Here is a 72,089-nt window from a genome sequence, read left to right as displayed (position 1 = left end):
CAGACCCACCATACTTGCTCCGGACACTGCGAGAGGGCTGTAAAAGCAATGATCACACGCACGGCACAGCGGACACACCAGGAACCGCGGTGTTGGCCGTCGAATGGCGCTAGCTGCGCAGCATTTGTGCACCGCAGCCGTCAGTGTCAGCCAGTTTGCCGTGGCATACGGAGCTCCATCGCAGTCTTTAACACTGGTAGCATGCCGCGACAGCGTGGACGTGAACCGTATGTGCAGTTGACGGACTTTGAGCGAGGGCGTATAGTGGGCATGCGGGAGGCCGGGTGGACGTACCGCCGAATTGCTCAACACGTGGGGCATGAGGTCTCCACATTACATCGATGTTGTCGCCAGTGGTCGGCGGAAGGTGCACGTGCCCGTCGACCTGGGACCGGACCGCAGCGACGCACGGATGCACGCCAAGACCGTAGGATCCTACGCAGTGCCGTAGGGGACCGCACCGCCACTTCCCAGCAAATTAGGGACACTGTTGCTCCTGGGGTATCGGCGAGGACCATTCGCAACCGTCTCCATGAAGCTGGGCTACGGTCCCGCACACCGTTAGGCCGTCTTCCGCTCACGCCCCAACATCGTGCAGCCCGCCTCCAGTGGTGTCGCGACAGGCGTGAATGGAGGGACGAATGGAGACGTGTCGTCTTCAGCGATGAGAGTCGCTTCTGCCTTGGTGCCAATGATGGTCGTATGCGTGTTTGGCGCCGTGCAGGTGAGCACCACAATCAGGACTGCATACGACCGAGGCACACAGGGCCAACACCCGGCATCATGGTGTGGGGAGCGATCTCCTACACTGGCCGTACACCACTGGTGATCGTCAAGGGGACACTGAATAGTGCACGGTACATCCAAACCGTCATCGAACCCATCGTTCTACCATTCCTAGACCGGCAAGGGAACTTGCTGTTCCAACAGGACAATGCACGTCCGCATGTATCCCGTGCCACCCAATGTGCTCTAGAAGGTGTAAGTCAACTACCCTGGCCAGCAAGATCTCCGGATCTGTCCCCCATTGAGCATGTTTGGGACTGGATGAAGCGTCGTCTCACGCGGTCTGCACGTCCAGCACGAACGCTGGTCCAACTGAGGCGCCAGGTGGAAATGGCATGGCAAGCCGTTCCACAGGACTACATCCAGCATCTCTACGATCGTCTCCATGGGAGAACAGCAGCCTGCATTGCTGCGAAAGGTGGATATACACTGTACTATTGCCGACATTGTGCATGCTCTGTTGCCTGTGTCTATGTGCCTGTGGTTCTGTCAGTGTTGTAATGTGATGTATCTGACCCCAGGAATGTGTCAATAAAGTTTCCCCTTCCTGGGACAATGAATTCACGGTGTTCTTATTTCAATTTCCAGGAGTATATATATATATATATATATATATATATATAATGTATTGATGTGCATGATAATGGCCTTCGTTATGAACCTTTATGCTGTTTAGAAGAATATATATAATTTGGTCTTTGGTTCGAATTATAGTTCTCTCCTTTCTGTATGACGGACAGAAGATCGTTAGCATCAGGCGCGTCTGTACGGAGGTGTCCGTGGACTGCTGCGTCGGCTATGGGCCGCTTAGTGTGACGTCACTAACACTGCTGTGCGGCCTTGTTATCCCGGGGGTGTCGCTTTAGGCCGCTCTCTAACCTTAAATATACATCAAGAACGAGGCAAAAGCATCATCAACTATCTATGTATTACGTAAGGCAAGTAGATCTGGATGGAGTGCCCTATCACTCTGCTGCTGAATATGGCAGCCTGCTAATATAGGGGAAAAAAAGGTTCATAACATCTCGGGCTATCCCTTTCGTGAACACCAGCGACCATAATCTCTTCTGTTCTGAAGCCGAGGAAGTGTTCTTAAAGTCATCTGCTCCACTTCAATCAGAGCCAAGAAAAGCCAGGGATGCGTTATAGAAAGACAGGTATCCTGATCATCTGGAATGCATCGAAACTGAAGAATTGCCGCATGGTAATGGAGAGGGATGTTGTACGCGAAAAATCCAGGGACAGCCCTAAGAACGTGCGAACGTCCGCGTTCGTGCATATTGTTGGAACGGGCAATGGCTTATGTAGCTATTCGATGTAGTATAAATATCTGATTATATCCATTTATATTCTGTGTGATACTTCATATTCTTCTGTTTAATTCCTTCATTTATAAATTTTCAATTGATTTGCCCATTTCTATTTCATACACTGTAAATTCAATAAGTTTTGTTTGGTACTTCTGACTCGAATAAAGAAGGCAATGACAAATGTAATAATTAACTTACTGATATTCATACTTGCTTAAAATTTTTGCCATGTCAGATGCCACACGTCCGTTGCAAGATGGCGTCAGATCATGAAACTGAGTGCTTTCTTATACCGACCACCTTATTAACTTTCAGACTGAGGCTTTCTGAGACAACTCCCCATTCATTCTTCCCAAGAGACATTAACCCAAATAACGTGCTGTGGGGCACTGCCAATACCTGTCCCCAGGGTCGACTCATAGAGCCATATTCTCACATAAGACGTGTGTCCTTTTGAACAGAGGGCAAATAACGCACCACAGAAATGCAACTGGGTGACTATCAGCCATTGGTCTCTCCTCCTACACGTCTCCTGTTTTGATGATCATGGCAATGTTTCTCATTCTGCTGTAAACTTCGAATTGTGAATTTCCCTACCTTAAAGACCAGTGGCGCTTTTTTAATCTCCGAGATCCTCGTCAAGACTGTGTATCGTAAAACACCAAACATAAACATTTTGGCTATTCGTGATGTTGTAAATGACAATATTCACACAAAGATAATCACGAGACCTTATGTTCCTAGTCCAACACGAAGTAAGTTACATCAGTAACAGATCACTTCCTGTGGTAATTTTTTTTTTCATTTCGATTAAGATAGAAGTATATAGTATTTAAAAAAGTTTTCTCTCTATATTAATAAAGCGTTGTAGGGACTCGCAGGATGAATTATTTTAAAGCGGTATTTACTCGTAAGGACGCAGTTCATTTGAACACCGAAGAGCTGCAGCAGGATGGCGGTGGTATAACTGAAGTGAGGAATATAATGAAGAGAGTAAACAGCGAGTTCGAAATTACTGGTAGCTTTATTCATACATTTGATGTGCCAATGTTACCAGAATACGTTTCCCTGGATTTATATGACTGAAAGGGGACCGTGTGTGTATTACCGAACACATCTGCTTCATGTGCCAACATGCTGGAGAATCACAGTAGTATGCAAAGGACCGCCAACGTGTGATTCAGCTGCTCAAGAAGCAAATACTCAGTGCACTAATCCTACAGAAAATATCCACTTTGGAACAACGAATGTCTGGTCTTCAACCAGGAGAAAACCATGCAAGAAAAAAAAAAAGGTAGCCTAACACATCCCATACTTTGAGGCATAAAGAACGTTTAACAGTGGTTAACCACCTGATTCGGTAAGGCGGGGCAGAAGTTTAAGAAACCTCCTCTCCTGACGGCGGGACAATAATTTTAGGCACTGTTATCTTGTTAGCCTACTATTTGCTCGAGTTCTGCATGTTATGTCGTTAAAGTCTTCTTTGAAGGCTCTTTCCAGTGCTACGGAAAACTGCATAGTTCCATGAAAATATAGGCATAATAATTCTGGAGCTATGAACTACTTGCATAAGTCAGAAAATGTGCTACAGTATTCGTTACAAATGGTCGAAAACCTTGCATCGATATGTTTGCTCGTTCTTGGTACATTTTGGGTAACTTGTCGTAGCTGCTTCACAAAAGGTATGTCTTCCGGTGGCACAGACCGTGCGTTGTAGTGGCTAACTTAAAATACACATCGTTCTTTGCGTTTTCCGGTCAACATCATACTGGCACGCGCTATGTCAGTGCATTTACGTCATGCGGTAACGGTAAATTTCCTCCACATGCCCCCACTTAAAAGTTCGTGTCAAGAATGTCTCACTGAACTCATCGTTGGGGTCCCTTTATAATTCATCCTATGTGGTGGTTTTTAACATAATGTGCTGCGAAGCTCGGCAACCACGTGTCCCAAGTGGAAGTAACTCAGAACCTCTCGTCACCATATTCATTTCAGCTGATCACAGGGCCGAGAGCACAATTCAGAACTGTTGAAGGGTCGTTCACCGCTATCCAGCTCTCATTGTGGTCTCCCGTCTACACCCTCATTTCTCAGTGGGAAGTACTAGACGCGTTGTACTACAGTAACCACTTCCCGTTCTGGAATCACCTGCTTCACAGAACTATGCCCAGAAAGAAGCCACCCAGAGTGGGATGCAAAAAGGCAAAGTGGACACAACACAGCCAACATGCCTTATTACAACAACATGACAGTGACCAGCAGTGGTGAATCATATTAACGGTCTGCCACGCCGATGTGATATCCAATCCACAGTCTTCTTGCCTGGTGACGAGGCAGCTTAGCCTCTCTGTAACTTGGCGTCCGGCACCAGAAAAATAGGAGAGCTACGAGACACAGTTTTCTCAGCGGACTTTCTTCACGGATTTAGCTGAGAGCTGAGTACGGTCTCTGTTGAAGAACTAGGCGGCTCGATTTCATTTTGCGAAATTTTCTCATTGTAGTGACCTCATTCGACAAGGCAACAAACAGCACGTTTGGTTTTTGACATTTTAAAAGGAAACCCTTATATTCCTACTGTTGTCGAGAGCTGCTAAAATTCCTGCCTCCGTCTTAACGATTAAGTAAGCCAGGAGATATTTTCAGTGTGCTTCTGTTGTCAATGTTGATGTGAGACTAGTATGTTGATTAGGAGTAAGGGCTTCTTCTTTTCACTAATGTGGTGGAACCAATGTATTTCAGGCATGCAGTCCAGGCCTCTAACAGCAGCGGGAGTTAGACCATATATAAATGGTGGCTTCTCTTTGGGATAACTTATCACAGTAGTTTCAGGTTAACTTAATAAAGCTAATTCAGCATATTTGAAGTCCATTAAAAGCCTTTGCCTTCAGCTCCTACCGAGCGAGGTGACGGAGTGTTCGAGATACTTCACTCAAACTCGGGAGGAGAAAGATTCAAATTTGCGTCAGGCCGTACAAACTTGAGTCTTACGTGGATTTTCAGGTGGATATCGGGATGGACCTTTCGAAAGGATTCGATAGATCCCTTGCCAGTCATTTGTTAATGTGAGACAGTGTTCACGCGCTAATGGTCGTGTCGCCCATGGGGCTTCACACGCTAATTGTTCTTCCTCTTTTCGTGATGGGACTCGACTTACGTCCTGAATGTCAATGGTTCTCTCTCTCTCTCCCCTCCCCCCCTCTCTCTCCTCCATCCCCTCCCCCCTCTCTCTCCTCCATCCCCTCCCCCCTCTCTCTCCTCCATCCCCTCCCCCTCTCTCCCCATCCCTTCCCTCTCCCCTCCTATCCGTCTCCCCTCCCATCCGTCTCCCCTCCCCCTCCCTCTCCTCTCCCCTCCCCTCCGTCTCCCCTCCCCCCCCCCCTCTCTCTCTCTCTCTCTCTCTCTCTCTCTCTCTCTCTCTCTCTCTCTCTCTCTCTCTACCCCCCACCTTCCTCTCCTATCGATTATAAATATTTTTTTCTTGTTAACTTGTCTTCAGCTTGCTATGTAATGTATACAAATGGTTGATATGGTTCTTCGTTAAAGCACCAAATACCTACTGTTCGTCATGGATTCCTGTTACCTAAGTCTGCTATTACACTTTTTAAATCGAATACTGGACTTCTCTTTCTGACAGTCATTCCTTACACGCAGGTCATATGATTGCTGAAGAACTTGAATTTCTGTGACGATAAGATGCGTTTCACACAAACGGGAGGGAACATTACCAGACACAGAATAGCACGTTGCGAGACACGGATGTTCACTGTTTCTTCCTTGTAAGCGGCTGAGTCGGCGCACGCACCAGAAGCATAATTGGATCATCACTCCCAAGAAAACTTTGCTGGCAGCTGCTCATCACCGGAAATTGCGTAGCGTCGCCGGCGACACGCCAGTCTGCGGCCCCGCCGGGCCAGTTGACGTAGTCGCATTCCAGCAGTTCTCAAATACCCTTGCACGTGCATATCTGAGAATAAAGGTTGTAATCACATTCTTATCCAATCACTCCCGAAGAGCGGTGGTAGATATGTCTTTGAATGGCAGCAGCGTACGGAAGATTTTAATTGCGACAACGGCATCAACCGCAGCATGCCGCAGCTGTCATCTTTCTTCCCCTCCTCCTCCTCCTCCTCCTCCTCCTCCTCCACCACCACCACCAACATATTTATCTTGTACTTATCGGCGTTCTCACACTCTCTGAGTAGTGATAGCTCCTCTGTAGGGTTGTCCATTCACTCGGTGCTTTTTTTATACCGTGGTTACTCTTAGATCTCTTGTCACACTGGAAAAATTATTCTGTCTTAAACATTGTAACTGATCCGTATATATCTATCTTCGTATATCAGTATCTTGGCACTCGCTTGTTGGTATTGCTTTCGGTATGTTACGGGGATTGTAGCGCATATAATTGTCTTGTCCGTACGTTTCTTCTCCTTTTGTAGTGAATTCCTAGTCGTGACTCTTTTCTCACCGTTCAATTTGCCATCGTTGTCCATGCTTTCCCCTTTGGCAGAAAACGACAGCTAGTTTGTAGAGTATGGGAAAGACCATGCAGCAATCTGCCCATGTGTCGTACAACATCTGATCTATTCTAATTTGTGTGGAAAAATCTTAGTTTCAATCTTTCTTCTCTGCTCACCAGACTGCTTTTCAGATTGGCAGATTCACCTCAGTTTTGCCAACCTTCTGTGATGATGTGTGTAGATGTTGTAGGCACTTTGCTGTAACGAAGTTGTCGACGAAGTTCTGAGCCTGCTTTAATCTTCTCAAGAATTATCGGAAATCGAGTATTGTCTCGTGCATTCACACTTCTGAAGCCTCTTCGAAGACTTTGTTACGAATTTGAATGTCCTATAGTGTTCATATCTATTTGCAGATTATTTGTTATGTACTGGCACTGTAACACGGGAAAAATGTCTTTCGGAGCCTCCAAGAAGTTCATCATGTAGCTGTTCTCCAGTAGCTTCATGCGTTCTGCTAGTATATCTATTACTTCAGTAGCTTTCTCAGGTTTTAGCTGCCTAACTGCAGGGTTAACACATCGTGCACGATATAGTTTCCCCTCATCTTCCGTTAGACTTCTCCTGTGTCCTCCATTTCCAGATCCTCTTTGTTTCCTGCATACTTCTTTTCGAGGTGTTGTTTCCATCCTTCTCCTATGTCTTTCTGCTCAAATAGTACCAGTCCATCATCATTTTGGACTCCACTGCATTTTATTCGTCTATTTTCGAAGAACTATTTAACTGATTTATAGGCACATTCCAGTTTCGGTACATGTATCATTTCATTAACCTCTCTACATTTGTTCTCCAAAAATTTTCGTGTTGTCTTTCTTGACCCGCGATTGATTTCTATATTTCTTCAGTCATTCCTCGCTATTGTCTTGTTTTCTTAGGTCTTTAAATTTATTTTTACTTTGATTTCTGCGATCAATTCTTTTTATGGTTTTTCTTACGTCTCCCGACTATTTAATTTGCTGCCCGTAGGATATTACTTTTCAAGAACTCCCATCTTTCTCCAACATTTCCGGTGTTGTTTCTAACTGTAGTTATGTTTGTTTGTTCCTTGTATGCCGACCTGGCCATATCATTATTTAGTCTATTCAGATCCTACTTATCAAAAGTTCTTTCCTTAAGTCTTTTTGAATTTCAGATCAAATTCTCCTGTGACTATGTCTCTTATTTGATTATGGAACTTTTATCTAACCAGAATGAAACTGATTTGGTATCTCATACTGTCTCGCTGGATGATGTTGGAACCACGTCTTATGTATTACAAGTTGGTGCTGTGTACAGAGTTCTACAAATCTTCTTGTTCATTTCTTTCTCAAAGATTCTCCCATAATGAAAAGCTTGTCTTCTTTAATTGTCTTGTCCTTTAACTCAACTTACAGCACCTTTTATCTAATTATACACTGTTTTCTACTTGTAAATCTTCATGTAGTCTCCGCAAGCCACCTCACGGTGTGTGGTGGAGGGTGCTTCGTTTACCAGCGTCTCTTCCTCTCTGTCTCTCTCTCCCCCCCCCCTTTTTTTTCATGTTCCAGTCGCGAATGGTTCGCGAGAAGAAAGATTGCGGGTAAGCCTCTGTCAGGGCATGAATCTCTCTGATTCCATCTGCATGGTCTTTTTGCGAAATATACGTAGGAGGAAACAATATATTGGTTGAGTCTGCCAGGAACGTAGGCTCTCTGAACTGTACGGAAACCATATCGTGATGCAGAATGCCTCGCTTGCAGTGTCTGCCACTGAGCATTTCCGTGATGCTTTCCCGGTTACAAAATGAACCTGTAACGAAACGTGCTGCTCTTTATCGGATCTTTTCTATTTCCTCTGTTAATCCTCTCTAGTACGGTTTCCAGACTGACGAACAATATTCAAGTATTAGTCGAACGTGTGTTTTGTAAGCTACCTCCTTTGCTGATGGACTACTTTTCCTGAAGATTCTTCCAACTATCTCATTCGGGTGCCTTCCATACCCGCGATTATTTTTATGACGTAATTCCACTTTAAATCGCTCCGTACCCATACTACTAAATATTTGTTGGGAGTAACTGCTTCCAGCTATTGTTCCGCAGTCCTGTTATCATACAGTAACGACTTTCTGCCAGTGCATAAGCAATGCGTTAGATTCGTTTATGTTGAGGATCAGTTGCCGCGTTTTGCACCAAGTGTCAATCCTCCACAGGTCTTCCTGCATTTCGCTACAATCCGCCAGCGTTGCGACTTCTCTCTCTCTATGGAACAGCATTAACCGCTAAGTGCCTCATCGAACTTCCATCATTATCCACTATGTCATTTATATATATTGTGAAAAACAATGGTCTTACAACACCCCCTTGATGTGCCACCCGGCCACCCGAAGTTACTTTATCGTCTGAAGATCTCTCTCCACCGAGAATGACATGCTGTGTTTTGTTTGCTCGACACTCTTCTGTCCAATCACTAAGTTGATCATATGTTTTGTGATGATGATGCGGACCCATACTCCGAGCAGCGTAGGGGGGCGATGCGGGAGACCCGCACCGCCGACTAGGCGAGGTCCTAGCGGAGGTGGTTTGCCATTGCTTTCCTCCGACCGTAATGGAGATGAATGATGATGAAGACGACACAACACCCAGTCATCTCGAGACAGGGAAAATCCCTGACCGCGCCGGGTATCGATTCCGGGACCCCGTGCGCGGGAAGCGAGAACGCTACCGCAAGACCACGAACTGCTGTCCTTGTATTCCGTACGCTCGTATTTTGTTTATTAGGCGGCAGTGCGTAACTGTATCGAACGCCTTCCGAAAGTCTAGAAACACGGCATCTACTTGAGCACCTATATCTGCTGCTTTGTGGATCTCGTGGACTAATAGAGGGAGCTGGGTTTCACACGATCGTTGTTTTCATTACCCATATGGATTCATACAGAGGATATTTTCGGTCTACAAAAAGTCATACTACTTGAGCATAGAACATGTTCCAAAATTCTACAACAGACCGACGTCAGAGATACAAGCCCATAGTTCCATGCGTCTGTTCGACGACTCTTCCTGGAAACGGGAATGACCTGTGCTTTTCCCCAATCATCAGGAATGCTTCTTTCCTCCAGAGACACACTGTACTCTGCTGCTAAAAGAAGGAAAATTTCTTTCGCATAGTCTGTGTAGAATCGAGTTGACAACCCGTTTCGCAGGCGGACTATCGAACTTTTCATTCAGTTTTCTATTTTAAAAGTTTTAACGCCTTCATGTGGATGTATGAATGGTCGGTCAATTTCGTATAATTACTTTAGCTATGGCTGACTTCTGTTTTGTGCAGTGCCCTTGAACTTCGTCCATTAATACTGCTCAACGTTGACAGTGCTGGAGATGAAATTCTCGTGTTGATCTATAAAGTAATCTGAAACCAATTTCTTGTCACTCTTGCTAAATAGAGAGATCATCATACCTTTCTTCGTATTCCTAGTTAGAGCCATATTCAGTGATGATGTAACGGCCAATAGGCTAATTCTCTGTTCTACATAGTCGAAAAGTTTCGGGTCTGTTTGTCACAAGCAGATCGAAGATGTTATCTTCATGAGTTGGTTCTCTGATCAGCTCCTCTACCTAATACCACAACATAACCAGGAAATTTACGCGAAATATTCTCTAAGTTCCCCTTCAGATGTTCCGTCATTATTGCTGCTGTGGCATGCGCTTTATAAAAGCGTGCCCATGTTTGATTCACCTTCAGCGCTTATCTTCGCCGAAATAGTTTCCCATTCTGAATCTGTACTAATCTTGTTACATATTATCTTATTTTTAATGGTTATAACCACGGCTCCACCAGCAGCGTTCAACCTATCTTTGTGATATACATTCTAGTCGGAGTTTAGAATTTCATTGAATTAACATCGGGTCTCAGCCAGCTTTCTGTCCCGAGTAACCTGTAGCATTGTTACCTTTTACAAGTGAAACTAGTTCCGAAGCCTTTTCATATACGCCTCTGCAGTTAACTAACACTATATTGACATTCTCTTTCACTGATACGCTATGACGAATGCTACTCTGTCTGGAATCGGAACGCGTCTTGGTAGGCCTGTGGAGGGATTTCTGTATCTTAAAAGAATCCACGTGTGCACGCCGCACGTACACCACTAACCTAGCAGATGTTTCCTGCGTATAGTGCTTGCCTGAGCTGTTGAGGGCCTTTTATATTTCTCCACACCATAACTGTGGGCGAGACATCCGCATCCAAAATCGTCGCAGAATCGTCTGAGGCTTTCACTCAGCTCCAAACCTAGGAACCGCGATCGGTCCTGGGAGCGATGCTACAAAATGATAGCTGTGCTTCCACCCTGCGATCGAGGCTAGCTGTCTTCACTAAACCGGCCAGCCGCCTGTAGGAACCGAGGATGGCTTCTGAACCGAGGCGGCAGGCATCTTTCATGCCGACATAAGCCCGATTTTCAGCAGGAGGCACCCATTGCGCTACGCTCAGTCGCTTCTAAAAGAGCGTCCTCCACATCTCGGACGACCCCCGCCCCCCTCCCCCCCCCCCCTCCCTGCAAGAAAACATAGTGGACACTGGCCTTCTTTCCCGACATACCTGCTGTTTTCCTGAGGGGCCCATTATGCGCCTAACATTGGAGTTCTCAATGACAAGCAATCTCACCCTTTGTGCTTTTCCAGACCTCTCAAGAAGGTCGGCCACAGTTCCAACAGGCGATGCATTCCGTGCTGGATCAGACGAACTTTCAGCAGTGGGCAATATCTCGAACATCATTTAAGGCATAAGGGTCAGCAGTGCGTGCGCCTTCCGCCCAGAGATTCGCGACCCCTCCACTGTTCGCCTTCCACCATCAGATGAGTATCGACCGGCTGGGGTGTACCGATCGGAAAGTGCAGTGGCATCGGAGATCTAGACGACGCTATAGGCTCCAGAGAGGACAAATCATTCGTCTCAGGTGTCCCAACGCCAACACAGCCCAGGGAAGCAGCCTGAAGCCTTTCAACTACCCCCAGCACATCTTCCAGCTGTTTACAGACAGCGACCAATTCCCCGTACAACAGGTGCAATACATTTCCATCTTTAATCAGTTTTCGTCTATATTACAAGTATTGTAACACTAACCCAAGAAGTCGCTGGGTGCAATCTAAGTTCTGCCGCTACTCTACTTTAGTTGAAACTACACAAGAGTCGGCTCAGCCAAAGTAATGCACGAAAAACTTACACAAAAAACTTTATTAAACACTAGTCTACACAGTAAAATACCCAGTTAAAATTCACTTCGTAGCAAAAGTACGCGAAAATAGAAACTAAACTAAAAACTGTATGAAACAGAAACTGCTACTGCTCCAGCTCATCCCCTTGGCTCTGCGATAGCCGCTACAATCTTCCACATCTTCATAGATTGATCGCTATGCACACTTGAACTATCACTATCTTGTTCGGTTGTGTTCAGTTGTCCAAGTAGTATTATTCTGTTAATTTGTTGGTAACCATCTACTCTGCGTCCGAGCTCTCTGAAAAGGACTGCTCCTGCCCCTCGTTCACTAGGTCGCTTCTATACGCAGCCCGTGTGTATAGCTCGTCGCCACTCCAGAAGTCCCCACTATCCGGCCATCTGATCTCGTTCTCCACTCCTACGTCAGTTCTCATGTTTGTCGTTTCCAGGTTGAAGTTACACAGCTTGCTACAGCTCAGAAGTGTTTGGATATTCCATGTTATGATTTTTTATTTTATTAGAAGGGCAGACTTCTGCAGCCCCCTCCCGGAGATGCGAATTGGGAGCTATTTCGGAATCGTTTACAAAACTATGCTCCATATACACTACTGGCCATTAAAATTTCTACACCACGAAGATGACGTGCTACAGACGCGAAATTTAACCGACAGGAAGATGATGCTGTAAAATACAAATGATTAGCTTTTCAGAGCATTCACACAAGGTTGGCGCCGGTGGCGACACCTACAACGTGCTGACATGAGGAAAGTTTGCAACCGATTTCTCATTCACAAACAGCAGTTGACCGGCTTTGCCTGGTGAAACGTTGTTGTGATGCCTCGTGTAAGGAGGAGAGATGCGTTCCATCACGTTTCCGACTTTGATAAAGGTCGGATTGTAGCCTATCGCGATTGCGGTTTATCGTATCGCGACATTGCTGCTCGCGTTGGTCGAGATCCAATGACTGTTAGCAGAATATGGAATCGGTGAGTTCAGGAGGGTAATACGGAACGCAGTGCTGGATCCCAAAGGCCACGTATCACTAGCAGTCGAGATGACAGGCATCTTATCCACATGGCTGTAACAGATCGTGCAGCCACGTCTCGATCCCTGAGTCAGCAGATGGGGACGTTTTCAAGACAACACGAACAGTTCGACGGCGTTTGCAGCAGCATGGACTATCAGGTCGGGGACCATGGCTGCGGTTACCCTTGAGGCTGCATCACAGACAGGAGCGCCTGCGATGGTGTACTCGACGAACCTGGGTGCACGAATGGCAAAACGTCATTTTTTTTTCGGATGAATCCAGGTTCTGTTTACAGCATCATGATGGTCGCATCCGCGTTTGGCGACATCGCGGTGAACGCACATTGGAAGCGTGTATTCGTAATCGCCATACTGGCGTATCACACGGCGTGATGGTATGGGGTAACATTGGTGCCGGCCGTGGTGGCCGTGCGGTTCTAGGCGATGCAGTCCGGAACCGCGGGACTGCTACGGTCGCAGGTTCGAATCCTGCCTCGGACATGGATGTGTGTGATGTCCTTAGGTTAGTTAGGTTTAAGTAGTTCTAAATTATAGGGGACTGATGACCTAAGACGTTAAGTCCCATAGTGCTCAGAGCCATTTGAACCATTTTTGTAACATTGGTTACACGTCTCGGTCACCTCTTGTTCGCATTGACCGCACTTTGAACAGTGTACATTACATTTCAGATGTGTTACGACCCGTGGCTCTAACCTTCATTCGATCCCTGCGAAACCCTACATTTAAGCAGGATAATGCACTACCGCATGTTGCAGGTCCTGTACGGGCCTTTCTGGATACACAAAATGTTAAACTGCTGCCCTGGCCAGCACATTGTCTACATCTCTCACCAATCGAAAACGTATGGTCAATGGTGGTCGAGCAACTGGCTTGTCACAATACGCCAGTCACTACTCTTGATTAACTGTGGTATCGTGTTGAAGCTACATGGGCAGCTGTACCTTTACACGCTATCCAAGCTCTGTTTGTCTCAATGCCCAGGCGTATCAAGGCCGTTATTACGGCCAGAGGTGGTTGCTCTGGGTACTGATTTCTCAGGATCTATGCACCCAAATTGCGTGAAAATGTAATCACGTGTCAGTTCTAGTATAATATATTTGTCCAATGAATACCCGTTTATCATCAGCATTTATTCTTCTTGGTGTGGCAATTTTAATGGCCAGTAGCGTACATTGCTTAAGTGAAACTAAACGGAACTGCTGTTTCGTGGGATATCCTGCGGATATTTAATGTGGTGGTTTCCCCTTGCCTCCTACATCCTACGCTGTTGACTCGTGAAGAGTTATTCCTTATTAAGGATGGATTTCGTCTTTCGAGGGCAGAGTGCGTCCAAGGTCTCAACCGGCCCATCCACCCATCTAAGTGGCCGTTGTCACTAAAAATTCAAAATCAGTTTCTTCTAATAAAAAATTAGCTTTGTGTTGTGTACTGCCTCGATTTTTTTAAATCTTACGTTAAGTAAATCATTCCTACATTCGCTCAGTGATCGTACTGGTGCTGAAATACTGAATTCTGTCTTTCGCAATTGTTTCACAACGGAAGGTCGTAATCATAGTTCGAACGGCAAAAAGGCAGATTTTGAGATTAGCGACCGTCTATTAGAAAATAAACCGAAATTATTCAGAGGAGAAAACAGAACTTGATGGGATATTTATACGATTCTGTATCTATAGCTGCATGCATACTCCGCAAGCCACTGTATGGTGCGTGTCAGATGGTACACTGTACCTTTTCTAGTCATTTCCTTTTCTGTTCTGCTCGCAAACAAAGCGAGGGACCGAGCGAGGTGGCGCAGTGGTTAGCACACTGGACTCACATTCGGGAGGACTACGGTTCACACCCGCGTCCGGCCATCCTGATTTAGGTTTCCCGTGATTTCCGTAAATCGCTTCAGGCAAATGCTGGGATGGTTCCCTGGAAAAGGCACGGCCGACTTCCTTCCCCATCCTGGCCTAATCGGATGGGACCCATGACTTCGCTGTTTGGTCCCCTTCTACAAATCAGCCAACCAGAGCGAGGGAAAAACGACTGTCTACATGCCATCGTACGAGCCATAAGCTCTCTAATCTTATATTCATGATCTTTACGCGAAATATACATTGGCGGTATTAGAATCTTTCTGCAGTCAAAAAAATGGTTCAAATGACTCTGAGCACTATGGGACTTCACATCTGAGGTCATCAGTCCCCTAGAACTTTTAGAACTACTTAAACCTAACCAACCTAAGGACATCACACACATCCATGCCCGAGGCAGGCTTCGAACCTGCGACCGTAGCAAGTATTCGTGCAAAATACACTAAACACTTCAGCAACACCTGGGCGTGCCTGCATCGCGAAACAATATCTGAAATGAGGATGTTTCCAGTTATAGTTATACTATTGCTTCAGGTGGTAGTTATAATTGAAATAAATGTATCCGTGACTTTGAACGAACTGCTGCTGTCTAATTCAGTTTCTCAGCTAGTTTTCCGAGTCAACACACTAAAAATTTCATTAATTCTATTTTAGCTCGTAGGTTTTTCAATTCGTTTCACTTAAAGTACGTTTACTTATTTTCGCAAAATTACTACTAATTCCCTTCGTTTCCATACGTTATTTAGTAACTTGGGTCGTAGCAAGGAAAATACAGCACAAAATGGTAAGACTTTTGTTAGAGGAAATCAGTAAGTAGTTTATTCATTGGGAGCTAAAAATCGTTGGCATAGGGTGGAACACGATGTGTGGATAGAGTTAAATGCAGTTATGCAGTTCGAGAAATGGGGGGGGGGGGAGGAGAAGGATCACAGTAGCACAGCCCTTTTAGAGATGACTTCCTTAGTTCATTCTACACGTTTTCAGTCTGTGTCATAAACTAAGTCTTTACGCGGTTGGTGTTACTCAATAAAGACAAAGACGCCGAAAGCCGTAGTACGATATATGGCGAAGAATAGTGTAATTGAATCATTTCCACTTCTCCTCTTCTTCCTCCTCCATCAACACTGTTTCAGTGGCGGATGGTAGGCGGAAATAAGCTTTTGTGTACGTCTGAATTTCTCAAACGTACGCTCCTAGTATACGTTGGAGGAAGCTATACTTAGCCGAAGGAGAGTTTAGTAAATGTGCTCTTCAGGGATGGACTGCAATTCATCACTCTAGGGTTTTGACGTATTTATGTGGCATCTGTCTTCGCTGTCAGGTCTTTGCTTCGTCCTCTTACACACATTACATTTATTTGTGTTTAGGGTCTACGCGAGTCTTTGCATCAAGTGCTGATCGTTTGCAGGTCTTCCCGAGTATCGTAATAATTTAATTTTCATAATAAGTACATGCGTTAGATGATAATTTTCTGTCTGAGAACACAGCTTAATGCTTTTTGAATGTGTGCGCTCTGCCTTCGCTGATTTTTCCAAGTTTCTACACGGTACAGTCACAATAATGTGGCCACGTGTCAAAGAGCCTGAATAACCACATTTCCAACGCGGGCGTGCGGGAAGAGTGTCAGTGAGGTACTAGAATGTACAGACAGGGATGTGGAGCCATACCGAGTCCAGCCGTTGGTCAGTTGCGTTAGGTTTTTCTGTTGACGATCCATGGCGCGAACAGCTCGGTGGAGGTGGCCCCACAGATATTCGATTTGGTTTAAGTTAGGGGAGTTAATTGGCCAGGGAAGCACGGTAAACCCATCGTGGTGCTCTTCATACCACGCACGTGCACTGCGAGCCGTGTGGCACGTTTCACTGTCCTGCTGGTGGATACATGATTGACTGGCAGTTCATACAGTACAACAGGTGTTTACATCTACATCTACATCCATACTCCGCAAGCCACCTGACGGTGTGTGGCGGAGTGTTAAAACTGTCAAAATATGCAACTGAATGTGGCTGTAATTATATAAAGCGAACGTAAATGAATAAAGCTACAACGGACTATTAAGGTTTTACTTCGGTTTTATATTTTCATAGTTTGAGCACCTGTATTTAAACACTTGTTGTACTATAAGAACTGTCAATCAACCATGTATAAGTATTTTAGTTGTAGCTGTAAAAGTTTTAAATTATCTGCTGGTAGATGCCATCGTTCCAAGAAAAAACAAGCTGTATGTAGGGGTGGACATGGTCCCCAAGGACAGATGCGTAGTTGTACTGATCCGTTGTAAATTCCGGAATAACGAAATCATCCAAGGTATGTCACGAAAACATTTCGCGGGACATAAAACTCCCTTCTCTGTCCTGGACCCCACGATTGACGCAAGTCCGTACACGCCAAAGGCCATGTGGTCAGAGAAGCATAAAACGTGATCCATTTCAAAAGGCCACCTGTCGCCACTCAGTCGACGTCCAGTTAAGGTACTTGCGTGCAAATTCCAGCCTGAGCTTGCGTGCCTGAGCCAGGCGTCTATTGCGTGGGCCCATACGCAGCGACGTTCACTGGAAGGTCGTTGCGGAGATACTGTTGGTAGCCCCTTGGGTCACCCAGGCGGTCAATTGCTCAACAGATGCTCGTCTGTTCGCCCGTACACATCTCCGTAGCCGTCGTCCATCCCGTCATCTATGGCCTGTGGCGCTCCACATTTGTCTCGGCGCCGGTTTTTGATAGCGGCATTTTGCCATGCTTGGTATACTTCAACCTCAGCGGCATTTCGGAAATGCTTTCCCTTTTGACACGCAAGCCAATGATCATGCTCCTTGGGACGTCAGATAAATCTTTGCGTTTCTGCATCACAACAACGACTGTTCGGTTTTCCGCCCCCCACCCTACCCCTCCCCCATCCCCCGGACACGTTTTATATATCCTCCACTGCTAGTGCAGCCATCTGCCATCTGTGAGTAGTTATTGCACGCCGACGTCGAACACTGGCGGTGGCCATATTACTGTGACTGGACTGTGTACATGTCATGCGCTGTTGATGTTCTGCACCAGTGCACTGATACGGTACGGACAATCCGATATAGCAACAACTCCTCTCGCCGGCTGTAGTGGCCGAGCGGTTCTAGGCGCTTCAGTCTGGAACCACGCAACCGCTACGGTCGCAGGTTCGAATCCTGCCTCTGGCATGGATGTGTGTGATGTCCTTAGGTTAGTTAGGTTTAAGTAGTTCTAAGTTCTAGGGGACTTATGACCACAGCAGTTGAGTCCCATAGCGCTCAGAGCCATTTGAACCATTTTTTGAACAACTCCTCTCAACAAGTAATATTATCAATCCCAGGGAAGCTGAGGTCAAGAATTGCTTTAAGTGGGCGCAGCGTCTGTTTAGTTCTCTTATGGCATCTGCAAATAATTAGAATCCGTTTTCTGCCCAAGGTTGTGCTTGCTTACTTCACACTGAATTTCACCTACGGAATACAGTTTGATTACTGGGGGCGGCGACCACAGTAGTCGCCCGTCAGGCAATACCTTCTGCCAATAACGAGGTCGGAACTCGTCGAAAGTTTTTATGCAAATATGACGCGACGAGAATCATGACGCATGTATATAAAAATTTTTGTTAATGATTTTGTTCCCTTTTAGGAGCTGTAGAACGACAATTTATTCTTAATTTAAATCGACATACATACTCCGGAAGAGACAATACAGCTCGTGGCGGAAGGAAAATATTGATTTACTCTCCTGTTCCATTCTTGTATTGACCGAGGGAAAAATGACTTTCTTTATTCATTTTTACGTGCCCTAATCTCTCTTATGTTATCCCCTTGACGCATATGCGAGATACACGATGGTGGCAGTACAATTTTCGCACAGATTCTTGAAATACAGGTTCTCTAAATTTATCCGACAGGGTTTCGCGAGAACTAAGTTGTCTTTCTTCCGAACCTTTCCATTTAGACTCCCCGAGAATTTCTGTTACACTTTCGAATGGGCAACGCCGACCCCTTTGTACCCTAGCAGAGCGACTCTGATTTCGTTCTTGGTCTGTTGTCTCACGTACTTGATAAGGACTGTAAACACTGGAACAGTACTCTCGAGTTGGTTTAACGATTTTTGAGTCTACTGAGATAGAGGTGATTATCTGTCGCTAGCACGGTTTATACCCTCGCTGCAGTCGTTGCGAGTCAGAAAATAGTGTCGGATGTTAAGTAAGAGGGCGAGGCGGCGGCGTCGGCGTCTGCGGCAGCGCAGCGCAGGGCGTGGCCCGCCGCATCCGGTCACGTCACGCAGCGCGCTCGGCGCTGGCAGTGGCTCGGCTCGGCTGCGCGGGCCGCCCGGCCCGCTGGCCGCCCAAAAACTTCTCGCTTTACAACCGTGCCCGCTTCCAGCCGCTGCCTTATCGATTGCCGCCGCGATGCCTCGCAGCTTTTGTACACTTTCCATTTTGCACTTTAGTTGCCTCGATTTGACGCCCGCCTGTGAATAATATTCGGTCTTAGATAATTCCGTTTGCGGAGAATTCATGTAAGTACACCGCACAAAAAATTAGTCACCCCCAGGATCCATGTTACTGCCATGTAATACCGCCTCTAGCCTTTTTAATGGCTTCAATTCGGCGGGAAAGGGCCAAAACGTTTCGTCAGGTATGGATCATAAAGCTGAAGTCACTCATTGATAAGCTTAGAGCTACCAACCTGCGGAGACGTGAATAGCTACGTTTTGTCCATTGTTCCAAATAGCTCCAGACGTTTCATTAAACATATATCACTTTTTCAAACTAACAACTCAATTCGTGGAATCAATACTAGAAATAAGAATAATCTTCACAGGGATTTAAAGTCACTTAAGTCTTGTACAAAAATGTGTGCATTATTCAGGAATACACATTTTCAATAACTTGCCAGCAGCCCTAAGAAGCTTAACAACCAATGAAATTCAGTTCAAGAGAAGCCTAAAGGCTTTATTGGTGGCCAACTCCTTCTGCTTCATTGATGAATTTCTCAGTAAAACAAACTGATTTGTGTGTAAAATAAATATATATATAAAGTACAATCTAACTTCTGCACCATTTCAGTGCAGTAATGTGTTCATTGTAAATAAGTATTATAGTAGTTGTATTACATGTTTATTACCTTATAAATAAATTTTAAAAAAAATTATTTTAAATTCAGTGCATTAGTATTTGTAAAATGACTCTTTCATATAGTGTTCGTTAAAAATGACGATCATTCCACTTGGGACCTGTGGAATGGTACATCAGCTTATTTGTTTTAGTTGTAAATATGTCTCATGTATTGTTGTTTTTCTGACATGTTCCACGCCGGCCGGAGTGGCCGTGCGGTTCTAGGCGCTACAGTCTAGAGCCGAGCGACCGCTACGGTCACAGGTTCGAATCCTGCCTCGGGCAGGGATGTGTGTGATGTCCTTAGGTTAGTTAGGTTTAATTAGTTCTAAGTTATAGGTGACTAATGACCTCAGAAGTTAAGTCGCATAGTGCTCAGAGCCATTTGAACATGTTCCACATCCTGGAGGATCTCTTCACTACGGATCAATTGGAATGAAAGTAAATATAATCTAATTTAATCGAGATTCCGGTCGAGGTGCGAAAGCGTCTCTGGGCGTTCGTCAAACCGGGAACATATGCTTGTAGCCCTGGGAACTCTGTTAAGAGGGAAGTGCCCACGGCACACTCATAACGAAAATCTAACAGAAAAACCAGTTCTCGATCACCGTGAATGTTCAAATAAACGTCTTGGTTCACTTTCATTGTAACCTGAGTGTGCCCAATTCGTCATACAAAAGACGCGGAACATCACAAGGCATCTACATCTACATGGCTGCTCTGCAAGTCACACTTAAGTACGTGGCAGAGGGTTCATAGAACGACCTTCACACTAATTCTCTGTTACTCCACTCTCGAACAGCGCGTCGAAAAAAGAACACTTACGTCTTTCTGTGCTTCCCTCATTTTATAATGCTGATCGTTTGTCCCTATGTAGGTCGGCGTCAACAAAATATTTTCGCATTCCAAGGAGAAAGTTGGTGATTGAACTTTCGTGAGAAGTTTCGTCACAACGAAAAACGCCTTTGTTATAACGGTTTCCGCCCAAAATCCCGCATCATGTCTCTGTAACACTCTATTCTATTGCTCGATGGTACTAAACGTGCTGCCCTTCTTTGAACTGTCGCGATGCACTCTGTTGATCCTATCTGGTAAGGATCCCACACCGCGCAACAGTACTCCAAAAGAAGATGGAGAAGCGTAGAGTAGGCATTCTCTTCAGATCTGTTGCATCTTCTAAATATTGTGCCTTAGGTTCGCCTTCCTCACTACAAATTTCTATGTGCTCTTTCCAATTTAAGTTGTTCGTAATTGTAATTCTGGGTGTTTAGTTGAATTTATCGTGTAACTCAAGTTTAACAGATTGATTTTAGCACTCATGTGGATGAGCTCATACTTTTCATTACTTAGTTCAATTGCCAATTTTCGCATCATACAGTTATCTTATCTAAATCGTTCTGCAGTTTGTTTTGATTTTCAGATAACTTTGCTAGATGACACGACAGCATCATCTGCAAACAACCTAAGATGGCTCCTCAGATTGTCTCCTAAATCGTTTACAGTAATAAGGAACAGTAGAGGGTCCATGATTTTCCGTCAGTTACTACGAACTGTGACATCTCTGTCGGGAAATCACGAATCTAGACGCATAACTGAGGCGATATTCCATGAACACGAAATTTGATTATAAGAAGCTTGTGAAATACAATGTCAAAAGCCTTCTGGAAATCTAGAAATACCGAATCAACTTGAAATTCCTTCGTGTGTGTACATATCTTATTGTGTTTCACTAGAAAGATGTTTTCTAAACCCGTGTTGACTGCGTGTCAATAGACCGTGCTCTTCGTGGTAATTCATAATGTTCGAACACAATAGACGTTCCAAAATCGTGCTGCATATCGACGTTAATGATATGGACCCGTGATTTAGTTTATTACTCCTATTGCCTGCCTTGAATATTAGTGTAACCTGTGCAACATTCCAGTCTTTGGGTACGGATCTTTCGTCGAGCGAGCGGTTATATATGATTGTTAAGTATGGAGCTGTTGCATCAGCATACTCTGGAAGGAACCTAACTGGTATACAATCTGGACCGGAAGACTTGATTTTATTTAGTGATTTAAGTTGTTTCACTACTCCGACGATATCCGCTTGTAAGTTACTCATGTTTGCGGTTGTTCTTGATTAGAATTCTGGAATATTTATTTTATATTCAGCTTCCGTCTGAACCACACCCTCCAGACACTGCAGGTTAAACGTCTTAGTGGATCGTCGGTGCACTCGACGCCATGCATCATTTGAAAATAGGTAAAATAGCGGCTCGCCGGGCCATAATACTCGCCTACAGTGAGCTACTATATTGTTTACCCCATTGAAAACGTTCAGCTTACTGTGCCACTGTGAGAAAACGTCCATTGCATGTAGTTCTCTTCGCAGTGTTTGTTCGGAACCTGGTTGTGATATACCTTCATTCACTGACACAGGCAGTTTCTGTTGGGGTTGAAACAGACTATCACTTATAGGGCGTGATACTCGTCTTAAGTTCCTGCCTGTTGGTATGTTTTTACGACCCTGTCCTGACGCCGTGTTTCATGGCTGCGAACGACAGACCATTCCTTGTTGACAGGTTGGGCAGTCCGCGTTTATACACCAACAAATGGGACAACTTTACTCAGTGTGCTCATCGGCTCGTCCAAATACGATAGCTCCTTTCTACCACAATGTCACGTTTCCTCATCGACCCATCTTACTGCTCTGACTTCACACAACGACTGGCACGTACATACTACTTCACTGCCACGGTTTACTTCATGGCGGAGAGTCTCATGATCGCGTGGTGCCAGTTAAATTGCGCTTGAGGCGACAAATGTGCTACATTGTTTAAAAGAATTAGGGGAACATGTGAATTGACGTCTGGTATGTTAAAATCAATTTCGATACAGTCGGTACCTGCGGTCTTTCTTCAGGGCTTGAGATCTCCACTTTCGATGTATGCAACGATCATTCGCCATCTATTGGCTGTGACATGCACTGCAGTGTTAGGTGACACCTCAGTAGGAGGTGAGTACCAGTGTCGCAGTGTTTTCAAGTGAGGTACACAGATGGCAGTCGTCTGTTGTGGACGTTGTATTCAAGAAGACACATGCAGTGTGATATTGCAAAGCAATGCAAGTAGCAAGAGCGGTCTATTTGATCCAAAAAGGATGGGCTTTCCGTCTTGTTGCTGCAGATACCAATGTCTATCCCTCTGTCATCCATAGATCGTGGACACGTTACAGGTAGACAGATCAGTACACAAGGCTGGTTGGACAAAGTCGCCGACGCATTTCAACTCACGCGAAGACGGATAGCCTGCCATCTGTGCGTCGCGACGCCCCACGGATACTGCCAGAGCACTGCAAGATGATCTCAGAAGGGCCACTGGATCCGCTGCGTCCTATCAGACCGCAATGAACAAGTTAATTTGAGAATGGTGAAACGTGTTACTCTCAGACGAGTCCAGACATTCACTGACGGAGGGTGATGGCCGTGTTCGTGTGTGGAAACCCGTGGTGAGCGGTATCTCCCAGATGTGCAGGAAATCGACAGATTTCCTAGGTTCTGTAATGTTGTGGGGAGACATCATTGTTGACAGCCTTGCGGATCTTGTCATTGTCCATGGTCGCCTTATCGCGACACAGTAGGTCGAACAGATCCTGTCACACCATGTGCTGGATGCTGCATACAGTCGTGGCTCTGAACTCCTTCTAATGCCGGGACCCATTGGCGGGCATCAGCAAGGATGTCTTGTGAAGCGTGGACATTGAACTAATGAAAAGGCGGGCTGTGAGTCCCGACCTAAAGCTCATAATCTGTTTATAGGACAAGCTTGACAAACGTTTTCGTGTTTGTCCTATTCCACTACAGATTCTCCAAGAACTCTAATAAAATAATGCTTGGTTATTACTAACACATTTGACATTATGTTAAAATATTACGTGCTTTATTCACGCCAATACATGTGCAACGTTCGGTCTGTTCTTACATATAGATAACAGCCTAAAAGAAAATAACAAATAAATTAATCTGCAAGAACTCTCGTGGGCTCTCATTGAAGAATGGGAACAGATACCGCAGGGTGACCTCCATAGACTTACGCAGAGCATGCCGTGTGGGTGTCAGGCAGTGATAAACGCTCACGGGCTGCATACTTGTTATTTGAAGCTCGCAAAGTCCGATGAAAAGCTCCCAGAATTACTGGATGATGAGTGTTTCTACTTTGTTTTCGACCCTTGTCGGACATTTCAGTTCTTTTTACGTAAACGATCGAGAGTGTAATGATGTTTTGTTGTGTACTTATTTTATGAAAGGTAAAGATATAATGTAATAAAGTACCCAGTCCTCAGTTATTTCTCAATGGCGTATAGCAGACGTCCAAAGTCATGTTCCAATAATTCTTTCGAACAGTGTATTTGAGAGTGGCACAATATTTTGTGCAGCGAGCTTACAATCACCATTCTTTTTGTTATTCCGCTAGTTAGTCTTGGATCAATTAACTTCGTATTTCATGCTTTTATACCTACAGTTTTAAAGAACATTTTGGTAGGTTAAGCTGTGTTTCGCACTGGGACTCGAACCTGAGACATTTGCCTTTCGCGGGCAATTGCTCTACCGACTGAGTAGCCAATCATTACTCACGACCCGCCTTCACAAGCTTCACTTCCGCCAATACATCGTCTCCTACCTCTCAAACTTGACAGAAGTTCTTCTGCAGACCTTGCGGGCCGGCCGTGGTGGCCGAGCGGCTCTAGGCGCTACAGTCTGGAACCGCGCGACCACTACGCTCGCAGGTTCGAATCCTGCCTCGGGCATGGATGTTTGTGATGTCCTTAGGTTAGTTAGGTTTAAGTAGTTCTAAGTTCTAGGGGACTGATGACCTTAGAAGTTAAGTCCCATAGTGCTCAGAGCCATTTGAACCATTTTTTGAGACCTTGCGGGACTAATACTCCTGGAAGAAAGCAGTTTGTTACTTTGCCCAATAACTGTGGACTCCTACGAATTGGGCGTTGCAGGTCACGTTCCAACTAATTGTCTTGCGTTTATAGGAGAAACCATCCCAACTTTTAATCACAAATGTTACTGGAGACACAGAAAACGTAGATATTACACAAACGGGACGGGGAGACGAGTATATCGCTATACACACAAAACGAACTAAATTAGAGACACCTAATTAATAGCTCGAGGCCATGCTAAGCTTTGCTCAGTCAGCGATCCAGTGAGCTTGGGCACATCTGTAGGGGCGACGACTTCTATAATTCTTGATGGGTTGGTAGTGTGGATGGTATGGCAACCCGGTTGTTGTTGTCCAGAATCGAACTGCGAGTAGTTTGCTGCACAATGTACGGTCTGTCTGGTATTACAATTCGTGATAGTCCGCCAACTCCACTCACCGATATTTTTGTTACTCAAGCGGCTGTTTCCAACGAATTTGAGTACTTACTTAACACCGTTCAAATGGTGGCACATCAAAATAGCAACGCGGCGCACACGATTTGACGGCAATCAGACGCTTAGCAGACAAATCAGTGTCCGAAAGAAATCTCCAAAGGCGAGTGCTCAACAAGGCAAACTGGACACAGTGTAGTCATCTTGTTCTGTTAGAACATTACGACACTCTCTACGTATGGGTGGCTGTTTCCCATGGTCAGCTATGAAGACAGCCGCCTGCCCCCTTGGTGTGCAGACGGGCGGGCGGACATCTGCAGAGAGCTTCCTTCGTTCGCGTTAGACTAGAGATGTAAAGTGCCACGTTAGTGCCATAATGAGAAAGGGCGGTGAAGACGTTGCCCAGACCATGCCGAAGAATTTCCCTGGAATCACAGCTATTGACAATTAGCATTCAGTCCTCTGATGCTACCGAGCAGCTGTTGAGAAGGGCAGTTTTGATTTAATTTCCACCGTTAATGGAGTGTACAACTACCCATTCCCAATGTCGGAGCTGGATTACAGCGGATATGTCACCAGATCAGGTCGAAATCCATTACAGCATGTAGCAATGTTTCTCATGGAATACCAAAGAAATCCTTCTCGGTCTTACTTGGAAAATTACCAGATTCATGGACGGCAGCCGTTTTAATTTTCCTTTTCAGGCATGGGAAGAACAGAACATGCCCAAGTAGAAGTAGCTATCGTGGAGTTGCCCTCTAGTTGCGTGGGTAAGACGTGGACTAGATGGAAAACTACTGCCTGGTTTGGATCCACGAATCTAGATAGTTCCTTACCCGTTTTCACTGTTGGTTCATTTCACCGTTGGCAACATGACCCTGCTGGATGTGGCTATACAACATACTTACCATTAGGAAATATCGCCTAGTACATGTATTTTTTTCAATCTTCAGAAAGTGTATGGTACTATTTGGTGAAATCATATTATGTTCAAACAGTTCCACACGTAGGTATTCTGGAGACGCCTTCCGATCTTTTGCGGTCCTTTGTTTTTCCACATTATTTTGGATATAGCGTCGATCACACCCTATAAGTAGTTTTAAAAAAGAGAACAGTGTTCCTCAAGTAATCTTTCTAAATTCTGATCTGTTTATTGCCCACATTCCACTTCAATACAAGGCTATATTCCATACACATACCTTCAGAAAAGACATCTGAACATTAAAATTTATGGTGTTAGAACAGCAACCAGCCACAAATTTACTTTCAGTTCCTTTATTCAAAGGGTACCGTTACCGGTTTCGAATCGTTGTGATTCATCCTCAGACGGTTTACACGCTTTCTTTATGACATGTGGTGTGTTTTTTTATAGATTAATTGTCCTAAAATATAAATAAAACATAATTATAAACACGCCACACACAGATGGTTGTGTTACAGATTTTCGTTGCATGTGACTTACGTGAAACGTCGGTTTGGAGTGTTTGTTTTCATAATATTCGTCACTTACCAATGATATAAAAATGGAAATGTGACTAATACTGTGAGGCAGTCATACCACACAACCATTTCACCAACAAACGGTAAGAATAGGCCTTACAGAAGTTAGATGAATCAAGCGCTGACAAAAATCCAGATACACAAGTGCTGGTCTTCGAGGTGAATTTCATTTGCCAGAAGCGTCTTTACGTCTACAACTACATGACTGCTCTAGAGTTAATATTTAAGTGCCAGGCAGTGTGTCCTTCGAACCACCGTCAGACTATTTCTCTACTGTTCCATTCTCTAAGAGCACGTGGGGAAAATGAACATTTAGCCTAAATCTTTCTGGGCGAGCTCTAATTTCTCTTATTTTATTATGATGGTCGTTTCTGCCGATGTGCGTTGGTGACAAAATATGTGCACATTCAAAGGAAAGTTATTGACTGAAATTCGTATAAAATATCTCGCCACAACGAAAAATGCCTTTGTTTTAATGAAGCCCAGTACTCGATCAGAGGACGAACAAGCGTAGTACAGGCAGTCTCTTAGTAGACCTGCAGCGTCTTCTAAGTTGCCAGTATAAGATAGTCTTTGTTTCGCCTTTCCCACAACCTTATCTTTGATCGTTCCAATTTAAGTTATTCGTAATTGTGATACCTTGGTATTTAGTCGAAATTCAACAGATTTCGTTTTCCACTCATGTGGATGACCTCAGACTTTCCCTGTTTAGAGACGATTGCCAATTTTCGCACCATTCTGTCTGTCATTTTGCAATTCGGTTTGATCTTATTATGATTTTACTAGACGGCAAATGACAGCATCACCCACAAACAGTCTAAGAGGGCTGCTCGTAATATCTCCTAAATCTTTTATGTATATTAGAAATAGCACTGGGCATATAACACATCCTTGGGGGACGCCCGATATCACTTCTGTTTTACTCGGTGATTTTCCCTCGATTACTACGTACTGTGACCTTTGTGACAGGAAATCTCTGATCCATTCGTACAGGTGAAGCGATACTCCACAATCACGCACGAGAAACGTTGTCAAAAGCCTACTGGAAGTATGGAATCAATTTGAGATCCTCTACCGATGGCACTGATTACGTCGTACGAATAAGAAGCTAATTGTTTTTCACAAGAACGGTAGTTTGCGAATCCGCACTGACTGTGTGTCAGTAGACCGTTACATTCGAGGTAATTGATAATGTTCGAACACAGTATACGTTCCAAAAATCCTACTGCAAATCGACGTTGGCGATATGGGTGTATAATTCAGAGAGTTATTCCTATTTCCTTTCTTGAGTACTGGTGTCCAGCTTTTGGTACAGATCCTTCGTCGCGCGGGCGGTTGTATACGACTGCGAAGTATGGGGCTATATATTGTATCAGCATACACTGAAAAGACGTTATTGGTATGCTATCTGGACCGGAAGACTTAGCTTTATTAAGTGCTTCAAGCTGCTTCGGTGCACCGAGGATATCTACTTCTAAGTTACTCATTTTGGCAATTGTTCTCGATTCGAATTGTGGAATATTTACTTCGTCTTCTTTGGTGAAGGAATTTCTGAAAACTGTGTTGAATACCTCTATTCAGTGGCGCTGTCATCGGTTATATTACCGTTGGTATCGCACGGTGAAGGTATTGTGTCTTGCTGCTGGTGTACTTTACGAACAACCAGAATCTCTTCTGATTTTCTGTCAGATTTCGAGACAGAGTTTCATTTTGGAAGCTATTAAAAGCTTCTCACATTGAAGTCCGCGCTAAGTTTCTAGCTTCAGTAAAACTCCGCCAGTCTTGGAAATTTTGTGTCAGGCATGCTTTTTTTCGGTGCTTCTCTAACAGTGTTCTGAGTTGTTCTGTGTACAATGGGGAATTAGCACCATATTTTATTAATTTATTTGGTTTAAATCTCTCTGTTGTCTCAGATACTGTTTCTTTGATTTTTAAGCCACGTCTCGTCTACACTTACGTAGTTAATTGGGAAGGAGTGGAGGCTCTCTCTTAAGAAGATGCAAACGAATTTTTATCTGCTTTTTAAATATATTTTGCGTTTACTTTTGGTGGATTTGGATGTTTCGGTGGTCAGCGTCGCTACAATGATCTAGTGGTCTCTAATCCCTGTATCCGTCATGACGCTCCCTATTTGCTCCGGATTTTTTGTTGCTAAGAAGTAAAGTATCTTTACGCAACCATTTAGACAAGTGGACTCCTGAACTAATCGTTCAAAATAATTTGCGGGGAAAGCATTCTGTAACATTTACGACGATGTTTTATGCCTACTACCGGCTTTAACATTGTATATTCAACAACATATCGCTGGTAGATTGAAGTCACCACCAACAATAATTGTATGAGTGAGATACCTGTTTGAAATGAGACTGAAATTTTCTTTGAACTGTTCAGAAACTGTATCATCTGAGTTTGGTGGGTGGTGGACGGGTTTGGGTCGGTAGAAGGAACCAGTTATTAATGTATTCCTTACAGGAACTATCTTCTTCAATTTCGCTATGAGATAAACTACTTCTAACAGCAACAAAGACGCTGCCACCAATTGTATTTAATCGAGCCTTCCTAAACACCGTTAGATGCTTTATAAAAATTTCAGATGACCTTATCTCTAGCTTTAGCCAGCTTTCCATCCCTGTAACAATTTGAGCTTCAGTGCTTTCCGTTCGCAGTTGGAGCGCTGGTTCTTTCCCAACATAGCTACACCATCTTGTCGAGATTGGGTTTTCTGCTGGTGGTCCGCGTCTTCCCAACACGATATTTCGACGCCGTAACTCGACGTCTTCATCAGGTGTTCCCTGAGACTGTGTTGGGAAGACGTGGACCACAAGCAAAACAACCGATCTCAATGAGATGACAATGAATCGTCGGGATCATCTAAGAAATTACACAGCTTTGACAGTTTAAAACTACAGTTTTGATTGTTGCTATATTGTTCACTTCATCCTGTGTTCATCCTGCACCCTTGGAGTCGTAAGCCCTTTCTGCCTTTGAGACCATCTAATGTAAAACGCTGCCATTAGGAAACATGGTATCTGTATTATACAAGATGCAAGTACATAAAGTTCCAAGCTTAATGCTCTAGAGTTCAGATAATGCTTAATCTGCAAAACACAACGTATAAGGACGTGTTGAAACTTAATGCCTCAGAATTTTTTATTCTGTTCTTAATATGTCATGCATTTTACTCGGACAGCTTGCCAACTTCACTGATGCGAGTTGCAACCATCTGCCGCTAGAGGCCTCTGAGTTGTAGCATGTAATATGACAGTGTGTCACGTACCTATGTAAGTGCATGACAAACACCATGCTGTAATTGAGTTTATAATGCCAGAAAATATGCCTCCAACTGAAATCCACAGAAGAATAAAAGATGTGTACAGCTTTGAGCCTGAAGGTGATGGTATCCATAACAACATTGTGGCAGGCTATGAAAGCTAGGTTGACTATTTTGAACCCTAAAACAAGAGAGCCTCAATGGAGTGCTGCCTCAAGGGATCACTGACACAAAGAAGTTGAAGACCGGCCATTAACAGGCAAAGTCATCCTCACAGTGTTCTGGGGTCTTCATGGTGTGGTGCATTTCAAATTTGTGCCAAAAGGCAACACCGTCAACTCTGCTACATACTGCAAAATCCACAGAAAACTGACAGTGCAGATTTGAAGAGTTCATCCACATCTGGAGTAGCCTCTCTTTCAGCATGAAAATACCAGACCACACAAGAGTGCTGCAACATTAACAATAATCTGACACCTTGGATTCGCTACCATCGATGGTCATCGGTACACTTACAACGTGGCCCCATCCAATTTTTATGTTTCCAGAACTTAAAGAACACCTTGAAGGAATTTTCTTTCATAGTGATGAAGTAGTGCAAGCAGAAGTGATTTTGTGGCTCCATCAACAAAGTCAAACTTTCTACAGTGATGGTATCAACAAATGGTCTCTCATTGGGAGAAATGTGTTTGTTGCCAGGGTGACTGTGCTGAGAAATAAATATGTAGACATGAAGAATAAAGATGTAGAATGTTAATGAAGCTTGTGTGTAAGATTTTTTACATTAACAGATTTGGAGGCATTATTTTTCAGCACACTGCAGTACATTCATATCACAGTAAATTCCCCAGTAGAATCGGATGTGATTCTGACATAGATAAAAAGTTTCTAAAGTCAAGTCACATTTAGGCATGCATATTCAAATACAGAGATATGCAAACAGGCAGAATACAAGGCTGCGGTCAGCAACACCTATATAAGACAACAAGTGTGTGGCCCAGATTTTAGATTGGTTATTGCTGCTACAATGGCAGGTTATCAAGATTTAAGTGAGTTTGAATGTAGTGTTATAGTCTGTGCACGAGCGATAGTACACAGCATCTCCGTGGTAGTGATGAAGTGGGGATTTTCCCATACAACCATTTCACTAGTGTACTGTGAATATCAGGAATCTGCTAAAACATCAAATCTCTGACATGGCTGCATCCGGAAAAAGATCCTGCAAGAATGGGACCAATGACACTGAGGAGAACTGTTCAATGTGACAGAAGTGCAACTCTTCCGCAGATTGTTGCAGATTTCAATGCTGGGCCACCAACAAGTGTCAGCATGTGAAGCATTCAATGGAACATCATCGATATGGGCTTGTGGAGCCAAAGGCCCACTTACGTACCCTTGATGACCGTATGACACAACACTTTACACCTTGCCTGGGCCTTTCAGCACCGACATAGGGCTGTTGATGACTGGAAACATGTTGCCTAGTCAGACAAGTCTTGTTTCAAATTTTATCGAGTGGATGGATGTGTACAGGTATGGAGACAACCTCATGAATCCATGGACGCTGCATGTCAGAAGGAGACTGTTCAAGTTGGTGGTGACTCTGTAATGGTGTGGAGCATGTGTAGTTGGAGTGACATGGGACCCCTGATGCATTTAAATAGGACTCGGACAGGTGATACATACATAAGCATCCTGTCTGATCACATGCATCCATTCATGTCCATTGTGCATTCCAACAGACTTGGGGAAAATCCAGCAGGACACTGCAACACCTCACATGTCCAGAACTGCTACAGAGTGGCTCCAGGAACACTCTTCTGAGTTTAAATACTTCTGTTGCCCACCAAACTCTACAGACATGAACATTTTTGAGCACATGTGGGATGCCTTGCAACATGTTGTTCCAAAGAGATCTCCCTCCCCTCGTACTCTTACGTATTTATGGACACCCGTGCAGGATTCATGGTGTCAGTTCCCTCTAGCACTACTTCAGACATCAGCTGAGCCCATGCCACATCATGTTGCAGCACTTCTGCGTGGTTGCGGGGCCCCGACATGATATTAGGCAGTTTCTATAGTTCTTCAGTGTAAAGTAGAAGGCCGGCCGCTGTGGCCGAGCAGTTCTAGGCGCTTCAGTCCGGAACCACGCTGCTGCTAGGGGCACAGGTTCGAATCCTACCTCGGGCATAGATGTGTGTGATGTCCTTAGGTTAAGTAGGATTAAGTAGTTCTAAGTCTAGGGGACTGATGACCTCAGATGCTTAGTGCTTAGAGCCATTTTGTAAAACAGATGACTTAAAGAGGTGGTTTATTGTTGCTATTGGTGTACCTTATGGGGACGGATACATCGTCCTGTTTAGTATTTCATTAACAATTTTCTGAGTGGGTAGAATTGTGTCTTTGTCGTTGTCTGAAGTACATTCATTTGAAACTACCAAAATTTGTTGCATAATTTGTAAACCTTCTTTGCCTGCCATTGACATACTGGTTAAATTGTTTGAAAGTTTTGTTCATTACCATTCCTCAGCTATCCTTCAGGAATGGTCATACTTTCTCAGTCTATTAGTTTGAATAATCGTATTGTAGTACACTGTGGTCACATACCTTTTATTTTAATTTTAGATTTTACTTCATAAATATTTTACAGTAAAATTATCCACATAACATGTAATTATGTTCTGATGCTGTGTTTTTCAAGAAAGTAGTGATGAAGTTGTGTAAAGAAAATTGCTCTGTAGTTTGCTAATTTTGGTCTTTCTGTTTCTGTAGGTGGCTTCTCTCAGTTTCGCTCTTGCTACCCGGAATGGTGTGACAGTTGTAGTGAGCTGGCAGGTGATGTGAGCACCGGCCCAGGTGCCGAGTCTGTTGCTGTGCCTCTCATGGGGCTCCGCAGCCTACGGATTTCACCAGCATTGCAGACCTGCAAGGTTTGGATTACTAAATATCAGCAAGTAATTTCTGAAAGTAGATGGGAATTATTCACCAGAAGTGATAAATAAATGTATAATGTACAAGAAACAGGATATAATCACTTGCATGTACAGAAAACATGGGTGGTGCAGATGTACACTTACAGATTCCATAAGCTCACTGGCTTTTGTGGTTCTATTATTTCTGTTTTCTGTACTAAAACTGGAAGATGGAAAGGGAGGCACATGAAAATAGACAACAGCTCTCCTGCCATTCAGAACAACCCTAGGTTTCTGTAGGCTCCTTTTGCGGGAAGGAAAAAGGGATGTTGAAAGGGGAGGGGGAGGGACAGGTAGCTCAGTTGAAACTTCCTGGCAGATTAAAACTGTGTGCCAGACTGAGCCTCAAACTCGGGACCTTTGCCTTTCGCGGGCAAGTGCTCTACCGACTGAGCTACCCAAGCATGACTCTCACCCCGTCCTCACAGCTTTACTTCTGCCAGTACCTCGCCTCCTACCTTCCGAATTTTACAGAAGCTCTCCTGCGAACTGTGCAGGAGTAGCACTCCTGAAACAAAGGATATTGCAGAGACATGGCTTAGCCACAGCCTAGGGGCATCTTCCCCAAACCAGAAAATCTCTATCTAATCCTAGAGGAAATCTGTTGGTCTAACGAGTAAAAGTGTTGCACTCTGTTTCTGTCAACAGTACTGAGAGTTGCCTCTCCTGAAGGTAAGCACTCATTAGGATGTCAGTCGAGTCATGATTTTAACATTTTGAAATTGACTTTTACTTTTTACACAGAATGTTATTTAATGCACTTTGAAAACATATTTAGTAATTTAGGAAAAATAGAGAACTGAGAAAGAGGAATCCATAATTACTTCCTATGTCTTCAACAAGAATGTTATATGGAAGAGAGATGCAAAGTGAAAAGTCTTCTGACTGGCAGTGAAACACTGATTTTGCACTATTTGTTGGTGTGTCTCATTTTAGGTCAGTGTCCTTCAGCCAGTTTTCTCTGTGGTAATCTCTATTGAAGAAATGAGATTCTCTGTGATTCTGATACTCCAACTGCAGCTGCCATGAAATTTCTCTTGGACTCAAAACATCTCTCGACCACAAATTTCTTTAGTTGTGCAAAAAGATGGAAATATATGCGGATGGCATGCCACACCTGGCAAAATGTTTGTTTTCCCATTGTTGAAGCACTTTCCATTGCCGTGATGGAAGATAAAAAAAATTGCAAAGCAGGATTCTTCTCACTGTAATTCTCATGTAGTTGATCTAAAAGACTAGTGCAGTACTTGCCAGTCCTTGTTTTGCCCATTGCAAGGTAATTAACTAGAAGAATGCTTCAAAACACAAAAAACACCTTTCTCACATATTAAATGTGCTTCTCCTTTTCTCTATAGGTTACTGCGTACCATTTTTGCTTTAGTTGCAATTTGTTTTCTAGTGAGAAGCAGTTGACCTACAAAACAAGATAACCAAGTGGTGCTCAGAGTTAGTTATTCTTTTTGAAATGGTCCAAGCATTGCAGAGAGGTTTTTTGTGCATTTGTGTTTTACTATAAGTCAGTAAATTCATCACTGATCTTGAACAAAGCTCTCTCATATTGAGTTCTCTCCATCACTCTCCTGAAATGTCTCTGAAATCCTAAATCATTGGCCATTCTTTACCATATTGCATCTTTTCTTGAAGTTTTCCTTGTGGTTGTGTTTTCAGGTCTCTTTAAGGTACAACTACACTCATCTTAATTGTTCAAAGTCAGAGAACATACTCTGTACAAAAATTCACCAGCTTTGTATGAATTTCTGTTTGCTGTAAACCATACAAATGATTCCATGTGGTTTTGGTATTTCAATAGATCCAATTTAAAAAAATTCACAAATCTACTGTATAAACCCAAGACTTCTCACATATGATCAGTAGACACTATGAGTTGGATTTTCACTTCATCTTCATTGAGAGTGTGTAATTTACAGCACTTTTTATCACTTTGATCATGCAGGTGTAATGAAGGACCAGAGTTAAGGGAAAGCAGAATAATGGAAGCTCTGGTTATGAAACTAGAAAATCAACTTCTGACAGCTATGTTGTGGAATGTTATAAAAAAAATCCCCATTCTCATTATTAAAAATTAGTTGTTGCTAATATTCTGCCATCCATGAAAATCTCTCTGCTTGAAGGATATGAAACTTGTATTGTAGTCCTCATATAATCAGAATTCTTGCTATACCCATGCAGCATTCACTTTATATTTGTCACACTTCAGTAGATAATGGAAGAATGAACAACACAATACCATTGTGACTTTGTTAACTACAGTATTGGGTATCATTATTTTTTCCACAATATAACACATAGAAATTTGTTTACTGTTTAGCCTCTCAGCTGGTTTAAGAATATTTATTTCTGTGTTTCAGTGTATAAAGATGACTTTTCTTTCTTGTTTCAGAGGCAGCACCATCATTTGGGTTCTTCATGTGGTAGTTCATCTTCTGCTGCTACAAGTAGCACAGACTCTTCAGATTCAGATGACCGCTGTGATTCATCCTTGGGTCTAGAAGAAGATCGGGACTTCCCTGTTGAGATAGTTCCACACTTATTTCTGGGCAATGCATCAAATTCAGAGGACAGGGAGTCACTAAACAGGCACAGCATACAGGTACACTACAAGTGAAATTCAAATTGGGCACTTGATTTATGTATGAGTAGAAAAGTCATGACTTCATGTAAGAATAACGTCACTGTAGTTTTAAAAGTCACACCACATGTGGCTGTTGCCATATGTTAGGTGCTATTCAAAGAACATAATGAATGTGATTAATGACAAAACAATGAAAGATTTTAGAGAAATCTTAAGAAAAATAAAGACTGCGATGAAGTACACAGTGAGCTTAATGCCAGCTCATAATTAATCCTCTGACTTAATAAGTTGGTATACCATTTTGGAAGCACTTTCCTCAATACAGTGCTACAAGTCTTTGTGGAAATCTTGGATGATTAAAGATATCTAAATATCTTTTGAAAGAAAAGGGACTTTACAAAATAGTCTGAAAAAATAAAGATCCAGAAGTAATTTAATCACACAAACAGTTCTGTAAAATATTTAAAAACTCTCAGAAAAATGAAGGAGTATGCACATTTTTCAAAAATTTACATAAGAGATGGTAAAACTAAATGAAAATGGAACATTGTTAAAAGACAGGCAAACAAGTAAGCCACACAATATGACTCTGTTTCAATTAAAGTGGTCCATGTGTAGCAGGTGAATATATAATTATATCCAAAACATTTCAGAAAATTGGTTTAAGGATTTCAAAAGAGGTAGCAAATCAACACACTGAAGAAGCAACATGAGGAAAATAAAGTGACATGAAAATCTCTTGCACAACTACATATGAAATAACAAAAATCATCATGACCTGGAAAGTTCAATTTGTATGGAGTTGATGAAATCTGCAACCAGACTCAAGTGTGGCCCTATAATACGTAATGTTCTTAGTTGTGTGTAAGACATAATTAATTTTGAGTGTATTACCAGGCACATCAAAGTATGCCACTTTTGGCCCCTCTAAGAAATGTGACTTAACATGTTAGTTTGTTAATTACTTGCTTACCCATTCTGTAGAACATATGAATGGTTCTTTTATTGAAATAATGTGGAATGAATCAGTTTACAGCACATGCATACATCATTAGTGTTGACATTAAGGAACACATTATTTTGTAGTCCTGATTATGCAACTACACTTAAACAAGTTGTTTTTTAAGATGCATCTATTTTTAAATAGGAATTTGTCCATGGAATAGGTGTTGTCCAGGAGAAATTATTTAGGTTAGATTTAAAGCTTGGTTTCCTACCTGTCAGATATTTCATGTTGCTGGACAAAAATTTTATATATATATATATATATATATATATATATATATCGCTGCATATTTAACTCTTTTCAGTCATTGGCAGCTTTAATAATGGATAATAAAGGCAATTTTTTTCTAGTGTTGTAGGTATGGATGTCTCTGTTCTTCTCAAATTTTGATGGATCATTTATGAAATTCTGCAAGTGAATAGATGTATTGTAATGACACAGTTAAAATGGCTAGGTCCTTGAAATACCTACATGATGACCACAGGTTAACACCACATATTATTCATAGGGCTCACTTTTGTGCAATCAATACTTTCTAAGTGATGAGGTACCTAAGAAAATTATTACATAGGACAATATTGAGTGAAAATATAAAAAAAATATGTCAGTAGAGTAATACATTTGTTTCCAAGACTAGCAATTACACAAAAAGCAAATGTGGCTAAACTTAATTGCTTGAGAAGCTTAGTAATATGCTCCTTTCATTTTTATCCATCACTATATACACTCAAAAATTTGAAGCATTTTAACTTATTTACTGACATCTATTCATGTTCTGCATCGGCAGCATGTCAGTAACAAGTGGCAAGTATCATTCATTACACAATTTCCCAAACATTCTGTGAGGGCAATGTTCTGAAGAGTTGTCACCCACCAGTGTAATAATGGGTTACTTTGTCAGACACAGCAACAAAGCAAGAAATGACCATTATAATAAAATAAGACAAATTGGAGCTTGCCGAAAGATGTAGGGGTTAATTTTTCTCACATTATTCCAGGGTAAAATTGTTGAGAAATAGTCTGAAAGTGGTTCCATGTACCCTCAGCCAATTACTTGAGTGTGAATTGCAGAATAATCATACAAGAGATAGATTGCTACTCACCGTAAAGATGATATATTGAGATGTAGACAGGCACAATGAAAATTCTGTACACATTGAGCTTTTGATGAAAGGCCCCTTCAGAAAGGAAAGAACACACACATTCACACAAGCAAGCATTCCTCGTGCACACGATTGCCCTCTCTAACCACTTAGGAGCGGTCAGAGGTAGCACTCATTTGTGCATGAGGCATGCTTGCTTGTGAGAATATGTGTGGTTTTCCCTTTGTGAAGAAGGCTTTGGCCAAAAGCTGAATGTGTAACAGTATTTTCATTGTGCCTGCCTCCATCTCGATGTGTCATCTTTGCAGTGAGCAGTAATCTATCGTTTCCACCATATTGTTGATATTCTGATGTGAACTTCCCATTGTTAGAGTCATCATATAGAATTACTAAAGAATAACTCTACTGAGGCAGCTGTTAGTACTTTACTAAGTGCATTAATTATTTTATTTTATTTTATTTTTTAATGATGATGTCAACAGTAGTGATCTTCTGATGCTTAATGAAGGCATTAGGTTGTGTCAGTCATATTATCATGTTAGAGAAGTTAATTTTTTTGTGTAATTTGTTTCATCTTAGTCTAGTTTAGTTCGTATTTAAGAAGTAGTGCATAAAATTGTACCATAGCATTAAAGTAATGTGGGAGAAATCTAGCTTGACAAAAGATCTATTCTGAAAACTAGCAAGTTTTCTTTGTCTTTTGTGTGTTCCTGTCAATAACTCAACACTTCTGCTATTTGGTGAGTGGCCTTCCTTACTCCCAAATTATTTACATTCTTGTCTTTGTCTTTATTGCTTCACAACCCTTCAATTTTGGTAGGAATTTCATTTGCGCTACGTGTATATTTGATAGTTCCTTTAAAAAAACATCCAGGCTTCCTATCCATACAATACTGTGGGCACTACCTCTTGCCATATGGAATTCAGCAGTATGTTTTATCTGATATTATTAGTGAAATCTTTATTTTGTTTTTGTAGCTTGTCACATACTAGGTGAGGGTGACATCTGTGGTATTGATCAACCATCATTGCAAATCTTTGTTCACATTTCTTTCACACTATATTCTGTAGGTGGATTGCCATTTGGAGGTAGTCATCATTTTAATAAATAATACTTTGATCACCAGCATGGGATTGATATCTCTGATATATTGGTTCTGAATATGGAGCCTTGTCTTAAATTACATTTACATCCCTGTAGTAATATAATAATATGGTTGACCCAGTGCCTTGACAACTCTCAATATTCCCCAGGTGGTTGCTTATTATCATCTAAAAATTTTATATGGTCAGTGAATTTTCGATTGGATTTCAAAAGGGCCACTCAGCCTGTGTGCATGTTAGTGAGAATTGTAGAGTACATTATCTTTAAAAAAACCTTTTCGTTTTTTAAATCGTATGAGAAGAAAGACTGGTGAAAAGTAATTGACATCATCTTATACAGAAGTCTTATAGTGGCATATTTTAATCTGTGTGAGAAAATCCCTTGCATTAAATATATATGACACATGTGGCTAAGAACATTACTTATTACAGAGTCACTTTTTAGTGTCTTATTTGAGTTACTAACAACTCCATATTAATTTTTATTTTTGAAGCTAAGTTTTCTGTGCTTCACAAGTGATGAAAGAGAGTTTTCTATTTCACTTTCCCCATTGTCACTTCTTTTCTCCACTGGTTTACTTTCTCTTCGTAACTAGTTACATCAGTTTTCTCACATACTGTATGAAAAACAGTTCATATTTATCAAGTATGTTTAACAACAACTTTGTCAGTGCACCCATTCCCTTTAATAGAAAGTGTCGTTGGCTATGGCTATTGCCCCTGTCTCACTTTGAACAATATTCCATACTGATTTTAATTTATATTTTTAGCTGTCAATTTATATTGTGTATGTACTCGTGACTGTTCTGCAAATGATCCTCATATGTTACAGTGCTGTTCATAATACGAAAGAACATTGCTACCCACTAAAACTGCAACAACAGCAAGGATAGCAAATAACTTGTGGCACTGAGTATGACCCTCCTGAATCCATCAATTTCATATTTGCATAACAGTCATGAAATCCCAACCAATGTCAGCAATGACAGCACTGGAATGTAAACCACTGTCTCAGGAGCTACAATACTTCTGCTGTCAAATTTGTATGTATGCGGGTAAATAAATCTCCTTCTGAAATGAGGCATAACGTGATCTTTCCACAATCAGCCAACATTCAACTGCAGTTTCCGAGTAAAAACTTCAGTGTAATCTTTTGTTATGTACAGAATGTACATGGTGTTACTCCCATGTAATTTGTGTGGTTGTACTGAAATTCTGATCATTTGCATATCTGAACATGCAGCACTTTGTTGTGTGCCACCTTGATGGTGCTGAAATTTTAATGGCCAGCAGTGCAGTTGTGGATCAGAGTCATATTCACCAAACTCCGGAAGACCATTGGTGATACTCCTGATACTGTGTTACCATGAAACACATCTGTTAATAGTTTAAAGCACTTTCAGGGAGATTATTTGATTTTATAAGGAATTTTAAATTGATGTACTGCTTTTTACTTACTTCTACGTAAATGGTAATTGCAGCATGATTATACAAAAACTTTTGAAGAATAAACTAAAGCTCTTAAAAATACAAATTAGTGAGGGATGGATTCCAGTGACAAATATATTGCAATAGCAACCTAGTATTGAGGCTAATGGGTTTGTAGTCGTATTGTTTATACAAGATGTAAAAAATCTTGTATTTTACAGAGTAATATCATAGACTACCACCACATTTTACAACTGCTGCCAAGAGTCTTTTTCCATTCATTGTTGGCATTGCTTCAGTATGGTTTTTGTTACTGTCAGTAACTGTTAGTGCCTATCAAGAGTACATCAAAGGTCTCTCTGACACAACTATAGGCTGTGCTGCATGTGTGCTTAGCTCCATAGACCTCGAGGGGGTGGAACACCTAACAAGGGATTTAGGTTGAATGATAATATTTGCAAAGATTTTAATTGTTGTTATTTTTCAACCCAAAGACTGGTTTGATGCAGTTTTCCATGTTACTCCATCCTGTGCAAGCATCTTCATCTCTGTCAAACTACTGTACTTCCATTCACTTGAACCTGCTTACTATATTCAAACTTTAGTCCCCCTATATAATTTTTAATCCCCACATTACCTGCATTAGCAAACTGAAAATTCCTTGACCCATCAGGATGTGTCCTATCAAACAAATCCCTTCTTTCAGTCAAGTCGTGCCATAAATTTTCTTCCCCTCCCCCGACCCCCATTATATTCAGTACTTCAGTTTTTATTCGCTCTACCTATTTAACCTTCAGCATTCTTCTGCAGCCCTGTATTCCAGAATCTCTAGTACCTTCTTATCTAAACTGCTCATTGTCTGCGTTTCACTTCCATGCTTGTCTATACTTCAAACAAATACTGTCATAAAAGACTTCCTAACACTTACAGATGCTAACAAATTCCTCGTTTTCAGGTACTTTTAGTTTCTCATTTCCTAATTCCATTACCTGGTTTAATTGGATGACACTCCATTACCCGTAATTACTTTCATTGATGTTCATGCTATAATATCTTTTTCAAGGTGTATCCATTCCATCCAAATGGTCATGAGAATCCTTTGTGGCAGAATGACAATGTCACTGGGAAACTTTAAAGTTTTTATTTCTTCTCCATGTACTTAAATTCCCTTTCCAATTTTCTCTTTGTTTTCATTTACTGCGTGCCCAGTGTGCTGATTGAATAACACCGGACATAGGATAGTAGCCTATCTTCCTCTCTCCACAGCTACTACCACCATTTTGCATCCGTAGACTCTTATAACTGCCGTCTGGTTCCTGTGAAAACAGTAAATAACCTTTTGTTCACTGTATTTATTTTATCCCTGGTGCCTTCAAGATTTTGAAAATTGTAGTCCAGTCAACAATATCAAAAGCTTTGTCTGATTCTAAAAATGCTGTACTTGTGGGTTTGCCTTTCTTGAGCCTGTGTTCTAAGTGAAGTCCTAAGATCTGTACAGCATTGTGTGTTACTGTATTTCTCCAAAATTCAATCTGATCTTCCCTGAAGCCAGCTTCAACAAGTTTTTCCATTCTGTTCTAAATAATTTATGCCAATATTTTGCAGCTATGACTTCTTAAACTGATGGTTCAGTAGTATTCACTCCTGTCAGCAGCAGCCTTCTTTGGACTTGGTGCTTATTAGATTATGAGTTTTGGTCTGATCAAGTCTGAAGGGTATCTCACCTGTCCCATATGCCGTGAATACCGGATGGAATAATTTTGTCATGGCTGGCTTTTCCCATGATATCATTAATTCTCAGAGAATCTCTTCTATTCCAGTGGCCTTTTTTCCGCTTAGGTCTTTCTGTGCTTTGTCAAATCTTTCTCAAAGTATCATCTACATCTACATCGATACTCTGAAAATCACATTTAAGTGCCTGGCAGAGGGTTCATCGAACTACCTTCACAAATATCTATTATTCCAATCTCGTATAGTGTGCGGAAGGAACAAACACCTATCTCTTTCCGTATGAGCTCTGATTTCCCTTATGTTATTGTGGTGATCGTTTCTCCCTATGTAGGTCTGTGTCAACAAAATATTTTTGCATTCAGAGGAGATTGTTGGTGATTGGAATTTTATGAGAAGAGAGTCCATTGCCATGAAAAAGTTTTTCTCTTAATGATGTCCAGCCCAAATCGTGTATTATTTCAGTAACACTGTCTCACATATTTTGCGATAATACAAAACATGCTGCCCTTCTTTGAACTTTTTTGATGTACTCTGTAAGTCCTATCTGGTAAGCATCCCACACCACACAGCAGTATTCTAAAAGAGGACGGACAAGCGTAGTGTAATCAGTCTCCTTAATATATCTGTAACATTTTCTAAGTGTCCTGCCAATAAAATGCAGTCTTTGGTTAGCCTTCCCCACAACATTTTCTATGTGTTCTTTCCAATTTAATCTGTTTGTAATGGTAATTCCTAGGTATTTTGTTGAATTTACGGCCTCTAGTGTAGACTGACTTATCATGTAACCGAAGTTTAATGAATTCCTATTATCACTCATGTAGATGCCCTCTAACTTTCCATTATTTAGGGTCAACTGCTAAATTTTGCACCCTTCAGATACCGTCTCTAACTCATTTTGCAATTTGTTTTTATCTTCTTATGACTTTATTAGTCGATAAACAACAGTGTCTTCTGCAAACAACCTAAGACGGCTGCTCAGATTGTCTCCCAAATTGTGTGTGTGTCTATATATATATATATATCATTTTAATTATATATATATATATATATATATATATATATATATATATATATATATAAAAGGAATAGCAAAGGACCTATAACACTACCTTGGGGAACGCCAGAAATCACTTCTGTTTTACTCTATGACTTTCTGTCAGTTACTACAAACTGTGACTTCTCTGACAGGAAATCACAAACCCAGTCACATAACTGAGACGATATTCCATGAGCATGCAATTTCACTACAAGCCACTTGTGTGGTACAGTATCAAAAGCATTCCGGAAATCGATAAATATGGAATCGATCTGAAATCCCTTGTCAATAGCACTCAACACTTCATACGAATAAAAAGCTAGTTGTGTTTCACAAGAACAATGTTTTCTAAACCCATGTTGACTGTGTGTATCAATAGACCATTTTATTTGAGGTAATTCATAATGTTCGAACACAATGTATGTTCCAAAATCCTGCTGCATATCAACGTTAATGATATAGGCCTATAGTTAAGTGGATTACTCCTACTACCTTTCGTGAATATTAGTGTGACCTGTGTAACTTTCCAGTCTTTGGGCAGGGATCTTTTGTCAAGTGATCGGTTGTATATGATTGTTTAGTATGGAGCTAATGCATCAGCATACTCTGAAAGGAACCTAATTGGTATACAGTCTGGACCAGAAGACTTGCTTTTATTAAGTGATTTAAGTTGCTTCACTACTCCGAGATTACCTGCTTCTATGTTACTCACGTTGGCAGCTGTTCTTGATTCGAATTTTGGTATATTTACTTTGTCTTCTTTGGTGAAGGCATTTCGGAAGGCTGTGTTTTGTAACTCTGCTTTGGCAACACTATTTTCAATAGTATATCCATTGCCATCCAAAAGAAAGATAGTGTACAACTCATGAGAACCTACTTACAAGGTTTTAAGAACTAACTTGTAGGGCACAGATATTCTTCAGCCCATTTGTGTGTTGATTCCATAGTTATTTGGCAGATAAAATTGAGCAAATAACCTTGTACACAGGCATTGAAGTATTCATGCTTCCCATGCTCCACCTGTGAATGGACTGGGCATGTAGGGTATTAAATACCCTCTGCCACAGTCTTTATAGGGGTTTTAAGAGTATGTATAGAAATGTAGATAGTACACAAACAAGACCTGGACAAAGTAATATGGATCAACACTTCATTTCTAAACATTTAGTTTGGCTTACCTATAATACATAGATTTTACTTTTTGTGTTTCCCTTTAACAAAATATTTCTGAACTGTTCTGTTATTTTTGTGGTGGCATGTTCATATTGGGCAGCTCAGGCATGTAACTCAACAATCACCAGTCTAAGATGTGTCTGGAGCACTATCATTTTAATTGTCTTGATCGCAATATAATGTAACTACAGCTAATCAAAGAAGGAAAATTAGGAGAAAACTTCATGCAGCCACAAATTTTTGCTCAGTGGTAGGGGAGAGTGCCAGTAACAATAAACTAAGAATCATGACAGGTGGGTTGTTAACACTGGGAGGGGCTGGTTGAAAGGTCTCTCTTCTGTTTTTCTGGAATCACTCAAAAACCACAGCTTCTAGCAAAAAATATTTCCTAGTACATTTTTTCTGTAGGACTAATAGTTTCTATGTTGCAGGGGATGGGAAAACCACAGATTATTAAAAAATATTGTTAATCTTTAAATGAAGTGGGTTAAAAACAAACATTAAATGTCTAAGAAACTTCCTGGCAGATTAAAACTGTGTGCCCGACCGAGACTCGAACTCGGGACCTTTGCCTTTCGCGGGCAAGTGCTCTACCATCTGAGCTACCGAAGCACGACTCACGCCCGGTCGTCACAGCTTTAGTTCTGCCAGTGTCTCATCTCCTACCGTCCCGAGTTCGAGTCTCGGTCGGGCACACAGTTTTAATCTGCCAGGAAGTTTCATATCAGCGCACACTCCGCTGCAGAGTGAAAATCTCATTCTGGATTAAATGTCTACATCACATCTAAGTGTGTTACAGTTGTATTATGGGAGACATTGTGCCCTAGAGGTGTAACATTGTGCACACGGTGAGGGGGCGATGTGTGGGATAGAAGTGCGATGGATTATATTCATGCCCTTCCTTCCTTCGTAGGTCTGCAGGCTGAAGATTGAGCAAGTGATATCCCACTCTATCTACCCACTACATCACATGTAGTAAATGGAGTCTGCAGCACACCTTATGAAACACTGTTGATATTGTCCACAGACATGCCCAGAGGGTGTGGTGGTTGTGAAAAGTAAAGTGCATAAACACTACAGCAAATTCATATATTATATTAATGCAAGAAGCACTTTTGGACAGAATTTATGTAAATCAGTGCACACTGTTTTAGACTGCCACAGGGGAATTAATTCTTAGTCATTTTGTATGACAGCTGTAGTGTCTTCCAGGAAAGATGACTTCCTTCACATCAAGTGCTGCTAGATTTTCAGTTTGCAAACTGACTATACCTCCCCAGCATTTCCTGTCAGGTTATCATGAATGAACAGATCAAATAATTTCCCTGAGTATGTGTTATTTTCCGTTTTTTAAATAGCTGCTTATTCCAGTTAAGTGAGTTTTTGTGTAAAACATGGTTCTATAAACAATGGTTGAGAAGAGTTCAATTTGTAAGTGTGATGTTGTCAGTGATCTATGTAGTGTTGGTGGGAAAACAGTTTTATTGGTAAATGAGCAACCTTGCAGCTATCATTGACAGCACATTGTAAAACTGTGGAACTATATTGTTGTCACTTGGTGGTGAATTAATGAATGACCAGAAAGTTACTGCACTTCTCTCACCATTAATTGTGTTACTGATAGACTGCATAAATCTTCTCCATTCAGGAATTTATGGCACTTCTAGAGGGGGCTGCACTGAATGGAGACACTTACTAACATCCACATTACATCTTACAAGATGGGTATGAATATCTTATCTTTAAACCAGCCCCTACCCAAATGCTCACACCCTTTGGTCAGTATTTTTATTGTGTTACCCATGACACTCCTACACTGTGTAAAAATTTGAGACTACACTTTTTTTCCCAGTCGACCTTTTTTGGTCTTTGTTGATGGCACTAAACTATAGATAACATCAGTTATGGTTGACTAGCAACCATCCTCGTGTCATGTTTACTACACTATAGTTGGTAACTAACAAGGGAAACTCCCCATGGAACCCCCTCAGATGTAGTGGTAAGAGGGCCCAGAGGACAGCCCATCAACAACTGAAGACAGATCAAGCAGGAAAATAGGAAGAAGGTGTACTGGGTTATGAAAAAAGGCAAAATAAAAACACTGAATAGCCCTAGAATGAGAAGTGCAATATTGGGCAGCTGGAAAGAGAAATGGCATCATGGGTAAGTGTTCATGGTGTTGGACGGGATGGCCAAGCGGGTGTACCATTTTCAAACCTCCTTTGTGCAATTTTTTTTTTTCCATTGTTCGCTTTATTCAAATTTCTGTCTGTGTCATGGTGTAACTTCTGTTTGCAACAGCGAGATGTAAGATAGGGGCCTATAAAGACAGCTGATTCTGCACAACTTCTCAATTAGCAGCCGAAAAGAAGTGGCTTTCGAATGTGAACCACAAACGTTTGATAACAACACAACAAGTGAACCGAATCCTCCACTGGAAAACACATCTGGGGTGTCATACATGGCATTGTGACAGTATGTGAGTCATGTGATAGGGATCTCTTATCAACCCATCTAACTTGTACGACTGGTAAGTGAGTGAGATACGCATCCTTGCCTGATGTAGGTGTTTGTGTGAATATGAATGTGATCACTCCCAAGGAAATGATGAAAACGTAATAGTTCATCACTTAAGCTGCAACAAATGAATGCAATAGTTTCACTATAACAGTTTTTCTGTGCACTGTTAAAACATATGTTTTTAATGTTTTTGAAGTTGTGTTCCATTTTGGAAGGCCTGACTCTTGAATTCCTATGTTGTAACATAGTTCACACCCATTTATTTGTTGTTTCATTTCTGTGAGACATTTGTGTGGTACCTCATCTGCTCTTACTATTTATCACATTTCCTTGCAACAGTAATGTATCCTTACCATATGACTCATATTCTATAATCAATGTATAGTAAGACAACTGCCAAGACTACAGAAAGAGAACAGAAATTTCAGTTACCAGACAGACAGTTCATGATGTTCTGAAAAATTAATCGCATGAAGGAGTTTTGAACAGAGCTCGTCCACTTGGCAGTCCAACACCATGACCACTTACCCACAACGCCATTGTTTCAGGCTACTCTTTATTGTACTTCTTGTTTGTGGATTGTTCACTGTTTGTTTTGCTGCTTTACGCCCCTCCCACCTCCTCCTCCCCCCCCCCCCCCCCCCTCGCAATTCAGTACACATAGAATGGTAGCCGAGTGGTAAAGGCTATCTGTGCACACTGTAAACAGTGCACATCCATGCTTGATCTATGTTCAGTTTTTGATGAGCTATCCACTGGGCCATCTTACCACTAAATCTGAGGGGCGTGTGATGGGGAGTTATCCATTTAAGTATTGCGTAAACTATAGCAACATCATTATGAAGCATAACTCATCAGTACTGTACCCTTGTGGACTGCATATGGAGTTTGTGGCAGAGATTCATCAGCTAAACACTGCACTGAAAATGTGTGGCACTGCTGAACCTATGAATAAATTTTACAATTATTTGTTATCCAGCATCTGCAACTAGCTGACTCACTAAAACCAATAACCTTAAAATCCTTGGTTTTAAACTGAAAAATTTCTTAACAATCAAAAGAACAAGTTTTTTTTAACCTGTTCATTTTCTGTCAGCTAACAGATTCCAGGCTCAGATAAGACAGCACAACAAATACAAACTCCATTTTGACAGACTGATTAATTCATTAAAATAGCACAGACAACACTAACTTAGATCAGTTGTTTAAACAACCTAGTCAACTTAATCTGACATCTGCAACTTTCCTTCTCTGTTGCAAAGTCTGGTAGTTCACCTTCCTGGTCCATACATTCAAACAGGATCGTGGACTGTTCTTGTGTTTCATGGAAGTGAGCTGTGGTAATAACCACCCTGGATTCCATACAGAACAACACAGACTTAGGTGCCACTTGCAGCAACCTTCACAAGCTGTAAACAGACATTATATGGAGTGTGCATTCAGATCTTCGCTTTACTGGCCGTGTTACAGATACCATTTCCAATTCACAATCATCATCAGCTATTGCCTGCCCCGCTTGATTGTCCAGAAGCCACTACCTTGTCCGCTGAACATACACACCATCTGGAAGAGAGAACACACACTCTATCCACACTCATCTGCAGCTTGTGGTCTAGTGGCTAGCATTGCTGCCTCTGGATTATGGGGTCTCGTGTTTGATTCCTGGCCAGATCAGAGATTTTCTCCATTGGGGGACTGGATGTTTATGTTGTCCTCATTTTTCATCATTATTCCGGAAAATCGTGAGACTGGACTCTATAAAGATTCGGAGTTTTTATGGGCACTGATAACCATGCAGTTCAGCTCCCCACAACCAAATATTACCGTCGTCGTCGTCATCATCATCATCATCATCATCACCATCATCATCATCATAATCATAATCATCTGTCCACACACATATTAGGCAAAAACTTTATGCTAACAGCATAGTGCCAACCTTCAGTTACAGTACTTCCATTGGCACAACGAATATGTAACTTATTGAAGTAAATTGTAATGCATTAAAGAAGATAACTTTAATAAGCTTACCACTGCCACAAAATAGATAGGTGAACTTGACAAGCATCTAGAGAACACAGCATTAACAAAGACAGTGTGATGACAGTTGCAGGAACAAAACATTCACTGTAGAACAGCTATTGTCAAGCACATTGTGAATCAGATCAATGCCAAGAAGAGAGTTTATCAGTCTACAGAGCCCATGATCTAGTCTGCCAACCATTTGAAAGAAACACACATTTTCACCTGATGATTCTGTCTAAATATTATTCTCACTGGTTCAAGATGTATGTGTAGAGAACATTAGGCAAAGCACATAGTCCAGACAGTTTACATCCAATTGTGAAGAATTATGAAGACTGTGGGCACACATATAATTACTTTTTGGTCTGTCATGTCACACTGAAAGGAAAGTTATCTGGTAGCATCTACAAAACCATGTTAAGTTACTATATTCATTCAGTGCGCAGACATTTTTTTCAACAGGGTACTGTAACTATGATGATGATGATGATCATGATGATGAATATAGTTGTTTGGGTCTTAATTGGAAAAATCATTGAGTTAATTAACTCTCCTTCATGTCTCAAGGAACTAGAACAGTTTCTTTTTGGTCAGTTGTACAAAACTCCATTGATCATTACTGAACATTTATACGAATTTATCCTAAAGAGAATTCAGAGGTTTCATTGGGTAGCACAGGTAATTGTATGTCATATTATGGGCATGCTCATAATATTGTATCCAGCCTCCATAATTATTCTTGTGTTAGTGTATACTGTAAATAAGACCTTAAAATTTTCTTCCATTTCACTCTTTCTTTTCTTTTTTGGTTACATTTTAATTGAGAGATATGCCAGAATTTTGAAACTCAGTGACTCTTTCTTGTAACTTGTAAGTCCAGTGTTAAACTTTTGTGGCTCATGGAAACAGTTATGGTGCCCATTATCATCCATGGTTTCGATCTGGTATTCCCAGTGCTTGGTAATAACCTTCATCATAATGTCACATTGTCACAAATTGTAGAATTCAGTATAGTTCCCTCATGATATAACAAGGTTTTCTCAGCTCAACTTCAACAGACTAGTTAGCATTTCATGGTAGTATTGCTTGGAATTGACCTACATTGGGTGAGCACATTGTACAATGTATTTTTCAGTATAAATGGGAGAAGAATTTGTCATAAACAGATGTAGTAGGGTAAAACATTTGTCCATGCACCATTTGCTGTCCTGCACTATCATGCCGTGTTAGTGATACCAACAGTTATGAGTATAGTAGCATAACTGTGTGAGGATACTTGACTACACATGAAAGGTAACTGATGAAATAACAGAAATTCTTTCTAGGAATAGCTCTACATCTAGTTATTACTCAATGATTTTTTATGTAAAAAGTAGTTTCATTTGATTGACTGAATTATGTTTTTGTTTCAGTACATTTTGAATGTAACGCCTGATTTACCAAATGTATTTGAGGACTCAGGATCAATTAAGTATATGCAGATTCCAATAGCAGATCACTGGAGCCAGAACTTAGCTAGCTTTTTCCCAAAAGCAATAGAATTCATTGGTAAGTATTAGGAGACTGGTTTCCTCACAGTAAATAATTAATTTAGCATTCAAGTATATATGAAGTATGTCCTGCTAATGGAAGCAGTAAAAGTAATGAGTCACCATTATCATTAAAGCATTGAGGACTCAACAGTCGCATAGGAATTTGAAATTGATACAGAGCTTATGGACAGAATCCTCCTCAAGTGTTCAGTGAGTGACTCTATTCTCTCTCTCTCTCTCTCTCTCTCTCTCTCTCTCTCTCTCCCTCCCTCCCTCCCTCTTCCCCCTTTCCCTCTCTCCCCCACCCACCCACCAGCCCCCGTGATCCACTAGATTTGTGTTGATAACTCCGATGGAGGACTTGGTCCGTAAGGTCAGCAACAATTTCCATCTTGTTATGTGCTAGTCAACTTCTTAGCATGTCAATTAGACTCCTTCTGTTGTTTGTATTCCACTCAGAACTTAACAATATTGTATTGAAATACAGCATTAATCAATTAAATTTGTGTAATGAAATATTTCAGATTTGTTAAAATGTTATACACAAATCATCCCCAGACTGAAGCAATAAGTGAAAGAAAAAAATCACAGGACCAACTGAGGATTGAACCCTTGTCTTTGCACCTATGGTCTACCTATCTACTTACTCACTAATTTGAAATTACTTTCAATATTAAACTTTCAAATAAATGTTACAAAAACCTTCTCATTTGCTTTTTCAAGTGAAAAGGAAGCATCTTAAATTTCCTACATAATTTTATAAGACAGTGATCTAGACACGATGTTGGAATAAAGTTACTCTTGAAATGCTTACAGATTCTAATGAAAATGCAAATATTTGATTTGAGAAGACACCATGAAACATTTGTCAGAAGTGATGAGCATTTCATTTAACCCTATTTTTCAATTGTTACTTTGGTGTTGGAGGTCAGAGACCTGAGTTATGAAAGTAAGCTATGGAGTTCAGATATAAGAACACGACAGGTTGAAGCAATCAAAATGTGAAATAGTATGAAAGTAGTAAACAAACTTATGGGGAAGATGTATTCATACTATGAGATGAGATGTGCTGTCCACACTAAACATTTACTAACAGAACAATTTGCTGAGACTTACGTGCCCTTGACAGTGCAGAATTTGGTGGCAGCAAATCACAGCCACAGATGGGAACAGAAGTGTGTGGCGTAACATATGACATACAATTTATGAGAGATGTAATGAGAATATACAGAACAGGAATTATTATTTGAAATATTGCGCAAATTACAAGAATAAGTCAGCATTCTAGACCTATTCCAAGATCACCCAAAAGCTTTCCTGCACATAAAATAATCTGTTATTAGCTATAGATGGCCTGCATAAATTTCCCTTCTTGTGCTGCAATCCCTTATCCCTGACTATCCACCATTCTCTTACTTTCCTTCCCATGGTGCCAGTCTCTGATGATGTTAGCTCAGCTACATCTATGGGTTCTGCTCTTTAACAAATTTATCCATTTACTTTAAATCAGTTTTTTAACTGAAGCAGTTTTTCATCCTCTTTTGGGTTTGACCTATATTTTCAAAAAATTTTTTCTGTTGTTTGGACAGACAGGAAGAATACCATAAATACTGCCAACTGCTTATTGCATTAAAGATCCCCACATGCAATAACTATGTGGACCCACTTATGCACTTGAAAGCCAATGCCATAACCAATCCGACATGGTGAGGTCATTGTTTGCCATTTTTGTAAAATCTCTCTGAAATCAGGGGAATCAGAACTTCCAGCAATGAGCGTCGCCACGTGACTTTCACTGCAGCTGGGTGGCACCCATGGAGGGAGCTCTTGAAAAGAGTCAGTGGCATCATGGCGGACATTTTACAAGTGAAACATACACTCCTGGAAATGGAAAAAAGAACACATTGACACCGGTGTGTCACACCCACCATACTTGCTCCGGACACTGCGAGAGGGCTGTACAAGCAATGATCACACGCACGGCACAGCGGACACACCAGGAACCGCGGTGTTGGCCGTCGAATGGTGCTAGCTGCGCAGCATTTGTACACCGCCGCCGTCAGTGTCAGCCAGTTTGCCGTGGCATACGGAGCTCCATCGCAGTCTTTAACACTGGTAGCATGCCGCGACAGCGTGGACGTGAACCGTATGTGCAGTTGACGGACTTTGAGTGAGGGCGTATAGTGGGCATGCGGGAGGCCGGGTGGACGTACCGCCGAATTGCTCAACACGTGGGGCGTGAGGTCTCCACAGTACATCGATGTTGTCGCCAGTGGTCGGCGGAAGGTGCACGTGCCCGTCGACCTGGGACCGGACCGCAGCGACGCACGGATGCACGCCAAGACCGTAGGATCCTACGCAGTGCCGTAGGGGACCGCACCGCCACTTCCCAGCAAATTAAGGACACTGTTGCTCCTGGGGTATCGGCGAGGACCATTCGCAACCGTCTCCATGAAGCTGGGCTACGGTCCCGCACACCGTTAGGCCGTCTTCCGCTCACGCCCCAACATCGTGCAGCCCGCCTCCAGTGGTGTCGCGACAGGCGTGAATGGAGGGACGAATGGAGACGTGTCGTCTTCAGCGATGAGAGTCGCTTCTGCCTTGGTGCCAATGATGGTCGTATGCGTGTTTGGCGCCGTGCAGGTGAGCGCCACAATCAGGACTGCATACGACTGAGGCACACAGGGCCAACACCCGGCATCAAGGTGTGGGGAGCGATCTCCTACACTGGCCGTACACCACTGGTGATCGTCGAGGGGACACTGAATAGTGCACGGTACATCCAAACCGTCATCGAACCCATCGTTCTACCATTCCTAGACCGGCAAGGGAACTTGCTGTTCCAACAGGACAATGCACGTCCGCATGTATCCCGTGCCACCCAACGTGCTCTAGAAGGTGTAAGTCAACTACCCTGGCCAGCAAGATCTCCGGATCTGTCCCCCATTGAGCATGTTTGGGACTGGATGAAGCGTCGTCTCACGCGGTCTGCACGTCCAACACGAACGCTGGTCCAACTGAGGCGCCAGGTGGAAATGGCATGGCAAGCCGTTCCACAGGACTACATCCAGCATCTCTACGATCGTCTCCATGGGAGAATAGCAGCCTGCATTGCTGCGAAAGGTGGATATACACTGTACTAGTGCCGACATTGTGGATGCTCTGTTGCCTGTGTCTATGTGCCTGTGGTTCTGTCAGTGTGATCATGTGATGTATCTGACCCCAGGAATGTGTCAATAAAGTTTCCCCTTCCTGGGACAATGAATTCACGGTGTTCTTATTTCAATTTCCAGGAGTGTATTAAACTCAATCAGCATAATGGCCATACTCATCAGGCTGTCTCAACTGATAAGTCAATATTTCAGTGTGGGCCGTTGTAATCCAACTGTTTTCCCTACCCTGGCTACCCCTTGGGAAAGGGGATAAGTCAGGAGACTGGGAACAAAACAATCATTCAATACCTGGTGTGTGTATATTATAATAGAGATACATCTCCAATGATGAAGCCATTAATTTTCGTGAAACAAAAATTTGGAAAATTAGTAGATGCTCTGGAAAGAATGCAAAATAGGTCACTATTGATTAAATGCTCCTCTGCTGCAGAATCTCAAGCAGTGAGTGACATACCAGTGCTTATTACTCCACATAAAACTTTGAATATGGTAAAGGGACTTACCTTACACCCAAGACAAGGATCTGTGAGCTAACGTAACAGGGTGACATCACATTTTATCAACTCAGCACAAGCTGGGTTTTTGAGGAAATCTACCATTCATACAGTTTTTTTTATCTCATATTCTTTTTAAAGGATCAGTTTTTAAGTGCCACACACACTGCAGTGGCAATAACTGGCACAGTAGGTGCAGTGGGACATAGTCACATCAGCATTATATATATGTAGGATTTTTGTTTATATTATGGTTGTGTATTGTTTTGTATAGCAGAAAGCCAACTACAGGCAACCCTTAAGAGCACACAAAACCCAACTATGTATTTCTTTCTCACCAACTAAATCACGCATTGTGCACTTTTGTAGAATATGATCTGCCCATTCTCCAGAAATATACCTCGAAACCCAGTTACTGGAAGTAGTGGACCAGTACCATTTCCTAGGACTTCATTTTTATAATAAACTTACATGGTTATCACATATACAACAACTCAAGACTTACTGCATGAAGAAAGTTAGTTTTCTATTTCCTCACTAACAGATACTGGATTGTGAAATTAACTATTAACATTTTATAAAGTGCCCATTTCATCCTATCTGGATGATGGAGACATTGTGTACGTGTCAGCAGCACCATCCATCCTAGAAATATTAGACCTTGTTCACTATAGTGGAGTCCATTTGACATTTGGAGCTTTCCAAATGAGCCAAGTCAATAGCCTTCTTGAAGGAGCTGGAATACCACTGCCGAACATATGAGTGTAACAAAATTTATTTAACTACACAATCATGGTTAACAAAATGTCAAACTACCCATGTCATCCCATTTTTATTTCACAATCCAATGATGGGTTACTCACAAATTGCCTTTCAACGGGAGGACCAGCAGCAGTACAACTGGAAGACCTTCAGTGTGAACTTCAACTTCCTCCAGTTACCTGTATGCAATACTCTCAATCATGAACACCTCCATGGTATATTCCCCAACCTATAGTAAGGATGGATCTAAGGTGTGAAATCAAAGACAGTACACTCCCAATTTTCATCGCTGTGTATTTTATTCATCCAAGAGTATGCTCATATTAATCTCCTTTACACAGATGTCTCCAAAGGTAATGAATGAGTCAGTTATGCATACATACACAATCATAATTGAGAACAATGTTCTCTACCAAAAGAATCTCATATTCATGTTGGAGAGTTAATAGGATACATAGAGCACTACAGAACATAACGACTTTCCCTCAACATAATTTCAGTTCATTTAATGAGTCCTGGTGTGTTTCTCAGATAATAGGCAAGAGTTATCCAAAATGTGCAAACAGCCTTGCTACAATGGTAACTCCAGTTTCCGTCAGCCAACAGATCACCTAAGTTAAGTGCAGTTGGGCTTGGCTAACATTTGGATCAGTGACTGTCTGTGTCTGCCTAGTGCTGTTAGCAAGCAGGCTGCACTCAGCCCTTGTTAGACCAACTGAGGAGCTACTTGACTGAGAAGTAGTGGCTGTGGTAACAAAAACTAATGACGACTGGGAGAGTGGTGTATGACCTCGTGCCCCTCCTTGTCCACACCCAGTGATGCCTATAGGCTGAGGATGACAAGGTGGTCAGTTGGTAACGTTGGGCCTTTAGGCCTGTTTGAACAGAGTTACAGAATATATGCTCTGGTCTCTGCCACCCATGACAAACTGAATGCCCTCTGCAGTAGGGGGATATCCACTGTTTTTTGTTTCGGACACTGAGTCACATTAGCATTCCAGGTAATGAGTTGGCTGACAAACTATCCAGTGAAGCTGTGGGAATGGAAACACTCAAACTGGATATTCTAAATGCTGCCTTAAGGACATACATTAGAGGCCACATCCAGGAGAAGTGAGAAGACAAGTGGCAAAGTACTATAGTACACAGTCCAATAAACCGTGGGCCACCAAACACACCACTAAGGCAAGACAGACTTTCATATAAAGCTCAAGGTTGGAAGGTATTGCCTTATGGTGTCTCAGAATTGGATATATCAAAATAACTCGTGAGTGACAGTTTTTAGGCTATAAATCAAAGTAGTGGCAAGTATGATAAACCTGGTGGCACATATGGGATAGCACAACTTAAAAAATAAGAACTCACTATCATAAGGGTGAAAATGTCAGAAGACTGGTCAGAAGATCAGAAGACAGCACCATAGATTTCTTGTGATGATGATTCTTATTAAATTTAGGCAAGGAGAGGCTGCACTCAACATCCCGTTGATTTTAATGTGCTTTAACATGCTAGTTGGGAATCACTCACAAGTAACTCCAGTAAAAGGTTTCTGGTCTCTAGGTCTTAGTTAAATAAATAAATAAAAATGCTGTAATGAATGTCATGTCATATTATGATTCAGGCAGTCTCTTCCTGAATTTTGTGTTAACTGTGCATTGTGAGAAGTCATAAAAACATTCAGACGAAACAAATGTACTACATATTCAATAAAAGACTATTTACCACATGCACATTTCTGTTGCCTGATAGTTGTTGGAAAGGAAATGTGGATTATATTCATGAGTATGAATTTGTGTGTAATTAGTTAATGATAAGAGATTGCCTGAGTGATATTCTGAAACGATGTATGTTAAGATTATCTGTACTTCCCAATTGTTACTCTTGCCTATATTATCATGGAATTAATGCACAAAGTAAAGTTAAATTTCAGTATTTATTTTTGTAATTATCCACATAATAAATAAAAGAACAAAGCAAATATTTGAACCCATGGCATTCTGGTTAAGTAACTACTCTAATGGTTGTGCCCACTCTCCAGTTGAAAATAGTTACGCAGTCAAATGTGATGACTGTTGACCTCAATTTTTCAAAAAACTAAGGCCTAGTGACCTGAATCCTATATAGACAAATGTAGACTTAACGTTCATGTAGCATCACTTTACTTTAATGGGATATCATTCTGGAGTAATTTCTCACTGTAGATGTTCTCTTTGCATGTGGTGGCAGTATGCTGCTACATCGATCGATAGTCTAGAGTGACAAGTTAAGACTATCATCATACCATTCGTACTAGAACACCCAATGACAGTATAAGTGTTAAGGTTAGATATCTGAACTACATGATATTGAGTCCAGCCACTTTCTTCGTGAGCCATGCCTTAACAGCAGCAGGCTCTTTGTGACCATGACATTTTTCTTGTAGAGGAAGGGAATTTCATGACATTGACACAATATGGTAATCCTGAGCACACTGCACAGGGATAGATAAAGCGATCTCATGATACTAGTGAATCTGGTTGGCGTGTGGGAACTGATCATTGGCATCTAATGGCACCATTGCAGGTTAATGAACTTGAAACACATCCTAATGAAATCTGTCTATCATGATTCTAATAGAGAGGTTCAACAGTGGTGTGGTTAAATCTTCTTGGAAGAAGTTTCTGTGGTAGTGATGCATTTCACATTAAATAGTGACACAAGTTACTAAATTTGAATAACTCTTGATTCTGTGCGAAACTTGGTTAACATCAATCAAGTTCCAATTTATTTTAAATTTTAGTATTTTCATACTTTAATAATATAGCATTAAAGCTGCTTCTAGCTGACAATTTGTTAACATCAATATTGGATTGTAGGTCATCTGTCTTACAAGGGACCCAAGAAGTAAAATCCACTACACACAGCTACCACGTAGACCGAGCGAGGTGGCGCAGTGGTTAGCACACTGGACTCGCATTCGGGAGGACGACGGTTCAATCTCGTCTCCGGCCATCCTGATTTAGGTTTTCCGTGATTTCCCTAAATCGTTTCAGGCAAATGCCGGGATGGTTCCTTTGAAAGGGCACGGCCGATTTCCTTCCCAATCCTTCCCTCACCCGAGCTTGCGCTCCGTCTCTAATGACCTCGTTGTCGACGGGACGTTAAACACTAACCACCACCACCACAGCTACCATATTATTTATTTGTCCCATAGCACATTCCAGGGATTTTATTCTCTCATCTTCAGCCCTACTTCATTCTTATTTTAATGAAGTGATGTTGATTTTAAAGTATTTCTGCAAAATGTTGTATTAGTGTTCCATACCTCAGTTGGTAATAACTGAACCCTTATAGGATCACTTTGTTGTCTGTCTGTCTGTCTCACATTTAAGACCCCCCTCCACACTTTTTCACAGGAACAGGTAGAGGCATCAAGTTGTGAAATTAATGTCTAATACTAAGGTCTGTGGTCCCTTGGTGGTGTAAATAATATAAACTTTTAAGTCAGTGTAATCAAAAGATATGGCCATATACACACATCAAAAAAAGGTTTGCATCACCCCAGTTCCTAGAACTCCTGAAGATAGATGTTGAATGTGGATATTGTATCACAGACACAGTCCTTTTGACTGTCCAGAGATGTCACTAAACCCACCTAAAGATGTTAACAACCATGCATGAGCAGCGCCTATTAGACAGAGGGGGTTCGACAGCCAAGCAGTTCCAGTCATTCCACCACGAAGGAGGTGCACGGTTTGTGTTGTCTCTAGTTCAACCATGCCTAGACAGTGAATGAATGCTGCAGTTCAATCGTGTCCGCATTGTTACTTTGTGCCAGGAAGGGCTCTCAACAGTGGAAGTGTCCAGGCATCTCAGAGTGAACGAAAGCAAAGTTGTTGGGACATGGAGGAGATACAGAGAGAAAGGAACCACACAGCTTCACTCCCAACTTCCATGGCGAAGTCCATTTTTGCAGCTACGACACCATGCAGCATGGTACAGATGGGCCCAACAACATGCTGAATGGACCACTCAGGATTGACATCATGTTCTCCTCACTGATGAGTGTCACATACGCCTTCAACCAGACACTCCTCGGAGACGTGTTCAGAGGCAACCAGGTCAGGCTGAACACCTTAGACACAGTGTCCAGTGAGTGCAGCAAGGTGGAGGTTCCCTGCTGTTTTGGGGTGGCATTATGCGAGGCCGACATACGCTGCTGGTGGTCATGGAGGGTGCCGTAATGGCTGTACGATACGTGAATGCCATCCTTTGACCGATAGTGCAACCATATTGGCAGCATATTGGTGAGGCATTTATCTTCATGGATGACAATTTGTGCCCGAATCATGCACATCTTGTGAATGACTTCCTTCAGAGACACAGACATCGCTTGATTAGAGTGGGCAGCATGTTCTCCAGACTTGAACACTATCGAATATGCCTGGGATAGATTGAAAATGGCTGTTTATAGATGATATGACCCACCAATCATTCTGATGGACGTATGCCAAATTGCAGTTGAGGATAGGGACAATCTGGACCAACATTACCTTGACGAACTTGTGGATAGTATGCCACAACGAATACAGGCATGCATCAGTGCAAGAGGACATGCTACTGGGTATTAGAGGTACCGGTGTGTACAGCAATGTGAACCACCACCTCTGAAGGTCTCACTGTATTGTGGTGCAACATGCAATGTGTGGTTTTCATGAGCAATAAAAAGGACGGAAATGATGTTTATGTTGATCCCTGTTCCCATTTTCTGCACAGGTTCCAGAACTCTTGGAACCAAGATGATGTAAAACTTTTTTTGATGTGTGTGTGTGTGTGTGTGTGTGTGTGTGTGTGTGTGTGTGTGTGTGTGTGTGTCACATACTGTGATATTCTACCTCACTCATCAAAACCTGTAGATGAACTATCTGCATACATGTTGAGCTTTGTGGTCTAGCAGTAAAGTGCGTGCTTGAACACTAAGAAACACACATGCACTCACGTTTGAAACTTGACATCATTGGATGTGCACTGCATCATAGATGACACAATACATTCTCAATCTTTTTCTGACTAGACTTGGAATTTTAGCTTCAGTATTTGGCAGTGTTTGATCATATCAGAGATTTAGAAAATCAGAAAATATTTTTTTCCACTGCCTTAGTCACCAATGAAACAAATAAAAATATGAGCCTGTAGTGCTCGTGACAGCCTTAGTCACATATACCATTGTTATGTGAGGGAAAGGATAAAAATAAAAACACATGAAATAAAACTCGTGCTTATTGCACATGTCAGTAATGAACAGTGTGCTCCGTGAGTGACTAAGGCTGACACAGGTTCTAGAGGCTCATTTCATTTTTATTCCTTTTACTGATGACTACTGTTGTGCTTGCAGCACCTGCAACCCACTGGAAAATCTCAAAAAGGTTGAAACTGCAATAGTGTATTTTTAACAAATTTACAGTCTTTCAAAAAATATTTAATTTATTATTCTGTAAAAGTGAATAATGCCGTTGTGACAGCTGTTATGCCTAACAATTGTGTTAATTATTTTTTTACCTTATTTGTGGTGTAATTTATTATTGATTTAAACTTGTTGGTTTTCTTTAAATTTCAGATGAAGCCAGGAACAACGGGAAGGGTGTCTTAGTACACTGTGTTGCAGGAGTTTCTCGCTCTGTCACGATTACAGTTGCCTACCTCATGAACAAATTATCACTTTCTCTGAATGATGCATTCAACCTTGTACGGAGCCGTAAGTCAAACATTGCACCAAACTTTCATTTTATGGAGCAGCTTCACAACTACGAACAAGAACTTTCTCGGCCAGCCGTCTGTGTGGAAGAACCGACCCAAGCTGCTGCTTCTACCAGTACAGAGACAGGGCAGTCTGGATGTCACAGTTGTGGAGGAGTTCAATGTAAATGTGGTGGTGGCTCTCACTTTCTGAGCCCTGTCAATGTTGGAACAAGTCCTGATTCTGGAATTGAGTTTGATCGTTGGACGTCTGCACCCAGTGAGTGAGACCGGCCGGGGAAGACACAATGGCAGTTCTAAAAGCAGTAAAATCTGTTCAGTCATGTGTCCTCCCCTTGAAATGTTACACCTTTCAATTGTTAAAATTTTCAGCATTTAATTGTAAATGTTCTTAGTGTTGAATTCAATGTTAAAGGAAAATTATAAGAGCACATTATCAGAAATTCATTCGCATTTCATAATTCTAAAATTGTTGGAACACTGCTTGTGTAAAATTCTTATTTCAAAAATCTTGTTTTCACAGAGAACAGTGTTTTCACGATAACCATTCTCAACAGTTTCCTTCACTTCTTATTGTTTAAGTATGTGACACCACTTTTTTTATTTATAGCACTGATAGTTACACGTATAACTAAAATCAATTAACTGTTAAAATTCTAGTAGTTGGAACATAAATGTCTTATGATATATTTTCATCAAAGTAAGATATTTGTCAGAGGCACCTCAAAGCAGATTTATGTGTGAAGGAAAAGTAAATATTGGTGCATTACTTCATTTATTGTAGGTATTGTTTGACTGCCTTTGCATCTATTGGGAAAGGCAGAAATATGTACAGTTTATATTTAAGTTTATCTTACTGAGTTTGTGTAGAAAATTTAATTTTAACTATTTCATAATCAAAGAAACTTGACATGTATTATCCATTACAGTAGCGGTAATAACCATGTTTTTAATTTTTATAAGAGATGATCTACAGTACAAGTGTCATATAACTATTATTCACTTTATTGTGGTAATTTATATGATAGCTGTTATTATATTGATCAACTTATATTTTCCCCCCCCCAAGAAAGGATACTATTGTCCTTTCATGCTTCCTAGGTACTGTGACTTCCTGGCAGCTTTTTGATAATATCCCTTCTTCACAATTTCAAAGATATTGATAACAGAATTTATTCTTGTTTGAACGAAGTGCGTCCTGGGATTAGTGACAGCTCTAATTACCAGGGGTATCAATGCATTTACTGAAATTGGTTCAGTTTCAATCACATGTTTGTTAGTATTTTGCTATCTAAAACCAAACTCTTCAAATCCTGGTGGTAAGGCAAACACATTTAACATTACATGAGAAGAAAATATGTACATACGTGAAAGATAGCAGTGACTGACTGGACATGATGGCATACAGGACAGACATTTCTCATGATATTAGTTAATAAATGTGTCTGCAATAATGAAAGCCACAGATTACAAAAATTTGGGTTTGTAATCTGAAATTTCACCAGGCACATTCTGATGTTAGGTCATACCTTCATAGTGGCATACTGCTTGTAGCAGGTGATTTCTTTTCAATTTCATTTACTTGACTCCTTGACAAAGCATGTACGAAATGCCACTGGTTCCACTGCAAAAGTTAATTGCTTCCCCACTTGTAATTGTTGTAATCCACTCAATTCAGTGTTTGTGAATAAGAAAAGATTTTCGTTATTAAATTTTCATGACACAACTTGTTTTTGGCACCGTCTTCCCTAGAATGTGAGAAGACTGTTCGTGGTTATGCTGCTGCCATTGCTACTGCCAAAGGAAGAATATTACGGACTTCAGTAATACTGTAAAAATCTTCTTGGCCCAAGAGCGAAAAGCAAAATGTTCAAAAACATATTCCCTCACATAGCATAACCAGGAGCAAGTTAAAACGCAGAACATTTAAGATAGTTGAAAATTTTCATCCACGTTCCAGAAGACAGTTGTTGAGGTATTACTTAATCTCAGATTTTTTGAATGGTTTGAAATTAATTAACTGTATAGATGTAACTGCACATAAAATGATTGTGATGCAGAGATTTCAGATAGAGAAAATTAATTTAATAGGAATACAAGATATCATTATTCTTTATTTAATTATTCCAAGAGGTCATCATTTCAACAGTTTGTGTCAAGTGAAAGCCTGATTTTTTTAAAATTTTTTTTTGTGTGTTTTCTCTGTCAGTGAGGTTGTTGTGCTGGTGGAGTTGGTTGTGGCACAAATGGTGCACCTAGGATGGATGATGGGGCTATGGTAACACCTGGGGAGGAATGTCCCTTCACCACATGTATTGGGTGCTGGCAACCCTTTAGTATAGTAGTCTTCTTAAAAGATGCAAATGGCAAGGAGTACATTCCTCCCACATGAGTTACTATGCCCCAACCATTTGTCCCAGCTGCATGCAGTGAAAGGGATTTGGGAGATGAATTTAGTCATAACATTCTGAATTGTTGACACACAAAAGAACTTGCTTCTCCAAAGAGTCCTGCTCTTCTAGTTGGCATTGCTTTTTCTTTCCCATGTCAACAATTAGACATGCCATGATCAAATGCGTCTCCAAGCTCTCCTTCATTGCATTCAACTTTTCTACCTCTAAGCGAAGCCATTTACATTTGTTTTCTGAAGCCAGCCATCTCTTCTGGCATTCCCCCTGGTTCAACACAAACTTGATGATCTCTGGTTCACAGCTTCCTCCTGCTAACACATTCATGCACCTTATTAAACCATCATTCAGCAACATGATGCAGCCATGATGTCTTGTAAAACACAAACAACAATCTAATGACACAATCAACAAGTTTATATTTCAACCATCATCAGAGAACATTTTCTATTTCAACTGTCATTGGAGGACAGCGGATAGAAACAAAAGCACAAAGTATCAAAACTGTTGTTTATAAATGTATGGGTGCTGCTGCCATGTTTGTTTTTGTTGAAAAAGCAAAATACATGCTACATCAAAATGAGGTGATAATTACTAGTGATGTAGGAGCTACAAAGGAGAAACCAAATAAGGTGGTGCAGCGTTTAAGGCACTGGACTTGCATTCAGGAGGATTGCTGTTCAAATCCATCCATCATCACCTTGTTCTATCAAAGTGTGTGCTCGGTCTCTGATGATTTCAAAATCAACAGAACTTTGAAGTATAATCTTCCTTGAAAAGCTGAAAATTGTCTTCCATAACTATAATTGTTTTATGTATGGTCTGATCATAAAGGGAAATGTATATGCACGATTCTACCACTGCCTGCTTTTACAGCTGGCATCGGTGAACATAGAGGTAGTGTATTTTGTGTGCTGGATCACATGAAATTTAGTAGTTTTATTGATATACAAAAATTCCACTGCATACAGTATTGTAAAAGATTCTTTTACTAAAACTTTGAGGTATCTGGAGAGTAAGTGCAGTGAAATTTAGTTTTGAGCAATTTGTGGACATTGTGGTTATTGTGCTACTTTTGCTTAGCAAGTAACTGGAAACAAGAATCACGGATAAGCTGTCCAAGTAAAGCCAAATAAGAACTCATATGAGAGACAATTGTGAACCATATATTATTACCGTCTACACACATTTTGCACAAATTTGGTCGAAGACTTCAACAGTTGTTAGAATCAGTTCCATTTCCTGAAAAACACTGATGCATATTTCTAAAACAGTGAATTGTGAACTTTTTTGGTCCAGTCCCTATGTGGTCAGGAATATAAATGACGTGGTCGCAAATCTCACATACATGTGTAGCAACTTTCATAGTGTATTAAATGTATGCTCAGCCAGCTTACAAACTGCACAAAGGAAAGTTTTTCAAACAAATTGAAGCTTTCAAATTTTCATGTAGTTGTTGGTGGCAGACTGCTCAATGCACAGTACTATAGACTTACAATGTTAAAATTTTCTTGAATAGTATGGACTACATAAATTGTAAAGATCACACACCATGCACTGTGTACAGTTTACATGCACACATATAATACAGAATTTTAAAGTACCTCTCATTTTTAATATGCTACATCATATGATAACTTTTTGATGTTATTAATCACTGCATTGTCTCTGCTGACTGCTTTGAATGCAGGCTTAATTGTTGTTACAGGAACATAGAACAATTTATATCTGACAAAAAATGATTTTTGTGATGGTGTATAAGTAGTTCATGCATAATGAGGCAGATGCAAAATGATGAATTTGTTCTGGCATAAAAGTCAAATTCATCACATTGTATTACGAATGTTACTAAAAAAATGTGAACATTGTGTGTTAAAACAGAAAATGAGCCATATGAAGTGGAAACAGCATATATTGCACCATATATTTACCTTTGGTTTGTGGGCTAATCATTATCTCTGGTGTGCAATATTTGAAAATTAATAACAGTTGTTTATAATGATAAGTTCAGTTTGTATTTTTTTCATACAATAGTGTTAACTCAAGAGAAATTTTTTTCTGTTAACTCTTGTGCTTAGGAGATTGAGAATGCCGTTGTTACATCCTAAAAGTATTTGTGCATTGATTATTTGATGTTCAGTACAATAACTTCTTTCAGGGTCTACAATACTTGTTAGCTAAATGTATTCCTTGTGTGTTGAGAGATAAGCTATATCAACCATGCAAATCAGTAAATATCAAACCTCTGTAATGTACAGCATGAACTGTTTGCTGAGTTTTCTGATAAATTGAATCCCTTGGCACATATGCTAAATGTCAGAGTTGACTTGTTCTGCACAACTAGCTTCATTTCAAAGAAATGAATGATCAGAATAATACCATTCTCATAACATTCCTGGGATTTTAGCTCCATCAATTGATATTTGCTTCTGACAGAAATATGGTGAGCTGCATCTTCGTCACATGGTAATTATAAAGACACCATTGCACTACTATATTCAGATGTTTCTCTGTTGCAGTACATAGATCGTGCTACTTCCAAATTCCCTAGCTATGAGCTGCAGCTTTGATATGTATCTCATTAATAATTTGTCAGAGTACAGTGCAGGAAAACTTTTCATCAGTTTGTTTATATAGTAATTGTGTATGTATTATTTGTTTTGTTTAATTATTTGTAGAGTTTCTGAATCCTTGAGTATTATTAACCTGTTAATTTTTTAATCCTTTTAGTTAAGTTCTTTGCTGCTCTTTTTGTTCCTTTTTATGCAAAAAATCAAAACTTTGAGCTTTCAGTCAGACCTGACAGGGCAAAAAAAATCATTATAGTGCATAATACAAGTATCTCCTATCATGAGATTGGTTCTTTAACATGTGTGTTGTTATATGCACAATGTAACTCATTTAGCACAATTATTTCCTATGGTATTTGTCTTTTGAAGGTGCCCCATACTTGACAGCAGCTGTAGTGTATGACCATCAGCCACACATGCCCAAATACAGCTGATAAAATTAAATTATCCTATCTGCACTTTATTGTCATGTTTGTACATTTAAGTAGTGGGCCAAGTGCTAGCATTATGTTAGTGCAGAATTGGCCATTGCAATGGGCATGCATAGTGGTAAACATGTTGAAATGATCATGCCATACAGAATAATTTTCATTTTAGCACTAACCTTCATATGTGCAGGTAAATCGGTGTCCTCTACCAATTTGGGATTCATATTTCCAGGCAGAAGCTCAACCATTTATTACTGTGTTAGAAATAAAAATCATAAACATCCAAATTCATTAACAAGTTGAAAATATTGCTGTGCTGGGGGGAGGGGGGGCTGAAATTTCCTTTGAGGGTGATATAGCACTGAAAATAAATATTATTTGTGTAAAATCATGTATTTTATTGTTATCTGGAATAGCTATCATTAGTACAAAGAATCTGTGCAGCTGTCAGTGTTATTACAAGCTAGTTTCTGTTTGCAAATGTGCGGCATATGACTTGGGAAGAAAGGGAGCAAAAACAAAATATTGGACATATTACTTCGTGTACACACATGTGCATTTTACCTACAGTAGAAATGCTGATTGTTTTGATTTCTACTGATCTTCAATCATATCTTCAAATTTGGGTAGCAGTACCTCTTACCCCTTACCCCATGTAAGAGGAGATCATGGTGAAATAATGGGTACATGTATATGAGGGAGAGGGAGAAATGTGTAGATGACAAGACATACATTGGTAGAACTTTGAATTCATCATAAGCAATGGGGATTAACTGAAGAAATGATGTTAATTTACGTGTGTGTGCGGGGGGGGGGGGGGGGGGGGGGCAAGACTAGAAGCTGGTGTTCTTGATGGCAGGGGACATGATGGCGGTTAAATCCACATGCATTGGTTGTATATCAGCCATTGAAATTGCATATTGTGTGCTCATTATCATCTCCCATCAGTTAATGATCAGAGTTTAGTAGTAACTAATCATTTGGGTGGTCAGCTGGTTGATGTGTTGCACACACAAAATGTTGTGCATTATTTGTAGTGGAGTGGTATATGACAAGATTTCTTTTGCAGGTTGTTCCACCTTTAAGATGGTTAGATACACTTGTCGCAAGACTAACTTAAGTTGTGTCCATCGACAATAAAACACCTCCACTAAGAGATCTTTACCTATGCCATTGTTTGTATTCTATCTTTATTTCATTATTGTAAAAATAATAAGGTATGGGATTATTTGATGGAGGTGTATGCTGTTGAACCAACATACACGAGAGGCATAACTGATGACTTGCTGAAGAAAATAGCTTCATTTTCCCCACTGCGTGGCAGTATTCACATACTACCATCCCCTAATCACAATCTCCAGGAAACACATGTAATATGCAAATGTATCTTAAAAGTTCAGGGACGTCAGATTTGCTATTACAGAAATTTGTGTTGGAGGTGCAGCTCAGAATAGAGACAGGTGGAGAAAATTAATTTAGAAATTTACATTTACGTTTGTTACTGCTTCAACTTTGGCTTCAGAGTCTTCGTACTTCACTATCCCTATTACGTATACTTCTAAATGCTCAGGCTTGGAATTAAGTTTTTAAAAAATAGAAACTCCTGTTGTGTGCATTTATAAACTTCTTTTGTATGGACGTATAGTTCAAATCATCTGTGATTCAATAAGTGATGAGAAAATTTCATGCATAGAACTTCAAGTTTAGTTACTGCTGTGATAATTTTCTCCATATTATTTTGCCTTTTTTCTGCTTCATATATGATTTCGGCATGCATATGAGCCATAAGTAGATGATTTTCTCCTAACTTCCACCATTTGTCTGTGTAGGTAAGAATTTACTCACTTTTCAGTAAAGGTGTAGCACTTTTTGATTTTATGACATTGAGGTGTGTCACCAGATTTCGTAAGTTAAAGGTTGCATTATTTTACTTCAAAATGCTTGTTTACTGCATGTGTTCTGTATGGCAAAATAAATTGTTAATGTCTGAGGAATTTCAAGCTCATAATTTTCTGTAGGTGCAGAAAGATATAAATTGTAGGTTGTCCTAAAATGTGAAAATGCTTACATGGCCTCCAATTACCAGCTTGCATTGTGCTCAGAGCTGCACAGGTGGTATCATAATTTGTAGTAAAATTGCTGTTTATTTGTATTAGTACTATGTTAAGTTCTGTGAAAGTCAATACATTGATTCTTTGTTTCTCCTTTTCTCTCAGTTCATGTGGGAAAATGTTTATTTTAAATTCCAGTAACTGGTAACTTTAGACTGACATTATGTAGTTTTTCCATACCACTAATGTAAAAGATGCATGAATTGTTTGTTAGGAAATTTATTCATATATTGTATGTAAAATGTTTTTCCTTTTTTACTCTGCTACTCTGCATGGCTTTGAAATATGGAACAAGAAGGAAGGAATCTTCATTATTTTGTATTATTTGCATAGATAAATTGAAGCAAATTTGAAAGATTTATAAACAGTAATTGTTTTAATGTTGCACAATGTGTGTATGTTGTTGCTTTAACCAAGCAGATTTTTTTGTCTATATATTTCTGTTTTTTGCATGTAGGTTTTAACCTAAACAGGTACTGTGATTGTATGCTGTATAAAGTTCTGTCAGTATTCATGTTATTTTTATAGTATTGTTATAAATAACATATTTCTCATGTTAATGCTCCCAACAATGTTACTTTATTTCTCACCAGTAACGAGTCATGTGCTGTTTCATTATATAAAGTTATTAAAATGTTGTTAATTATATTAACCAAATGACATTTATTAAGGAAGCATTTTATGTGTTGATTAAAAAATCTGGAGTTTACATAATTAAGCTGCATACATGCTATCTTCAAAGCAGATAATTTTCTTTTATACCAGAGGTGCAACTATTGAGAACAGTTTAATAGTTCTTTCCATGGCAGTCACAAACTACTAGTCTTGTGCCATTAGTGAAATGTTATGTTTTACATGCTATTTCTGTAAATGAAGTTAGTATCACTTTTGAGAATATGGTAGACAAACCTGTTTATTCACTGTACTGCAATTCTTCCTTGTAACTTCATTGATGTTACCAAGTAATGTGGCACCATTTTTTTCTATGATAGTAATAGTAAACTGTTTACTCCTGTTCTTCATTAATGTCTGCTAACAAATGTGAAACACTTGTGTATATCACAAAAGTTACCTTCTCTGCTGTCAGTCATTTGTCTTATTCATCTGCAGTGTTTCCCATATAACATGGATTTATTTTTTTTTTTCATTGCAATGTATTTCAGAATGATGCATATTTATTTGGAATTAAACTAAATTTACTAAAGACTTGATTCAGTTGGCATAATAATGATACTCTCGTTGTAAAAACTGGGTGGTGCATGGGAGACTATTGTAACAGAATGAAGCAGACATTTCTGTAAAAAATCTCATGACAGATGGCTATTTATATCAGGCAAACCAAAATAAATAAATAAGTAAATAAATAAAACACTGATATGTTTCCCACATACTTCAGATAGCAAAATGAAATGGAGTATTTAACTGTTGAACTCTGCATTTGGTATTTCCTGTGGTTTGATAATAGACAGTTATGCATATCATTTGTAGAGAAGCATAAGGCAGATCATAACTTTAATGATAGTTTGTCTGTCATTTGTTATATTCATCCATAGATATATTTGTGCTACGGTTGGTAACCCAATTAGAAAGACTCACTGCAAAGTGGAAATTAATCAGTCCGTTGAACTGCTTTATGTGCATCTGCAACAATATGCAGGCAAATAAAAGACCAAGGTAGAATGTGTCATCAGTAGTTGACATTTACAGTTGGGAATGAAGCTAATTTTCTGCAACTTGAATTATTATTTTGTCCATGATGGCTTGAAAACTCCATAACTGTTTATGAGTATACCAATAAGGAAAAACACTACAACCATCCACACTTTTCATTTAATTAACAATTTATTTTTCTCTCAACTCCAAATGACAGCATGTTTTTTGAGGAAATTATAAACTTTGCTGTTAAGGCTTGTGGTCTTTATATGGAATATAAAACTTCCTTTCAGCCAAATGTGGTACACAGCAAGAAATTCATTCTTTTTGCTAGTTTATTTAAAGACCACTTTTTCCCAGAAAAAAAGAGCAAATAATTACATACTCCTTATCGAAGGTGAGTCGAGGCCTGAAACTAGTAGTCAGAGAAATTATTTTTTCTTCTATGAAAAGTTTGGCTGAGTATAGTGCTTTTTCCTCATATGTGTATAAATGGGATTACATTGAAAGTATTGTGATACTTATCACAAATCATTCTATACATTGCTCTAGATGAAATTCTGTGTGGGAGGGGAGGGGAAAAGTGTGTGTGTGTGTGTGTGTGTGTGTGTGTGTGTGTGTGTGTGTGTGTGTGTGTGTGTGTGTGTGTGTGTGTTCGTTTTTTTGTTTGCGTGCATGCAGGCATGCTCGCAGAAACTTAGTTAGCTGATGTGTTTAAAGTTTATATGTAGATATTTAAAATAGCTTCCATAACAAATTGCTAATGTATAATAACAATTTTGGACACATTGTGTGATGCCAGAGATAATTGACAGGTGTGTAAGAAGTTCCATTATAGTGAACTGTGACTTTATGCAGTACCTGGTCATTAAATTAATGTTGTTGGTAGAAGTCAGGATATAAAAAAATTAAATAAATATTACATTGTATATTTTGAGTGTTCATGCTTCAAGCCTTTTGCCCTAAAATTATTATTAATGTTGTTCATGTAGAGCTGCTGGGTTATTTTAAAGTTGAGTAAAGATCACATATGTCTGTATTGCACACATGTCAACTTCGATTTTTTTTAACTCTCTCTCTCTCTCTCTCTCTCTCTCTCTCTCTCTCTCTCTCTCTCTGTCTGTCTCTCTGTGTGTGTGTGTGTGTGGGGGGGGGGGGGGGGAGAGAGAGAGAGAGAGAGAGAGAGAGAGAGAGATTTTTTTTTGGGGGGGGGGGGGGGTATGCATGTTTATACATGCATGGCTCCATTTTAAAGTTCATTATCCATGTGCCATATGGAAAAGTAATCTTTTCCCAAATTATTGTGTTACAATGAATAAGTAATCTGTAGAATACTTACCGAACTTGCAATTTTCTATTGTCTTCTGTTTTTACAGATGATTAAAAGACTGTTATATGTATGTTTAATGAGAAACATTTAACTACCAATGTTCTTTACAAATATTCTCTTGTAATAGCATTTTAAATATGTGTGTCCTCAGTGTCATTAAGCTAATGATCTCATGTCATTTTTCCACTTCTCAGTTGTATATTGCTGTCCATAATTATTTGTTTAAAGATCCAAAGATATGCTTAAATTTACATAGTTCACAATATGGATGTGCTGATAGTATTTTCTGGATTAACCAGTGCTTCTTTTAAAATATTCCTCTCTGTAAAAATCATGTAATTCTCAAAAGAACAAAATATTAAATGACTATTTCATCATTAAATTTGTGTGTAATGCATTTTCTTTCCCTTTTTTGCTATCCAATCCACTACACTGTACTTAATGAGTAATTAAATGATGATACAGATATTCGCCAGACAAAAATAAGTAAAATAAAAAGTAAAAAGTCACATACTGTGTCAGTTAAGAGTATATCCAATAGCTGAAATTTAATGCATCTGGGTATACTGTGGTTCATCTTATGAAGGGAGTGTCAGATTTCTCACATGTCATTAAACTTCTGTGATCTATGGGATCAGCCTCAGGATTATGGCAAGAAGATTATGAAAAATCAGAACTGTTGATATATATATATATATATATATATATATATATATATATATCTCAACCAGTGGCTGTAGGCACATGCACATGCAGGTGTGACCATAAATTTAGCAGCAGGATTGGTATTGATGAGAGATAGGGAACAGTTTGGATAACCAACTTAATAAAATGATGATAATGCACTTACTAGATGATTTACAATGGAGGGCCATTGGTAGATTGGAAACAAGGCAAAGCTTATAAGGAGATGGAGTATATCAGTTGATCACACTCAGTGGAAACTATTTTGTGCTGTAAGTCTGGCCAATTTTTATGCCATTTGCACTGATTGATGATTGCCGTCATCGACAATGTCATCCCAGCTACACTGTATCCTCACTGCTACCTCTAGAATAATAATACCATTAAATATTCATGTATTTATTTTTACTCAAGTGTGATTCCCAGTTTAACTTCCAAAGTGAAAATACATGTTTTGAGTTCCTTATAAGTCATACCAGTCATCTTCTGTCAAATATCTATGAAAGAATCGCCTTCACCAAATGCAGTGTTTGTCTTATGGGGCAGTAGATTTTCAGGTTGATACACAGAGCTCTACGTC

General features: G+C 40.7%; 1 protein-coding gene across 1 annotated transcript; it reads left to right on the top strand.

The window, feature by feature from the left end:
• The first annotated feature begins 25,431 nt into the window (after positions 1–25,431).
• LOC126184364 (dual specificity protein phosphatase Mpk3-like) lies at positions 25,432–60,592 on the top strand. The gene is made up of 5 exons (XM_049926747.1): positions 25,432–25,504; positions 32,710–32,867; positions 35,311–35,520; positions 50,041–50,176; positions 60,186–60,592. Exons 1-5 carry the CDS (start codon positions 25,432–25,434, stop codon positions 60,590–60,592), a joined length of 984 nt encoding a protein of 327 aa, XP_049782704.1.
• The last annotated feature ends 11,497 nt before the right edge of the window (positions 60,593–72,089 follow it).

The sequence above is a fragment of the Schistocerca cancellata genome, chromosome 4 (genome assembly GCF_023864275.1).
Source record: "Schistocerca cancellata isolate TAMUIC-IGC-003103 chromosome 4, iqSchCanc2.1, whole genome shotgun sequence".
NCBI classification, from domain to species: Eukaryota; Metazoa; Arthropoda; class Insecta; order Orthoptera; family Acrididae; genus Schistocerca; species Schistocerca cancellata.
The sequence above is the reverse complement of the archived record's forward strand: the minus strand, read 5'-3'. Positions and strand labels throughout refer to the sequence as shown.

Excerpts from the sequence above, each read along its gene's own strand:
- LOC126184364 (XM_049926747.1), top strand. The coding sequence starts at position 25,432 with ATGAAGACAGCCGCCTGCCCCCTTGGTGTGCAGACGGGCGGGCGGACA. Across the intron at positions 32,868-35,310 it reads CAGCATTGCAGACCTGCAAG|AGGCAGCACCATCATTTGGG; the intron begins GTTTGGATTACT and ends TTCTTGTTTCAG. Across the intron at positions 50,177-60,185 it reads AAAAGCAATAGAATTCATTG|ATGAAGCCAGGAACAACGGG; the intron begins GTAAGTATTAGG and ends TTTAAATTTCAG.